This window comes from Arachis hypogaea, chromosome 17, assembly GCF_003086295.3.
Source record: "Arachis hypogaea cultivar Tifrunner chromosome 17, arahy.Tifrunner.gnm2.J5K5, whole genome shotgun sequence".
Classification (NCBI taxonomy): Eukaryota; Viridiplantae; Streptophyta; class Magnoliopsida; order Fabales; family Fabaceae; genus Arachis; species Arachis hypogaea.
This window is the reverse complement of record NC_092052.1, coordinates 119,506,988-119,579,076: the sequence shown is the minus strand read 5'-3', so window position 1 is coordinate 119,579,076 and position 72,089 is coordinate 119,506,988. Positions and strand designations below refer to the sequence as shown.

The 72,089-nt window shown below is 38.5% G+C and overlaps 2 protein-coding genes and 1 non-coding gene across 3 annotated transcripts; 2 read left to right on the top strand and 1 right to left on the bottom strand.

The window, feature by feature from the left end:
• Positions 1 to 27,227: 27,227 nt before the first annotated feature.
• On the top strand, positions 27,228 to 28,660 carry LOC112763748 (uncharacterized). The gene is made up of 2 exons (XM_025809340.1): positions 27,228 to 27,561; positions 27,693 to 28,660. Exons 1-2 carry the CDS (start codon positions 27,228 to 27,230, stop codon positions 28,658 to 28,660), a joined length of 1,302 nt encoding a protein of 433 aa, XP_025665125.1.
• Positions 28,661 to 45,316: 16,656 nt separating this feature from the next.
• On the top strand, positions 45,317 to 46,943 carry LOC140180709 (uncharacterized). Its single transcript, XM_072221991.1, has 4 exons — positions 45,317 to 45,765; positions 45,853 to 46,063; positions 46,119 to 46,380; positions 46,690 to 46,943. Exons 1-4 carry the CDS (start codon positions 45,317 to 45,319, stop codon positions 46,941 to 46,943), a joined length of 1,176 nt encoding a protein of 391 aa, XP_072078092.1.
• A 7,978-nt stretch (positions 46,944 to 54,921) lies between these two features.
• Positions 54,922 to 55,029, bottom strand: LOC112767978 (small nucleolar RNA R71). Its single transcript, XR_003185417.1, has one exon. It is a non-coding gene; the product is annotated as a small nucleolar RNA R71 (small nucleolar RNA).
• Positions 55,030 to 72,089: the final 17,060 nt, after the last annotated feature.

Below are 72,089 nucleotides of genomic sequence, written 5' to 3'. Positions count from 1 at the left end.
TGTATGAAATGCAACCTATCTATATGAATGCAACTACATGCAAAATGTTTCTACCTACTTAGTTAAAAGTAAACAAATCCTTCAAGAAGAAATATGAACTGGATTTCACTAATTCAAATCATGAAAATGAAGTACAAATAGACTTGCAAGAAGAAAATAGCTCATGAAAGCAGGGAACAAGGAATTGAGCATCGAACCCTCATTGGAAGTGTATGCACTCTAATCACTCAAGTGTTTTAGGTTCGATTCTCTCAATTCTCTACTAACCTTGCTTTCTAAGGCTTGCTCTTCATCTAACAATCAACATAAATTTAATGCACAGATACACATATCAAGAGGTCTTTTAAGGGTTGTAATGGGGTTAGGGTCAAGGTAGGATTGTATTTGGCCAAGTGGACTAGAATCTGAATCCTCAATTAACTTAAACTTTTCACCTAACTTTAGACTATCCATGTAATCATAATACCATATCTAACTGTCCATTAACCATGTTTTCCACATATTCATGCATTCTAATTTCAAGTACAGTACATATGCATTGCTTTCACCATTTACTTTGGGGCATTTTGTCCCCTTTTTATTATTTGCTCTTTTTTTTTCTTTTCTTTTTCTCACTTTTTTTTCTTTTATATATATATATTCTTTTATTTTTCTCAATGCATATGATTAAGATATTGAATGCATGAATCATGTTCTAAACATTTCTTTCACAGTTTCATAAGGATATATAATACCCAATTCTTAAACCAATTGTTTCCAAACCCACTTTTCCCCACACTTAATTCATGAGCACTTTCACTAGTCTAAGCTAACCAAGGATTCAAATTAAGGACATTATTGTTTTCCGCTTAGAGTTAATGATGTGCTAAAGTAAAGAACAAAGGGGTATAATAGGCTCAACATTGGTTTGCAAAGGATAATGAAAGGTTAGGCCATATAGGTATGTAAGCTCAGTGAAACAAAGGCCTCAATCATGTAAGTGTATGCATACATTAAATCATGGAAATATAGAATTAAGCAAGACAAAGATTACAATTTTAGAGAGAAAAACACACACCAAAATAAAATATTGGTTGATAAAATGCAACCAATCAATTAGGCTCAAAAAAATCTCACAGGTTTTGTGTGTTCGAGCTCTACACCATGTTCCAATATAATATTTCTTCAAACAAGTGTAACAAAAAAATTTTATTCAAATTAGTGAAATACTTTAAAAGGTTTCTTGAAAGAGAAAATATTACTTTAACCAAGTGGTAAAATATGCACAAAGTCAAATAATCATGCAATCAAAACATGCAAATGCAACAACTAAATACAAAGAAAATTTAAACATTGGTGTTGAAACAGAAAGGTACTAACCCATGGAGATCGGTATCGACCTCCCCACACTTAAAGATTGCACCGTCCTCGGTGCATGCTAAGATGTGCAAGTGGACGGGTGGCTACAACTGATGCTTTTCTCTATAGATTGTGCAGATTGACTTGCCTGTCTCCCCATGTAAACGTCTTCCGGTTCTCTTCTGGGTGGCCATCCTGAAAGAAAAAGGGAAGAAGAGTAACCCAGAAATAAAGATAGGAAAATAAATACAGTATGGGTGGGTTAATGCCAAATAATAAGGGTCTCAATTACATGGTAGCTACAACATGCAAGTGAGAAAACAATAGAAGCCATGGCATGCCAGTGGTACAAAATGTACAACAATGGGGAAGAGAGTGGGGAAGGAGAGATAATATAAATTCATATCAATGCAAAAGTAATGCAGATATAAAAGGTTGGCATTGATTTAAATAATATTACTCAATCAGAATTAAACAAGTCATTAAGCACCAAGAAAATACCAGAAAAGATGTAACAGTTGAATAAGAACATTTGAACACCAATGGTAAAATAGTAAATTTAGAAAAATAAAAATATGCAATGAATGAAAGTATGCAAATAAATTAAATAAAATAAAATAAAAGATAAGAAGAATGAGAAGGGAAAGAAGGGAAGAAGAAGTAAGTAAGAAAGGAGGGAGGAAAAATTAGGATTGGGGAAGAAAAGATAAGATATTTGGCAAATTAGGATAAGCTGTGCGGCGCAAGCGACGCGGACGCGTGAGGCACGCGGTCGCGCGGCTTGCGCTTAAACTGACTGACGCGATCGCGTCAGTCACGCGGTTGCGTGACCCATTTTATGCTACTGGCGCGAGGGCAGCCTCACTCTCGCACAACTCTCTGTTTAAAAATCATTAATTGCCAAATATTGGGTGACGCGATCGCGTGAGGCATGCGATCGCGTGAGTGACCTTATTTCCAATCTGACGCGGACGCGTGGGGCACGCGTTCGCGTGGGAGGGCTTGGGCTTCCAGCATGAGTCCCGCCCAATTCCAGCTCAACTTTCGGCCATACACCTTTTTACGTCGAAATCCTGGTCACGCGGCTGCGTGGGGCACGCGGTCGCGTGGGAGGCCATTATTCCTATATGACGCGGTTGCATCGGCGACGCGGTCGCGTGGGGTGATTTGTGCCATTGGCACGCCTCCAGCCACGCTCCAGCGTGACTCTCTGTTCGTTTTTATTTTCTCCCCTCTCCTTGCGACGCGGACGCGTCGTTGATGTGGTCGCGTCGCGTGGCGTTTTTTTTTTTGAATGCAGGATGCAATGCTTAATGTGAATGCTATGCATGATTCCAGGTTTAATAAAATAAAAATAAAATTCAAAAACAAACAAAACAAAATAAAATTAAAATTGCAAAAGGAACAATCATACCATGGTGGGTTGTCTCCCACCTAGCACTTTTAGTTAAAGTCCTTAAGTTGGACATCGGAAGAGCCTCTTGCTATGGCGGCTTATGTTTAAATTCGTCCAAAAATCTCCACCAGTGCTTGGAATGCCAATAGCCTCCGGGGTCCCATACTAGGCATGTAAAGCTTCTGAGCAGCTTCAGACAAATTTTCAGGCTCCCGGGGTGACGAATGTCAGAATAGATTTCAGGATCCCAAGCTTTGCTATTAAATCCGCCTCCGTCTTGATCTACATGTTTCCATCTGGGCGGTTTAAAGAGTAGAATCTCACCATGGTGACCAAACGTTCTCCGTGATCCATGCAATTGAGCATGATACCAATCCATGTACTTCGAGGTGAAGCGTGGAACCTTATTAAACCTTGTGCACCAACTCTGAGTACGAGCCATTTCCCTCTTACTCTTAAAGCCGCAAAGAGCTCTAAGCTGGCCATCTGTTTCAAGCAATCCATATTCAAGTGAATAAGTAAAGTTATAGGTTAAGGATTGTACCCACTTGAAGCTTGTATTAGGTGGTAATGGCCTTGGGATAGGTGTTTCTGGTGGTTCTGTAAGTTCTACTCTCTTGGGTTCTTCTGTGAATTTCTCCACTTCCTTGTAAGAGCCTTCAAATGTAGTATCACCCTGGTCAAAGTCTTCTATGTCTTCCTCATCACTTGAGTCATAGATTGGAGGTTGAGAGAAATCTACCTCTGCATCATCTTCATATTCACTTGGGGAAGATTCTTCAATCTCAGAGAATTCACTTGCGGATGCAAGTTCATTACTAAGAGAATTTGACTTGTGACTATCATTATCAAGGGAATTTGTGTCCTGGGTTATTCCATCTGATTCTTCATAAACAACTTGCCTTGGAGATTGTACAATATCCTCTTTAGCATCAACTGTATCGTCCTTGACGGAGTTCTCCTCAGTTCTGGATTCCCATGGAGGTTCAGCATCTCCTAGATCTTCAACCAACTCTTCTTCTTGAACAATGACAGCTTTTTCTACTTGTTCTAGTACGAATTTATTCTTTGTCTTGTCCACTGGAGTTTCTGGTATCTCCTTTATGTTACGCTCTTTGTTAGACTGTTCACATGGGGCTGTGGTTGATCCTTGTGTATTTGAGCGCCTAGAAACCCATTGAATTACTACTTGCTCCAGTTGTCGAATGGTTGTTTGAAATTTATTTATTGTTTCCTTTAGGCGAACCTCTACTTCTCGGGTTACCAGACTTGGACATGATACATAGGAAAGTGGTGGTGATTGGGAGTAATTGGATTGGTACTGGGGTAAGGAAGGATCATATGGTGGCGAATGGTGAAGAGAAGTTTGTGAGTGTGGTGGTTCGAGGTTATGTTGAAAGGATAGTTTATATGCACGGGGTGGGGCTTGTTGGTAGTTACAAGGTTGTCCACCATATCTTTCAGCTGGGTATGCACGGTAGAATGGTCTTTGTCCAGGATATCTCGGAGGGTGTTGCTGCCTAAAGGGTTGATTAGATCCTCTTGGCTCCATCCATCCTTGATTGGTCTGACCTTGATGCATATTCCTGCTGTAACTTCTATTTCCTTCAACAAAGTTAGAACCAAACTCAAAGCGAGAGCGGTGAGAATTCATGGTAGCAAATAAAGATAAAAAGGAAAAACAAAAATAAATAAACAAGCAAAAGAAAAATATTTACAATAACCAATAATAAGGCACACGTTAGCAGTTCCCCGGCAACGGCGCCATTTTGAAGAGACGATGATTGATGATTTAGAGGTTATAATAAACTCTCGTTGTAAGTATAGTTACTAAACTAAGCAATCAACCTTTCTTACAAACGTTTTGGGTGTCACAAGTAACAAACCCCTTTAAAAATTGTTAACCGAGTATTCAGACCTCGGGTCGTCTTCTCAAGGAACTGCAAGGAAGTATGTTCTTATTATTGGTTATAAAGGTTGTAATTGGGGTTTAGAAGGTGAGAAGCAAGTGATTTGAATGACAAGTAAAGTAAATGACAATTAAAATAAATAAATGCTGTAAAGCAACTTTTGGCAAGGTAAGAGAAATTAGAAGTCCAACTTAGTTATCTCTCTCAACAATAATGAAAGTTGAATCTAAATTCCACTTAGTTAACCTTTACTAACGCAAAGGAAAGTCAAGGGACTAATTAGTTTGACCTTCGAATCCTAGTTAATTCCTAAGAAAAAGTTGGGATTATTGAAGTTCAGTTCAATTAGCAAGATAGCGATTATCAGTTATGTTGAGTTTGATAATGTTGAGTTACTGATTTCTTAACCAAGACCAAAAGGGAAAAAAGTAAAATTGCTGGAATAAAAATGTTCTTAGATGGAAAGCAATGGTAACACAAATTAAAGAGAAATCAATCAATAACTGAAATACCTCAAATAATCATTAATTCAAATCATAACATGGGAAGGATTCATAAGTCAAGTTGGCAACATTTATAGATACGAATAAAAGCATTAAAGTAGCATAGAAACATAAATTAAAGTAAATATTAAACCTGGATCGAGAGTCACTCTTAAAAACTAAGAGAAGTCCTAAATCCTAATCCTAATCCTAAGAGAGAGAGGAGAGAACCTCTCTCAAACTAAATCTAAATCATGGAAAGTAGTAAAAATGCGAGCTCCCTCTGAATGGATGCATTCCCCCACTTTATAGCCTCTAATCTGTGTTTTCTGGATCGAAAACTGGGTTAAAAACAGCCCAGAAATTGCCCCATGCGTATTCTGGTACGTTCAGGTCGCGGACAAGTGACGCAGAGGCGTCGCCCACGCGGCCACGCGGTTTGAAGTTCACAGATACGATGCGTCCGCGTGGATCACGCGTTCGTGTCGCCTAGCGTCAGGGAAACTATAACATATTATATATCAAATCGAAGCTCCGGACGTTAGCTTTCCAACGCAACTAGAACCGCGTCGTTTGGACCTCTGTAGCTAAAGTTATAGCCATTTGAGTGCGAGGAGGTCAGGCTGGACAGCTTAGCAATTTCTCCAACTTCTTGTAGTCCTTCCACTTTTGTATGCTTCCTTTCCATCCTCTGAGCCATTCCTGCCCTGTAATCTCTAAAATCACTTAACACACATATCAAGGCATCTAATGGTGATAAGAGAGGATTAATATTAGCAATATAAAGGCCAAAGAAGCATGTTTTCAATCAAAGCACATAATTAGGAAGGCAAATGTAAAACCATGCAAATAGTATGAATAAGTGGATAAAGAGTTGATAAAAACCACACAATTGAGCACAAGATAAACCATGAAATAGAGGTTTATCAGCCTCATTGTGTGGTTACATTATATAACCACTATCTTTATTCTTGTGTGTGCTATTCTCTTTTTATGATTACAATCTTTTATTTGTTTGATTCTTTATGTCCATTGTTTGATGTATATATGCATTTATGTGATTGAGGCCATCTTTTCATTAAGCTCACTTATCCCAAATAGCCTACCCTTTTATCTCCCTTTGTTAACCAACTTTGAGCCTATTTCAATCCCCTTTTGTTCTTAAAGTTATCACATTACTAGCCTTAAAGTGAAAAATAATAAATGTCCTTTATTTGGATCTTTGATTAGCTTAGGCTAGTGAGAGTGTGTATCATCTAAGTGTGGGGAAGTTTGGGAACTTTGGTTGATGTAAAAGTGGATTTTTGTACTTTTGGTTGAAAATCTTGGGAATTGGGTGCATACTCATGCATCAAATGTTTAAACCATATGCATTGTCACTTTTGCATATATATTTTAGTTAGAGAAATATATATATATATATATATATATATATATATATATATATATAAAGAGAGAAAATAATAGAAAGGGGATAAAGTGCCCCAAAGTAAAGTAACAATAACAATGCATATGAGTTGTGATTAAAAAGAAAATGCATGAGTATGTAAGAAAAGTGAGAAATGGGTAGTTAGGTTTGTTTTGAGTTGTATAGGTTGTTAAGTAGGTTTGGTGAGAGCTCAGGCTAATCAAAGATGCAAATATCGAGCTCACTTAACCATATATAACCTTACCTTTACCCTAGCTCCATTACAACCAAGAAAAGTCCTCATGATACTTGTATGCATGCATTGAATGATTGTTGATTGTTAGATGAAAACAAATCTTAGAAAGCTTGATTAAAGGAGAAATGAGTGAATTGACCCTAAACACTTGAGTGATTAGAGCGGATACACATCCGGTGAGGGTTCAATTGCTCAATTACATGTTTTCACCTATGCTAAATTGCTTATCTTGCAATTTGTTAATGCTTTTCAATAACTCTAATCAATTATGGATTTGGCTTGGTTTAAATTGCTTTAGCCCTTATGTTCATATATGTATTCTTGGAAATTGATTTATTTTGACTAAGTAGTTGCATTCACGTAGATAGATTGCATGTAGGTAGTTTACTTGCTTTGAATAAATGTAATACCCCTTGTTTCTTTCTTGAGTATAGCATGAGGACATGCTATTGTTTAAGTGTGGGCATGTGATGAATCCACATTTTATGGTATCTCTATGAGTTATCACCCTCTTGGTTTGGAGTATGGTTGTGATCGTTTTGTAGGGCTTGATAACTTCAATTTTGGATTGCATCATGGTATTGGAACATCAATTTTGGAAGGAGCAACCTCCTCCCAGTCACAATGAGCCATACCCTCCCCAATGCATATACCCAACCCAAGAATATGGTGGATTTCATCTTGATTATGCACCTCCACCACCATATACCTATGACCCATACCCCCAACATAATCCTCAATCACCACATTTTCAAACACCACACCGCTACTACCATTCACCTTCTTACATACCACCTCAAAACACTTACCAACATGAGTCACCTCGCACATACACAACCTTTCTCCCAAATTATGAACCTTATTTTTCACCCCAATGTGAAGTTTTCCCACCCTTGGCCCAAGACTTTCAAGACCTTCAAGTTTTTCTTCAAGAGCAAGAAGGATTCCGAAGAACACAAGGACAATTCATGGCTACCATACCCGAAGCGGTGAACCACTTGGTCCTAGTACGCTCATCCGATCAAGGCATTCCTCTTGAGGAATGTGGAGGGTCAACTAAAGTTTGTAGTGAAGAGGAGAACGTGGAGCCTCAAGGGAGAGAATAAGGGTTAGAGCATGAATTGAAACAAGAGGAAGAAAGTGAAGTATTTAAATCGGAGGAGAGAAAGGGAGAATTGAGGGAGATTGACAAGATGTGGATTCCATCATTGATGATTTTTTGTCCACATTGGTCAATTCCCTCAATGATCTTGATGAACCTTCTCCTCTTGGATTTGAAGAAGAGGTTGATGTGGACTTCACACAACCTCCAAAGTATGACTTAAGTGATGCAGAAGAGGAGGAAAAGGTTGGTGAGGAAGGAGTTGACAACAAAGAAGTAGAGGTCCTCTTGCAAGAATCTAGAGAAGTAATTCCGTTCCAAGAGCACATTGAGTGGGTGGCAATTTCATCTATGAACTTCATTGGCCCCCATCAATATGCTATCTTGGATACGGATTACTAACTCAAAATCTTTCTTGGGTTGTTACATGGTGGAGAAAGGAGTGTTGGTTGCCAAAGGAGACCAAAGCCCTTCAAGAGAGCCAATTCAAGTTTTGGGATTCAAGCATGGTGTGAAGCACAATTGAGTGATTTTAGGAGAGTGTTGGGATGCTTTAAGGGTAACTTGAGAGTTTGTCCATCTGGCTTGAAGCATAGAAATCAGCAAGAAGGGAAACAGGAAACTAGAATATGGGATCCCGGAGGAGCTTTGAAGTGCAAGCTTGGATGGAAATTTAAGGAGGAATGGAAACACAAGCCACCCTAACAAGAGTCTCCTCAACAAGTCCAACTTAAGGACTATAAACCAAAGTGCTATGTGGGAGACACCGCACCATGGTAACATCTTTCTTACCCTCTCCTTGATTATAATTTTGGTTTATTGCATGTTTGATTGTCTTAGTTAGCCTAGGATTAGTTTAATTTTAAGCTTAGTTAGGCTAATTTTTGCATGGATCATGAATTCATGAATTTTTGAATGTTTTGGGGATGAAACTTTTGTTGAGCTAAGGCTTGGTGCCTTAGAATTTAAAGAAATATTTTTGGAAAAATAGGGCATTGTGCATGCGCACACCCTTGTGCATACGCACACAATCACTAAATTTCGCGCCCTGTGCGTGCGCATCCATCTGTGTGCATGCACACTAGTCTGTGCACCCTCTATTGAGAGCGCTCGCACGCCTTGTGCGTGGGCACCCCATTATGTTTTGCACTCTGTGCGTGCGCACGCACAACAACCCCAAATTCTCATTTTGTGTGTACGCACCCATCTGTGCGCATGCACACTCATTTTCATCCCTTTTGTTGGTAGTGCTCACACCCCTCTATGCGTGCACACCTCTACCTTTTTTGCTCACTGTGTGTACGCACAGATGCGTGCGCACACACACATGATCCGTTTTGCAAAAAAAAAAAAAAAGAGAGTCTGTTGTGCGTACGCACACTTCTTAATCCCCCTTCTGCTGAAAGCGCTCGCACACCCTTGTGCGTCCGCATATCCCATTTTCCACCTTGTGCACGTACGCACACATGTCGGTGTGTACGCACAAGTGCTGTTTTGGGGAAAATTCATTGCACATTGAATTAAGCCCTAACACAATTCTGCCCCGCTCCATCCCACTCTTCTCTTGTTTTTCCCCTGTTTTTCTACTTGTTTTACTTAGTTTTAATTGCATTTCATTTTCACTTTCGTAATTATATTAGTTTTGGTTTAGTTGTTTGTTAATTAAATAAATTGCAATGTTTGATTGATGTTGATTGGGTTGCGTCATGCTTGAAATTTACATCAATGTACTTATACTTTACTTCAAATACTAGTACCTAGTGGGTTTGATAATTCATGTTTTGATTGCATCCTAGGACAAATTATTTATGAGTGCATATTGAATTAAGTGAATTGAGTTAAAATTACTTGTTCATCATGACTTTCATATCAAATTGATCACATTATAAGATACTTGTTTGTTTTTAATGCTTTGCATTTGTTTGAGTGAATTGACTTGATTCTTATCAAGCTTATCACTTTTTGCAACAAGTACCTTTACCATGTGACTATTTCATTATGTTTCATGATGAATAAGGAGTTTTCTTTTCATCATTGAATTGGTTATTATTTGTTGTGCTATTCTATATCAATTTTGCTCTTTCACCTGCACAATTTCAATATCCAATATCTCATATATTCAATTCACTTTAGTTATGCTTACCTAGGTTTGGTTGTGCTTTAACTCTTGCTTATTCTTTACTTGCAACCTAAGCTACTTACTTGAGGAACACATGCTATCACTTTTGATTATGTGGTTACCGTTTTTACCCGACCAATGTGTGTTTTCTAAACTGTGCACACTTAGAATACACACATTGTCTTTCATTATACCACACTCATATGAACTCTTCCTCAATTCTTGTTAATTTGTTTTATCTAGTAACTCGAGCCCCAGTGCCCACCAGCTAAAGATGGAACCTCATAGCTCTTCACCCCCAGATTATGTGCATGCACGGAGGACCGTACAACGTTTAAGTGTGGGGGAAGATCCGCAACTTTGGGGAGTAAAGTTCTCTTTCTAAACACTTTGCACTACTTTCTAGTTTTTTTTAGTAGCTATGTTTTTGTGAATACTTGTGAATATTTCATTGCGTTGCACTTTGCTTAGTTTGCTTTTATATACATATATATATATATATCTTAGCTTGCTATAGTTATATGGTAGTAAATATTTGCATTTGCATGTACTTAGTATAAGAAATAAGTTTGGTAAAAACAACAAGGTATTTTCAAGAAATCTCTTTTAGGGCGTTCCATTGACTAGATTTGAAACTTATTTTTCAACTTGCTTGAAATATTCATCTTATGGAACATAGAAAAGAGCTAGAATAAATCACCTAGTGAGATTTGAGCTTTAACGGATGATTGCATATTATCAATCACAAATTTTGTTCTTGTGTGCTATACTCTTTTATGATTGTGATATTAGATTTGTTTGAGTCTTTATGTCCTATATTTGATGTTTTGAATGCATCTAGTATGATTGAGGCTATTGTTGAAATTAAACTCACTAACCCATATGGCTAACCCTTATATCTACCATTGTAACCCACTTTTGAGCCTTTTAATTCCCCTTTTGTTCTAATTTTAAGCACATTATTTTTTCTAAGCGAAAAACCATTAATGTCCATAAATCGTATCTTTGATTAGCTTGGGTTTGAAGAGTGTGTGTCAATTAAGTGTGGAGGGAATTTATGGAAAATATTGGTAGAAGGCTACTTTGGGTGTTCATTGAAAAATTTGGAAAATGGGTGCACATTCATGTGTCAATTTACTTTAACCATATGTATTTGTCAAAGAAGAAAAAGAAAAAAATGAAATAGAAAAAAAATGAAATGAAAAAAAAAATATTGTAATAAGATGGGAATAAAAGTTATCCCAAAGAAATATATATATAATAAGAAATGCATATGTGGATTTGGATGAAAAAGATGTATGAATGTGTATAAAAAGAGAAGAATGGGAAGTTAGGTTGCATTTGAGTGATTAGGTTGATATAGGTTGGGTGGGATACTTGAACTAATCAAAGATTTAATCTATTAGCCCACTTAACCATATTAGTCCTACCTTCACCCTAACCCCATTACAACCCTAAGAAGTCCTCGTGACACTTGCATTCATGCATCATATGTTTGTTGATTGTTAGATGAAAAGAAAATCTTTGAAAGCACGATTAGAGGAGACTTGAGTGATTAAACCCTAAACACCGAGCGTTGAGAATGTATACACACCTAGTAAGGGTTCGATCACTCAATTCTATGTCTCCACCTCTCTTATCATGTATTCTTGCAAGTTGCTTCATTTTGATGAGTTGAATCAATTCTTTAGATTGTGATTGCATTGAATTATTTCCTTGCTTTGCCCTATATGTTCATATACTTGCTTGGAAATTTGTTGGTTTGTTTTCACCAAATCAATAGTAAATTATAGTATAGATAGATATAGATAGGATATAGTATACTTGCATGCATATAGATAGTTGCATTCAATAAGTTGTTACCCTTTTGATAATTCTCCTTGTTTGTGTTTAGCATGAGGACATCCTATTGTTTAAGTGTGGGAAAATTGATGAGTCCATATTTGACGATAAATTTTGGATTAAATTGGATGGATTTCATCACATAAACTCACACTTAATCACCAAAATACCATACTTTTGTGATTTCTTCCTAATTTGGACCTAAATGTGAAAACATGCATTTTTGTGCCTAAATTGATAATTTTAATCCCACTTTTGTTCCATTCGATGCCCTGATATGTTTTGTGAGTGATTTCAAGTCCAATAGGCAAGAATGGTTAGGCGAAAGTGGAAGGAAGCATGCAAAAAGCGAGAACAGATGAAGAAAACAAAGGAGAAGCACATAGCCAAGCTGTGCGTACGCACAAACCCCTCTATGTATGCACAAATCAATGTGCGTACGCACAAGTAGAAGATTCAGCAAGTGTGCATACGCACACATATGCGCGTACACACAGGTACCAGCGCGTGACTTCATTAATGAGGCACGTGGCTCGTGATTTTGGAGTTTTGAATGTGCTGAAGCTGAAATTGAGTGCTATATGAATGGGACTTCATTCCTTATCAAGGACAAGTTTTCATGAGGTTAGACTAGTTTAGGAGGCCTCATTACATACATAATTAGGAGTAGGAGTAGAAGTAGTGTAGATTAGATAATTCTCTCTTAGGGTTTACTTTAATTTCCATTGTAGCATTTTATAGTTCAATCTTGGTCTTGGATTTTGCTATCTCATTATAGGTACTCTTTAATTTCCTTTTTAATTTCACTACTCTTGCTACATTTTCTTCTATTTTAAGTCACTTTGTTAATATATGCAATTTTGATTTCTTGAAGTTTTGGTTGATGAATTTAATGTTTTATGATTTCTCTTTGCTTGTTTGAATATTTATTGTTGATATTGTGAATAGTTTGGTTATAGTTTTTGTTTTCTTTTACAATTTACCATGTATTGTTTTTATGCCTACAAGGTGTTTGTGAAAATGTCAACTATAGATTTTGAGTAGATTTTCACACCTTGGCTTGGGAAATGAGTTCCTAGGATACTAGAGTCATAATGTCCAATATTTAGTGGTAATTCTTGGGTAGTTAGTTGGCTCTTGTTTCTATTGATGCTAGCTTTTTACCAAGTTAATTGGTAAGTTAGCTAGGACTTATGGATTAAGGTCAATTATGCTTGCTTGACTTACTCCTCGATGTTAGGGATTGACGAAGCGAGATTGACTCATCATAGTTGCCATAGTTGTGGTTATGACGATGATAGGATTCCTTAATTCTCATTCCCAAGTCAAGGCTCTTTTATGCATTTATAGTATTTTCACTAGTTTTGACCTTACTTCCTTTTTAGTTGCATTAATTTCAATTTTGATCTCTTCTTAGTTCTTTTATTTCTTAGTTCTTTTAATCTTTCCGTTTCTTACTTGAAACCCCCCCCCCCTTTTCTCACAACGAAGAGTGTGACACCTTAATTGCATTCCTAGGAAAGACGACCCGAGGTTTAATTACTTTCGGTTATTTTTATTTGGAAATTTAAACTTTGATGGTGGGAGTTAGTTGTTGATTTGGGCTATACTTGCAACGAACCTATATTTTGTGAAATTCTATACTAACAATAATTCTCGCGTCACTAGTTATCTTGGTATTGGTGCTCGGGTTGGCTATGCCTGTGTTAGCAGAGATTGGAAAGAAAGCTGGCATCGAGACTGTTTGTGAACAATTGAAAGTCAAAATATTCTGCATGGAGAGTTGTTTGCTATTTGGAGAGGAATTCTTCTAGCTTAGGACTTGGAGCAACGAGATGTTATTTGTAAGATAGATTGTATGGAGGCCTTTACTCTGGTCAATAATTATCAGGATTGTTCTGGTTTTGTGGATCCTCTAGTGTTAAAAATCCCAAAATATTATGTTTTTGGAAATGGCGTGTTGATCTCCAGTTGATCATGAGAGATGCAAATACAGTGGCAGATATCATGGCGAAAATGACAATGAGAACCCATTCTCACCAAGTGGAGCTTCTGTTGCCTTGGAAGGAGTTTGAGAATAGCATCTAGCAGGACTATTCTTCTTCTTGAGTAGTTCCTTATTTTTGTTTTTTGTTTGTTTGTTCGTTTTTTATATTTTTCAGTCACAAAAAAAAGCACCGCTATTTCTAACAAAAATAAAAATGACCAACATGATGAAACAACGCAAGGTCATTTTTATTTAAATATTTTAAAATTTCCAGCCATGAAAATCAAACAAGAGGTAATTAAGTCACGTTCTTGGCTTGTCCCATTAATTAGCCATTAGTAACATATGCACGATTCTATATACTGGAATCGCCCTTTAGCCTTCTTATGACACCAACTTGGAGGACACTCTTTTGGTGCTTTCGGTGCTTGTTGCTTTGGTATTTTGTTTAGTGCTTTGTGATTGCGATCGTGCCGATTTATTGCATAACCGTTATCATTGCTTGAAGCCTTTGAATGTGAGATCATGGTCAAGGTTGGAATGATAAGACGACCAGCTACAATAGCAATATGATTATTGGCACAAAATTCCATTAGGAAAACCAACAAGATTGCTACCTTCACCAACATAAACTTCAACTCCATTGTCTCTTTAATATGTTTTGTGAAGACGGAACAAATTGCATAATAGTGTATAAGAACTCTATTATATTTATAGAAAGAGATATTAGCTAGCTGGAGTGATGTTATTGTTTATTGTTCTTTTTTCCTTCTTTTTGAATAAAAAAATGTTTATGTAGAAAAAAAATTAGTGGATCATTTTTTATTTTTCAAAGAGGCCAAAAGACCATTTGGTTTGGCTTATGAAAATTTGAATAGTTACTTTATTGTTATGTTTTTATTTAATATGGAGCATGGTTGTATACAACAAGCGATAGAGTTAAATCCATTATTTTATTTAAAACCAGACCTAATATTTAATAATTTTACTTTTGCATAAAAATATGTTTTGTTACTAATGTTTTTAAAATATTTTAATATTTTATTTATATTATTTTTATCAGTAACATTTAAAATATATTTTAACTCTATTTATATAAATTAGTTTTAGAGTAAATAATATTTTTCGCCATAGAATACTTGGATGCCGACAAAATTAGCCATAAAAAATCTAAATAAAATTGATAACCATCAAACTTTATTTTTATTTGGCAAAACTACCAAAATATTAATTCCATTAAAAAATTCGTAAATATTTCTCTCATTTTTTTCTTTCTTCTTCATCTTCATTTTATAACATTTTTTTATTTTGATCACCATTATTATTTCCAGTATTGTTATTCAAAAAATCTTAAAATTAAATTAAAACAAAAAATAAAAAAGTAAACAAGTAAGCTTCAACTTGATCATCTTAATGTAAGCTTATGGAAGAATGAGAAAAACCTTACCATTCTTGATGCTACCAGCATCAGTCTTATTTTTAGTGGTCCACTTCACCGTCTTGCAACTTAATTTCCCAATTAACGGTGCACACTACAAGAAAAAAGGTTTGTCGGTATATTTTTTCTTGCCACGCTTTTAAAGCGTGGCCAAAAGTGGTTAATGGTCATGCCTTTTAAAAGGTGGCCACTGATTTGTGATTTGGGCACACTTCTTTTTGTCACGCTTGAAAAGCGTGGTTATAGAAAGAAATAGGCACGCTTTTACGAAGGTGGCCATTTATTTGAGATTTGGCCACACTTTTTTTGCCACGCTTGAAAAACGTGGCCATAGAGGAAAACCGACACGCTTGAAAATTGTGGCTAGTTTGCCTTCTAATAGTCACCTTTTTAAAGCGTGTCCATATCCTGTATTTATTTAGACCTCCTACAAAAGAGTGCCGATAGAGGTCAATTGGCACGCTTTTAAAGCGTGACTTTTTTTTCTTTTTCGTCACTTTTTAAAAGCGTACCCATTTCCTACCTTATTATATACATATGACCAGAAACCCTAATTCCCTAACCTTTGCTGTCACTCCCTCTGAATCAAATTCTGAAACCCAAATTTCAGATTCTCTGCCACCTCTTCTATCACCGCCGTCTGCCATGCTCCGCCCCTCTCACCGCCGCGCTCCTCCCCTCTCCCACTCTCAGTCACCAATTCATAGTTCAAATGCTATTATGTTTCAATTTTCTCCATTCATAATCTAATTCCTTTCTTTTTTGTTCATATAGTTGTGTAGGATGCATGATTTTGATAGGAATGGTACTATCAGCTATGAAGGTATATGCCAATGCCATTGCACTCTATGCTTAACTCACTATGTTGTAAAAAGAAGCTGAAATTTACATCAATGATCAAATACTATCTTGAAAGTTGGAAATTAGTGTTCTTTCATATATGGGGCTTCACTTGTTGGAGTTTATTTATAGTAGAATTGAAACATGTTCTAGCTCATTCTAACTTACTCATAAATGGTTTGCTCTAGAATTTGTTGCACTCAACAAGTTCCTTATTAAGGTTAGTGTTTCTCTATTATGCATTTGATATGTGAGGTTATTGTCATTAACCTATATTTGATATTAAGTACTTTGATTCTAGTAACCACTATAAATGGCTCTTTAGGTTCAACATGCATTTTCTGATCTTGAGAGGTGATTGGTTTATTTATATACTTTTGTTGCATTCTGTTTATTTGTTTTCAGAACTTCACCTTGCATGTAGTTTCGAGTGATATTATTGTAGCCAATTACATTGTGAATGATCTTATAGGAAAGAAACTAATAACATGAAGGGTTTATAATCAATCAATTCATGCTTATCTTGGATTGATATTACTGTGGTTTATAGCTTGTTATGTCTAAACTCTAGCTTGTCAATATGATTCTGTGGTCATATCGAAACAAGTTTAGTTTTAAAGATCCACTGCTTGGCTGATCACTTGGTTTGGTAGTATAACACTTCTTGTTCGGTTCATTGATGCAGGGGTTGTGGCTTTCTTGTCCTTGATGATGTTTTCGAGGTATATTTTAAAAATGATTTCAAAGATGTTCTGTTTATCGTGTCACTAGTGTTGCTTAGCCAGACGAGCTTATGGTTCTTATTAGTACTTCCCAAACTGTATTAACAAAATGTTCAGTTCCTTAGTTTATGTGTAATGTTGGATGCAACTCTAAATAACTTTGCCTAATCTGTTTCCAGGCATTGCTAAAGATTGGCTTCACACTGGATTCTCCTGCATTTTACTCTGCCTGCACGGTAAGACATCAGCATAGTTTAATTGTGTAGTAAATCATCCCGGAGAAGTTGCACATCACATTAACGACTAGTGGTTAAGCGAAAACTATCTCAATTCTCAATGTTTGTTTACACTACTATTTATCATAATTTTTTGTTATGTTCTTTTTAATTTTGTTTACTCATTTATTAATCTTGAGCACTTGGGGCTGATTTAATCTTTCTAACAAGTCACAATAGGTAAAATAAAGTTAGAATGCAAGGTTAGAGTGAGTGAAAAGTTAGAAATCAATTTTTGACCTCTCAAAACCCAAGGTTATATATTGCAGAATTATGCAGTTTCGAGCAGCACATTGTGAACAAAACTGGGAGCAATCTAGCCACTTAAAATGAGTAACATTATTTTTATATGAAATCTTGAGATGTCTAGATTGTTTCCCTAAAATTTCAGAATTTTCCGATGTGTGGTTTGAGAGATATGAGTTTTAGAAAATGGTCATTTTCTGCAGAAAGAATGCTGTCTGAATTCTGGAACAGCAACTTCAAAACCACATATCTCAATATTCTGAAACTCTTTGGAGGTGAAACTAAATAAAGGTGAAATATTAGGATGTCTAGTATTTTATGTTCAAATTTTAGGACAATTCGAGTTTTGTAGAGAAAGTTGTGCCTTCTGGAAGCAAAGCTGTTCACTGTTGTGACAACACCCTTTTCTTAAAACCAAACCATATTTCGAGAGGTATAACTTTTTCTCAAGAAGTGAAAATGCTCTGGGACTTGAACTGGGTGAAATATCGGTAACTCTAGTTCAACCACACCAAAATTTAGGAGAATCCAACCAAAGATGGATTTTATATGATTTTTTAAATTGGTTGCAGCTTGCTGTTTTTCTGAAATGCACTAAATCAATAGCCGATTTTTAGAAATTCATATAAAATTAAATTCTTAGAACGCAGTTGCAAAACCAAAACCAAAGTACACTTTAGAGTTCTAAACTAATTGTATTATGAAATTCAAGTTTCAAGCAATTGAGGAGTGGTGCACAGAATTGTGATCACACTTTTCACTACTCCGGTACAACTAACCAGCAAGTGCACTGGGTCGTCCAAGTAATAAAACCTTACGCGAGTAAGGGTTGATCCCACGGAGATTGCCGGCTTGAAGCAAGCTATGGTCATCCTGTAAATCTTAGTTCGGTGGATTCAATTGGTTATGAGTTTTGATAATTGAAACATAAGTAAAACGTAAATTAAAATAAAGATACTTATGTAATTCATTGGTGGGAATTTCAGATAAGCGTTTGGAGATGCTTTGTTGCTTCTGAACCTCTGTTTTCCTATTGTCTTCATCCAATCATGCGTGCTCCCTTCCATGGCAAGTTTTATGTTGGTGGATCACCGTTGTCAATAGCTACCATCCATCCTCTCAGTGAAAATGGTCCAGGTACAGTTTCTGTATGGCTAATCAACTGTCAGATCTCTCGTCTCGGATGAAAAATACCAGGCACAGCTATCACACGGCTAATCATCTGTCGGTTCTCACTTGTGTCGGAATAGGATCTCTCTATCCTTTTGCACACTGTCACTGCGCCCAACATTCGTGAGTTTGAAGCTCGTCACAGTCATCCCGTCCCAGATCCTTCTCGAAATTCCATAGACAAGGTTTAGACTTTTCGGATCTCAGGAATGCTGCCAATTGGTTCTAACCTCTACCACAAAGGTTCTAATCTCACGGATTCGAATGCTCTGTTGTCAGGAGAGGCAAGTCAAATCCGTGGATCAAAGACCCAATAGACTATACTCCGGCTGTCGTCCAATGACTACGTTGAACATCTTGTTCACCGCTTGTGGTTGTCAGGCACGCGGATCTTGGCTAAGTGAGTAACGAAGATAGTGGGTGATTGTCACGGGTCACCCCTTCATTCTGACTTAACTAAATTAAGTACGAGAGTATATCTTAGAGAAGAAGTAAGCGTGAATTGAAAGAGAAACAATAGTACTTACATTAATTCATGAAGAACAGCAGAGCTCCGCACCTTAATCTTTGAAGTGTAGAAACTCCACCGTTGGAAAATACATAAGAGAAAAAGGTCTAGGCATGGCCGAATGTCCAGCCTCCCAAATGTGAAAAATGGCATAAGCTTATCCCCAATACAATAGGAAAGACTAGTATTTATATTAAACTTGTTACTAAGGATTACAGAAATTGAGTAACTAAGTGCAGAGAGTGCAGAAATCCACTTTCGGGCCCCACTTGGTGTGTGCTTGGGATGAGAATTGAGATTTACACGTGCATAGGCCTTTTCTGGAGTTAAACGCCAGCTTGGATGCCAGTTTGGGAGTTTAACTCCAGTTATGGTGCCAGTTCCGGCGTTTTACGCCAGAAAAAGGGTCTCTGGATGGCGTTGAACACCAGTTTGGGCCATCAAATCTCGGGCAAAGTATGAACTATTATACATTGCTGAAAAGCCCAAAATGTTATCTTTCCAGCCCAATTGAGAATGCACCAATTGGACTTCTGTAGCTCCAGAAAAACGCATTTGAGTGCAAGGAGGTCAGAATCCAACAGCATCTGCAGTCCTTTCTCAGCCTCTGAATCAGATTTTCGCTCAGGTCCCTCAATTTCATCCAGAAAATATCTGAAATTACAGAAAAACACACAAACTCATAGTAAGGTCTAGAAATGTGATTTTTGCATAAAAACTAATAAAAATATAATAAAAAGTAACTAAAACATACTAAAAACTATGTAAAAATAATGCCAAAAAGCGTATAAATTATCCGCTCATCACAACACTAAACTTAAAAATTGTTGCTTGTCCCCAAGCAACTAAAAACAAAATTGGATAAAAAGAAGATAAAATACAATAAATTTCAAAATATCAATGAAGCTTAGTTCCAATTAGATGAGCAGGACAAGTAGCTTTTTGTTTCTGAATAGTTTTGGCATCTCACTTTATCCTTTGAAGTTTAGAATGATTGGCATCCATAGGAACTCAGAATTCAGATAGTGTTATTGATTCTCCTAGTTTATTATGTTGATTCTTGAACACAGCTACTTTATGAGTCTTGGCCGTGACCCTTAGCATTTTGTTTTCCAGTATTACCACCGGATACATAAATGCCACGAACACATAACTGGGTGAACCTTTTCAGATTGTGACTCAGCTTTGCTAGAGTCCCCAGTTAGAGGTGCCCAGAGTTCTTAAGCACACTCTTTTTGCTTTGGATCACAACTTTTACCACTCAGTCTCAAACTTTTCACTTGGACCTTCATGACACAAGCACATGGTTAGAGACAACTTGACTTAGCCGCTTAGGCCAGGATTTTATTTCTTTGGGCCCTCCTATCCATTAATGCTCAAAGCCTTGGATCCTTTTTACCCTTGCCTTTTAGTTTAAAGGGTTATTGGCTTTTTTCTCTTGCCTTTTAGTTTAAGGAGCTTTTCGCTTTTTCTGCTTGCTTTTTCTTTTTCTTTCTTTTTCTTTATTTTTTGCCATTTTTTTTCGCAAGCTTTATGTTTTTCACTACTTTTTCTTGCTTCAAGAATCAATTTTATGATTTTTCAGATTATCAATAACATTTTTCTTTTTTCATTATTCTTTCAAGAGCTAACAATTTTAACATTCATAAACTTCACTATAAAAAATATGCACTGTTCAAGCATTCATTCAGAAAACAAAAAGTATTGCCACCACATCAAAATAATTAAACTATTTTCAAGATAGAATTTGAAATTCATGTACTTCTTTTTATTTTTCAGAAAACATTTTTCATTTAAGAAAGGTGAAAGATTCATGGAACATTCATAGCTTTAAGACATGGACACTAAACACTAATGATCATGTAATGAAGACACAAACATAGTCAAAACATAAAGCATAAAATCCCAAAACAGAAAAGAAACTAAACAAGGAGATTAAAGAACGGATTCACCTTAGTGATGGTAGCTTCTTCATCCTCTTGAAGAACCAATGGAGTTCTTGAGCTCCTCTATGTCTCTTCCTTGCCTTTGTTGCTCGTCTCTCATGGCCTTTTGGTCTTCTCTGATTTCATGGAGGATGATGGAGTGATCTTGGTACTCCACTCTTAGTTGCTCCATGTTGGAACTTAATTCTCCTAAAGAGGTGTTGAGTTGCTCCCAATAGTTGTGTGGAGGGAAATGCATCCCTTGAGGCATCTCAGGGATTTCTTGATGAGGGACTTCCTTACGCTCTTGTTGAGGTCCATGAGTGGGCTCTCTTGTTTGCTCCATCCTCTTTCTAGTGATGGGCTTTTGAGATGAATCTCTCCATCTCCCATGACTCAGAGTTGGAAGCAATTGCCTTCCCTTTCCTCTTCCTAGAGGTTTCTCCGGCCTTAGGTGCCATTAATGGTTATGGAAAAACAAAAAGTAGAGTTTTTTTCCACACCAAACTTAAAAGGTTGGCTCGTCCTCGAGCAAAAGAAGAAAGAAAGGATTAGAATAAGAAGAGATGTAGGAGATAGAGGTGTGTGAATGGTTCGGCTAGGGGGGTTTTAGGTAGTTATGATGTGTGAAAATGAAGGAGTGATGAGGGGCTTGTATAGGAGTGGAGTGGAGAGGGAATTCTTGTAATAGGGGTTGGGTTTGGGAGGGAGATGGTTTGAATTTGAATGGGTGGGGGTAGGTAGATTGTATGATGGTTTTGGAGGAGAAATGGAGGTGATTGGTGGAGGTTATTTTGGGGAAGAGTGTTATGGAAAGGTATGAAAAGGAGAGAGAGTGAGTTGGGATAGGTGGGGATCCTGTGGGGTTCACAGATCCTGAGGTGTCAAGAAATTCTGGTCCCTGCACCTTTCTGACATTTAAATGCCCTCTGTGTGCCATTTCTGGCGTTTAACGCCAGCTCACCTGCCTTTCCTGGCGTTAAACGCCAGGCTGATGCCCCTTTCTAGCGTTTAACGCCAGCCAGACACCCTTTTCTGGCGTTAAACGCCAGACTAGGTGTTAAACGCCCATTCTGCTATCCTTACTGGCGTTTAAACGCCAGTAAGGCTGTTCTCCAGGGTGTGCTGTTTTTGATGCTGTTTTCGATTCCGCTTTAATTCTGCAGCTGTTTTTGTGACTCCACATGATCATCAACCTAAAGAAAATATAAAATAACAATGGAAAATGAAATAAAAAAGTAATTAACATAGATAAATAAGATTGGGTTGCCTCCCAATAAGCGCTTCTTTAATGTCAATAGCTTGACAGTAAGCTCTTGCAGAGCTTCACAGATACTCAGAGCATGATTGTGGCCTCCCAACACCAAACTTAGAGTTTGAATGTAGGGGCTCTGCTTGACTTTGTATGGAGAGAATTGGATGAAGCTTTTCATGCTTCTTCTCCATGTTTATAGAAGAAGATCCTTGAGCCTTAAACACAAGGTAGTCCTCATTCAATTGAAGGACTAACTCTCCTCTGTCCACATCAATCACAGCCCTTGCTGTGGCTAGGAAGGGTCTTCCAAGGATGATGGATTCATCCTCATCCTTCCCAATGTCTAGGATTATGAATTCAGCAGGGATGTAATGGCCTTCAACCTTTACTAAGACATCATATACAAGTCCATAAGCATGTTTCATTGATTTGTCTGCCATCTCTAATGAGATTCTTACAGCTTGTACCTCAAAGATCCCCAGTTTCTCCATTACAGAGAGTGGTATGAGGTTAATACTTGAACCAAGGTCACACAGAGCCTTCTCAAAGGTCATGGTGCCTATGGTGCAAGGAATTAAGAACCTTTCGGGATCCGATTTCTTTTGAGGTAATTTCTGCTGAACCAAGGTATTTATTCCTTAATGAGTAATGGAGGTCCATCCTCCCAAGTCTCATTACCAAATAGCTTGGCATTCAGCTTTACGATTGCTCCAAGATACCGAGCAACTTGCTCTTCAACAAGATCTTCATCCTCATCAGAGGAAGAATCTTCATCAGAGCTCATGAAGTGCAGCATTAAGTTCCATGGAATCTCTATGGTCTCTATATGAGCCTCAGATTCCTTTGGTTTCTCAATAGGGAACTCTTTTCTTCTGAGTCATCCCATTATTCACAGGATTTCTTTCAGAAGTATACATGAACTGGTTATTTGCAACCATTTCAATGAGTTCCTGGGCTTCTGCAGGTGTTTTCTTCAGATGAAGAGATCCACCAGCAGAGTGGTCCAATGACATCTTGGACAATTCAGATAGACCATTATAGAATATACCTAAGATGCTCCATTCTGAAAGCATGTCTGAAGGACACCTTCTGATCAATTGCTTGTATCTTTCCCAAGCTTTATAGAGGGATTCACCTTCCTTCTATCTGAAGGTTTGGACTTCCACTCTAAGCTTGCTCATCTTTTGAGGTGGAAAGAATTTGGCCAAGAAAGCATTGACCAACTTTTCCCAAGAGTTCAGGCTTTCTCTAGGTTGTGAGTCCAACCATATCCTAGCTCTGTCTCTTACAGCAAAGGGGAAAAGCATAAGTCTGTAGACCTCGGGATCAACCCCATTGGTCTTAACAGTGTCATAGATTTGCAAGAATTCAGCTAAGAACTGATGAGGATCTTCCAATAAAAGTCCATAAAACTTGTAATTCTACTGCATTAGAGAAACTAATTGAGGCTTAAGCTCAAAGTTGTTTGCTCCAATTGCAGGAATTGAGATGCTTCTTCCATAGAAGTTGGAAGTTAGTGTAGTAAAGTCACCAAGCATCTTCCTTGCATCTCCACCATTGTTCTCAGGTTCGGCTGCCATGTCTGCCTCTTTTTCAAAATTTGCTGTAAGGTCCTCTTCGGAGTGTTGTGCTTTAGCTTCTCTTAGCTTCCTCTTCAGAGTCCTTTCAGGTTCAGGATCAGCTTCAACAAGAATGTCTTTATCCCTGTTCCTGCTCATATGAAAAAGAAGAAAACAAAGAGAGAAGAGGAATCCTCTATGTCACAGTATAGAGATTCCTTTATGTGTCAGAGGAAAAGAAGATTAGAAGAATGAGGTAGAGAGAGAATAAGAAGAATTCGAACACAGAGAGAAGGAGAGGGTTCGAATTATTAGATGAGTAGAAGAGAAATGTTAGTAAATAAATAAAATAAATAGAAAGAGATGAGAGAGAGAGTATTCAAATTTTAAGAAGAGGGAAAAGAAAAATATTTTTATTTTTATTTAATTAATTAAGTTAGTTTCGAAAATTTGAAAAAGAAATACAAGAAAATTAAAAACTAAAACAATTAGTTAATTAAAAAGATTTTGAAAAAGTGGTTAGTGATTTTTGAAAATTAGAAGTGGAAAAGTAGTTAGGTGGTTTTGAAAAAGATAAGAAATAGTAAACTTTTTTAAAATTAAAACAAACAAGTCAAGTAGTTAGTTGAAAAAGATTTGAAAATAAATTTTGAAAAGATAAGAAGTTAGAAAAAGATTTTGAAATTAAAATTTTAAAAAGATATGATTGAAATTTATTTTGAAAAAGAATTGAAAAAGAAATTAAAAAGATTTGATTTTTAAAATTAAAGTTGATGACTTGACTAACAAGAAACTAAAAGATATGATTCTAGAATTTAAAGATTGAACCTTTCTTAACAAGAAAGTAACAAACTTGAAATTTTTGAATCAAAACATTAATTGTTAGCAAGGATTTTCGAAAATATGAAATAAAATTAAGAAAAAGATTTTGAAAATTTAGTTTTAAAATTTTTGAAAACATTAAAAGAAAAATGAAAAAGATTTTGAAAAATTTTAAGAATGAAATTCGAAAATCATAAAAAAATGAAAAAGAATTGATTTTGAAAAAGATTTGAAAAGATAAAGTTTTTAAATTGAAATTTTGACTTGACTAACAAGAAACAACTAAATTTTAAAAATTTTTGACCAAGTCAACTCAAAATTTCGAAAATTATGAGAAGAATAAGGAAAATATATTTTTTTTACTTTTGAATTTTTAACGAGGAGAGAGAAAAACAACAAAATGAAACAAAACATAAAAATTTAATATCAAAACAAATAATGCATGCAAGAACACTTTGAATGTCAAGATGAACACCAAGAACAATTTGAAGATCATGATGAACATCAAGAACATATTTTTGAAAATTTTAAGAAAATAAAAAAAATGCAATTGACACCAAACTTAAAATTTGACACAAGACGCAAACAAGAAACACAAAAATTTTTTGGTTTTTGTATGATTTTATTAATTTTTTTTTGTATTTTTTTCGAAATTATTTTTGGAAAAAGAAAATAAAGAAATTCAAAATTTTTAATAAGAATTCCAGGATTCATGCAATGTTAGTCTAAAGCTTCGGTCCAAAAGAATTAGACATGGCCAAATGGCCAGCCATGCTTTAGCACAGAATTATAAATGAGAATCCAAAGGCTCCTCCAATGGCTGCAATGATAAGTGGAAGTTTCAGTCCAAAAGATTAGACATGGCTTAATAGCCAGCCAAGCTTTAACATATCATGATGGAGCTCTAAGGTGGAATTCATTCTTAAAAATTCTTAAGAACATTTTTTTTCGAAAACTTTTTTTTATTTTATATAATTTTTTTTTCAAGAATAATTTTGGAAAAATGAAAAAGAAAAAACAATTTTGAAATATTTTTAAAAACTTTTTGAAAAGAAAATAAAGGTTGAAACAAGAAAGAAGGTTACCTAATCTAAGCAACAAGATGAACCGTCAGTTGTCCAAACTTGAATCCCCGGCAACGGCGCCAAAAACTTGGTGCACGGAATTGTGATCACACTTTTCAGAACTCCGGTACAACAAACCAGTAAGTGCACTAGGTCGTCCAAGTAATAAAACCTTACGCGAGTAAGGGTCGATCCCACGGAGATTGCCGGCTTGAAGCAAGCTGTGGTCATCCTGTAAATCTTAGTCAAGCGGATTCAATTGGTTATGAGTTTTGATAATTGAAAGATAAATAAAACGTGAATTAAAATAAAGATACTTATGTAATTCATTGGTGGGAACTTCAGATAAGTGTTTGGAGATGCTTTGTTTCTTCTGAATCTCTGCTTTCCTATTGTCTTCATCCAATCATGCGTGCTCTCTCAGTGAAAATGGTCCAGGTAGGGTTTTTGTACGGCTAATCAACTGTCGGATCTCTCGTCTCGGATGAAAAATACCAGGCACAGCTACTGCACGGCTAATCATCTGTCGGTTCTCACTTGTGTCGGAATAGGATCTCTCTATCCTTTTGCACACTGTCACTGCGCCCAACATTCGTGAGTTTGAAGCTCGTCACAGTCATCCCGTCCCAGATCCTACTCGGAATACCACAGATAAGGTTTAGACTTTCCGGATCTCAGGAATGCTGCCAAGTGGTTCTAGCATCTACCACGAAGATTCTAATCTCATGGATTCGAATGCTATTTTCTCAGGAGAGGCAAGTCAAATCCGTGGATCAGAGACCCAAGAGACTATACTCCGACTGTCGTCCAATGACTACGTTTAACATCATGTAGACCGCTTGTGGTTGTCAGGCACGCGGATCTTGGCTAAGCGAGTAACGAAGATAGTGGGTGATTGTCATGGGTCACCCCTTTATTCTGACTTAACTGAATTAAGTACGATAGTATATCTTGGAGAAGAAGTAAGCGTGAATTGAAAGAGAAACAATAGTACTTGCATTAATTCATGAAGAACAACAGAGCTCCGCACCTTAATCTATGAGATGTAGAAACTCCACCGTTGGAAAATACATAAGAGAAAAAGGTCTAGGCATGGCCGAATGGCCAGCCTCCCAAATGTGAAAAATGGCATAAGCTTATCCCCAATACAATAGGAAAGACAAGTATTTATACTAAACTAGTTACTAAGGATTACAGAAATTGAGTAACTAAGTGCAGAGAGTGCAGAAATCCACTTCCGGGCCCCACTTGGTGTGTGCTTGGACTGAGCATTGAGCTTTACACGTGCATAGGCCTTTTCTGGAGTTAAACGCCAGCTTGGATGCAAGTTTGGGCCTTTAACTCCAGTTCTGGTGCCAGTTCTGGCGTTTTACGCCATAAAAGGGTCTCTGGCTGGCGTTGAACGCTAGTTTGGGCCATCAAATCTCGGGCAAAGTATAAACTATTATACATTTCTGGAAAGCCCAAGATTTTAGCTTTCCAGCCCAATTGAGAATGCGCCAATTGGACTTCTGTAGCTCCAGAAAAATGCATTTGTGTGCAGGCAGGTCAGAATCCAACAGCATGTGTAGTCGTTTCGCAGCGGCACGGATATACGTACATGGATCAGATTACCTCGGCACCATCTGCCAAGGTCCTCAAGAAAGTTTGGAAGACTACATGACCCGGTTTGCAGAAGCAACCATAGAGATACCAGACCTCGACCCTGCTGTCCACCTACATGCCCTGAAGGCCGGTCTCCCACCCAGCAAGTTCAGAGAGACAATCGCGGTTACTAAGCGGAAGACGTTAGAAGAATTCGAGAAAGGGCGGCAGGACAGATGGAAATTGAGGAGCTCCGTGAAGCCGAAAGAACAGAAAGAAAACAACCTAGAAGGGAGGAAGACAGAACGACAAGGTCGGTGAATAACAAATACTCTAGAAAACCTTTCAAGCTCACCCCGAAATTTGACAACTACACCAGATTCAACACAAAGAGGGAGAAGATAATTAAAGAAATACTCAACGCTAAAATTATAAAACCTCCAGCAAGGGCAGGAAGCTATCAAGACCAGCGATTTGTTGACAAAAGCAAACACTGTGCATTCCATCAGAAGTACGGACATACGACTGACGAATGTGTGATAGCCAAGGACCTGTTAGAGAGATTGACTCGGCAAGGCCTCCTAGACAAATACATCAAAGGAAGAAAACACAAAGAAAGCAGCAGAGACCGAGAAAAATGCCACCAAACCCTGGGAAATAAAGAAGACAATAAATGGTCAAACAACACTCCACCAAAAGGCATTATAAACTACATATCCGGAGGATTCACCGGGGGAGGTGAAACAACCTCGGTGCGAAAACGAAGCTACCGCGCAATGCTGGCAATCGAAGGAGCAGCACCTCAAAGCAACAAAGATGCGCTCGACCTCAAAATCACTTTCAGTCAGACAGACATATGCTCGGCAGCACCAAACTTAGATGATCCAGTGGTAATCTCTATCCAGACAGGCGAATTATTGGTAAGAAAAGTCCTTTTGGACCTAGGTAGTAGTGCAGATGTCCTTTTCTACTCTACTTTTCTAAAAATGAAATTATCTAAAAAACTCATACAACCTTCATCCGGAGAATTAGTAGGATTCTCTGGAGAAAGGGTCCCGATCAAGGGTTACATATGGCTCAAGACGACGATGGGAGAGGACTCATTATCACGAACCATCGATAGACAATATCTAATAGTTGATTGCCCAAGTCCTTACAATATTATTCTTGGAAGACCTGCTCTGAACATGTTCAGGGCAGTAGTATCCACTTTTCATCTATGTGTTAAATTTCAGGCACGGGACGGTAGGATAGCTACACTCCATTCAGACCGCCAACACGCTCGGCAATGCTACAATGCAAGTCTAAAGAGGTCGGATGTAAGACGAGAATCTCAACAAGAAGTCAAGGCAATTCACAGCACAAACGAGGTATTGTCACTAGCAGAGCTTGACCCCAGAGGGGACACTTAGGAAAGACCCCAACCTACAGATGAGCTTCAGGAAGTTCCACTGACGTCAAACCAGAACAAGTCACATACATCGGCCAAGCACTCCACGGACAAGAAAGATCGGAACTCATAAAGGTGTTACAAGCCAACGCCGATCTGTTCGCTTGGACTCCTGCGGACATGCCAAGTATAGACCCGAACATCATTTGCCACAAGCTCGCCACTGATAGAACAATCCGACCTATAGCTCAGAAGAAGAGGAACCTCGGGGCAGAAAAATCAAAGGCGGCCTTAGAAGAAACCAGAAAGCTTCTCAGTGCCAACTTCATCAAAGAGATCCACTTCACCACATGGCTATCAAACGTGGTAATGGTAAGGAAAAAATTAGGTAAATGGCGCAAGTGCGTCGACTTTACAGATCTGAACAAGGCATGCCCTAAAGATGCCTACCCTTTGCCAAGCATTGACAAGCTTGTAGACAATGCATCAAGTTTTAAAAGCTTAAGCTTCATGGATGCATTGATAAACCCATATTTTATGATGTATTTTGTGCCAAATTTAAGTGATTTATTCAATCCTTCACCCACTTATTCATGTAAATTGCATGGTTTTACTTTTCCTTCCTTATTGTGTGATATATGTGAAAAACATGTTTCCTATGCTTTAAAAAATATTAATTTTAATTACCCTTCATTTCCATTCGATGCCGTGATTTGTGTGTTAAGTATTTTCAGGTCTCATATGGCAGGAATGGTTTAGCGGACAGAAAGGAAACATACAAAAATGGAAGGAAAGCAAAAAAATGGAGTTTCGAAGAAAAAGGTAGTGACGCAAACGCATGGACGACGCAAACGCGTGCCTAGCGCGAAAAGGCATCGACGCGCATGTGTGACTGACGCGGACGCGTGCCTTGAGCAGAACACAAACGACGCGTATGCGTGACAAGGAAAACTCTCAGATGACGCGAACACGTGACCCACGCGAACGCGTGACAGACGCCACGTACAAGAATCTGCAGAAAATACCCACAGCGATTTCTGGACCCTTTTTCGGCCCAATTCTGAATCCAGAAACACAGAATATAAGCCAGAGAATGGAGGAATCAAACAACAACTCATCATACATTCATAATACATAATTTTTAGGTTTAGATGTAGTTTTTAGAGAGAGAGGTTCTCTCTTCTCTCTTAGGATTAGGATTTAGGATTTCTATTATGTTTAGGCTACTTCTTTTCAATCACAGGTTCAATGTTCTTTTAATTTATTTTTCACTTTTATTTATTCTATTACTTTAATTGTTATTTATCTTTTCAATTTGACTTATGAACCATTCATGTTATGATTTTCTTTATAATTTGAGGTAATTCAGATTTAAGTTTTCTTCTTTTATGTTACTGTTGCTTCCCATCTGAAGGCATTTTTATTTAAGTAGATTTTCTCCCTTTTGGCTTTGGTCAAGTGATTGGTAACACTTGAGTTATCAAACTCAGCTGTTGATTGAAATTAGAGTTGCTGATTGATTTGAATCGCTTTAAAACTGGTCTTCCCACAGGAGTTGACTAGGACTTGGGGATTAAATTAATTAGTCCACTTGACTTAATTAAAGTGGAAGCAAAATCCAATTCTCATCACACCTGATAAGGATAACTAGGATAGGACTTCAAATTCTTATACCTTGCCAAGAGATTTTATAATTATTAATTTAATTTTCTTGTTATTTAAATTACTTGTTCCCTATTTCAAAAACCCAAAAATATATCTTTTTACATAACCAATAATAAATCATACCTCCCTGCAATTCCTTGAGAAGACGACCCGAGGTTTAAATACTTCGGTTTATAAATTTTATTGAGTTTGCTTAAGTGACAACCAAAACTTTTGTACGAAAGGATTCTCTGTTGGTTTAGAAACTATACTTACAACGCGATTATATTTGTGAATTTCTTTACCGATAGGAAACCCGATCGTCAAAATGGCGCCGTTGCCGGGGAATTGCAAACGTGTGCCTTATTATTGGTTATTGTTAATATTTGCTTTTTGTTTGTTTCTTTGTTTTTTTTTTCGAAAAAAAAATTAGATTTTTATTTTAAAATTTTTATTTTATCTTATCTTAATTTTAAATTTCGAAATTCAAATCTTTTTTCAAAAATCATATCTTTTTCATAATCTTATCTTATCTTATTTCAAAATCAAATTTCAAATTTCAAATTAAATTCCAAAATTCAAATTTCAAAATTTAAATTTAAAATTTTAAAAATCAAATCTTTTCAAAATTTAAATCTTTTTCAAATCCTTATCTTATATTGTTGACTTTTTCAAAATTCAAAATTCAAAATTTAAAATTCAAAATTCAAAATCTAAATTTCAAATACAAAATTTAAATTTCAAAACCTTTTAATTTAAAAACTTATCTTCTCTTACCTAACTTATCTTATCTTTTCTAATCTTAAAATCAAATCTTTTTCAAACCTTTTCTCTTATTTCTTTTATTTTATTTTCTTTTACTTGTTTATTTATTTTTGTTTTTGTTTTTAATTTATATTTTTATTAGCTACTATGAGTTCTCACCCCCATCGCTTTGAGTTTGGTTCCAATATTGTTGAAAGGAATGAAAGCTATAACAGGAACACGCACCAAGGTCAGAACAATCAGAGATGAAAGGAACCACGAGGATCTGATCAACCCTTTCGGTAACAACACCTTCCAAGATACCATGGACAACGACCACCCTACAATGCACGCCAAGACAATAGTTATGGTGGATCTCTTCGTGACAACCAACCTCCACCAAATTACTATGGTCAAGAGCCATTCCAGGGAGCGTACCAAGATGATGAATATGGTGGACCCCCTTACCAACAAGTCCCACCATATGCTTATGAACCACCTCCTCAACACAACTCTGGACCACCATACTCACAAGCCCCCTATTACCAAACACAATCACATGATTCCAACCCTTATCCACCATATCAACCACCCTATGAGCCATATGAGCCATACATAGATCCACCCTAATTCCAACCCAGTTACTCCCAAGGACCACCACCTCCATATACACCACATCCATATCCATCATTCCAAGAGCCTTATGATCCCACTTATGATATCCGAGCAGAACAAGAGTCAAGGGATCGTCTCAAGGAAACAATGGATCAATTTCAAGCAACCCTGCGTCAATTGGACTGAGTGGTAAACCGAATTGCACCCAGAGCTTTAATGGCTAAAGAATCTCAACTTGAGAACAAGGAATTGAAGTGTGCTGTGTAACAAGTGGAAAAGATGGAGAGTGATGAACCACCCTCTTATCATGAACCTTTCCTCCCAAATAATGAGCCCTCACATCCACCTCAACCTTCAATGCATGATACTATTGGTGTTCTTCTTCAAGGGCAAAGAGAGATGAAACGGGGAGTACTAAAATTCGCGACTACCTTTACCAAGGTAATAAATTGATTAGCTTCCCAACATCTGAGCACTCAAAGTATTCCCATGGCTACATGTGGAGAATCAAAAGAAGAGCGTAGCATGAAAGAGACACTAGAAACTCCGGTGGACAACGAGGAACATGGCTTTGTATTGGAACAAGTGGAGGAAGCCATAATAGTTACAGAGGAAGAAGTGGTTGAAGATTTAGGAGATGCTGAACCTCCATGGGAATCTAGGATTGTAGAGTACTCCTCCAATAAGATTGAAATTGATGGCAAGAAGGCCAGTGCACAACCTCCATGGCATATTCCTTATGAAGACTTGGATGGGATAGGTCAAGAAGTAAGTTCCCTTGGTGATAAGAATCATTAATCAAGTCCTCCTAGTGATAAATCTACATCCGCAAATGAACTCCTTGAATATGAAGACTCTTTTCTGATTGAATATGAGAATAATGTGGAAGCGGAAATCCTTAGAAAAGGGCGGACGGGAGTTGAGTACGCTTTGTCAAGAACGTTGGAGACTTCTCCACCTAGGTTGTTGTCTACTCCTTCACTTGAGTGGGTAAAACTTATCTCTGTTCGTCTTTCTATCCCACTTGAGTACGGTATTCTTGAAACGGACGGCCAACTCAGGAAGCTTTGTGGCATAAAGCGTAAGAGGAGATTGTTTAGTGGTTGGAGTTGCAAATCAAGGCTCATCAAAGTTGATATTTCTAGGGCTAGATATAAGGGCTCAACTGGTGATAATTTGGTTAGATCTAAAAGAAGAGTTTGGTACTCCGTAGAGAATTCAGATTGCTTACCACCCAGATAGAATCATCATGTTCCACTTGAAGACAGGTGCAGAAACAGGATTTGGGATCCAGGCATACGTGAGGATCCACTTTGGGAGCTCAAGGCTTGTGAAGAACTCCCTCAAGGCTTGGCAAATTCACTTGAGAATAATGAAGATTATTGGAAGTCCAAGCATTGGTGGCAGTTTCAGGATGAGTTCAAGCACAAGCCTCCTTGACAAGGAGCTCACCAAATGTCCAACTTAAGGACTATAACTAAAAGTGCTAGGTGGGAGACAACCCACCATGGTATAATCCTTCCTTTTATTCCTAGTTTATTTTATTTTAATTTTATTAGTGTTATTCATAATATTTGCATTAGCATCTGCATACTGCATCCTACATTTTGCATAATAAAAAAAAATCACCCCACGCGAGCACACAGGCCACGCGTGGGCGTCGAATGGAAATCGGCGTAAAGATCCAACGCCCAGAAAGTTGGGCTGGAATCGTGCGGTTGGTGTGCGTTTAGCACAAATTGGCCCACGCGTCTGCGTCTCTGACGCGAATGCGTCACTTGCACTACGCACATCCCACGCGAAAGCGTGAGCGACGCGTACGCGTCGCATGGATTTTATGGACCCTATTGGAAACAGAGAGTTGTACCAAAACGACGCTGGAACTGTGCGTTTAGCACAATTTTCAGCGACGCGTTCGCGTGCTTCACGCGTACGCGTCACTTACCTTTTACCAAATTCATGCGATCGCATCAAACAACGCGGCCGCGTCAAACAACGCGGCCGCGTCACACCCCTTTCGCCCAATTCACGCAATCGTGTGCTCCACGCGTTCGCATGGATTCAAAAATATTAACCCCATTCATGCGAAACCCTACCCCTCGTGTCACCCATTCACCCCCAACCCCCCTTTCACCTTCCTCCTTCCCCCCTCTGCAACAACCACCGCCCTAGCCGTCCAGCTCCAACAACTGCCGCACCACACCGCCGACGCCCCCCTTCCTTCTTCTTTCCTCTCCTCTTTCCCCCGACTTCTTTCCCCCTTCTACCTCCACGACCCCGACCCTACTGCCGCCACCCCACCACCGCGCCAACCCCTCTGCCCTTCAGCCAACCACCACAACCCCCAAACCCCCCTCACCTCTTCAACTCAACCTTCATCCACCCAAAAACTGAACTGCCACCCGTGCCCCACCACGGACCACCGCCACGCCGCCACCCATCACCGCCGCGTCACCAACATCACCACCACACCGCCACCATATCTCTGAGCCCAATTTCTGTTTCTACAACCCAAGTTCCGTCGAACACCAATTTCATTTTCCAATTAGTCAGTTAGTTGCATATTTTACAGTTTTTGTTCGAATTAGGATAGTTAGAGATGCATGTTGTAGTGAATTTTAGGTGGTTAGGTAGCTAGGATGTGGTTAGTGGATTTAGGCCTGATAATTGCACCGTTCTTGCTACATGTTTTTATCTGATTGGAAATTCTGAATTGGCTGTGATGATGTCTTGTTCATATGCTGTTCTTTCATGTTTGATGCTGCTACTATACCATGTTAATCTTTTCAGCACTATTTACTGTCATATGAACTGCTTTTCTTGTTGTTTATTACCCGAGAACATCCAATTTTAGGTGGAATGCTGCCCAATTTTCTGCAAATTTATGGTTTAATCTACCCCCATTCATGTATTGGTTTGGAAATTCAATATTTTGCATTACTTGCCTACAACCAAACCAATTCATGAATGCACGGGCTAGCATTCTTATTCCTTTTGGTTCCCTGCGTAATAAATTACTTATTGATGATTTCATTCTCCTTCTACACTTACTTTATCAATAAACTGCAATCCTTGTTTAAATATGAGTTGATTGTTCTTCAAGTTTGTGAATTTCTTGGTAACTAGGAAAACCATTCTCATGCCACTCACTTTAACTTCCTTTTTAACTCCTAACCAGTTTAACTTTCTAAATTTTCTTTTTGGTTTTTACCTAACTACTTTAACTTTCTAACTCAAGGCATAATTACTGTTTTTCCTAATTAACTTGAATTTCACTTCTATTCTATTTTGGATTGTGATTATCACTCTCAGACTTTTAACTCGAATTCAATCCAGAATGTACATATCTTTAACTCATTTCATGCTTCTATTACTCTTTTGCCTTTATGCTTACATTGACAAAACCCTACTTGCCTACTTATTTTCCTGTTTTAGTTCTTCAATTATATCCTGCTATTTCTGCTTTTCAGGATGTCTGATCCCAAAAGCAAGGGAAAAGGCAAGGCAACTACTGGTTAAAGGAAGAGAGGAGAATCTTCCAGCACTATTTTGGATATCCTCCACGATGATTCCTGGCGGAAAAAGCACTTTACCCCGCAGGAAAAGGCCGACCAGCTCCTCACAGCCACAGATCAAGTCAAATTTGCAAACAAATACTGTGAGCTAAAGTATCCAGTGTTTGCCACTTCCAGGAACCTCTACCTGGAAATAACTCTTAAAATTCCAGAAGAACTCACCCAGTACACTTCCAAACAGATAAAACAAAGAGGCTGGTTCTTCTTGGAAAGGAACTTGACAGAGGTCAATGCTTCCTGGGTCAGAGAATTTTACTGTAACTATTTCAAGACTTCCCTAGATGCAGTGCACCTCAGAGGGAAACAGATTTTAGTCATTGAGGAAGCTATTGGGGATATCCTCCAGCTTCAGCCTAAGTCAGATCAGCCTGACGGTTACCAAAAGGCTGAAGAAGATATGCGATATATGAGATTTGACTGGGATGCAGTCAAGCGGAGAATCACCCTTGATCCTACTGTCCCATGGGTCATGGGAAAGACTACAGTGGTGCCTAAGGGAATCAAGCTGATGTATTTGAATGATGAGGCTCGGTTTTGGCACCAGATTCTGAGTAACTACGTGATGCCGAGCACTCATAAGACAGAGCTGCCCGCTGCTATGATCACCCTCATCTGGTGTGTGATGGAGGGTAAGGACCTATATCTTCCACGTTTTATCAGGTATTATATGACCAGAGTCCACAACAGAGGCACCCTTCCTTTTCCTTACTTGATCACTCAGCTAGGCCGTCGAGCTGACGTGCCTTGGGAGCTTACTGATGAGAAGCCAACTACTGCAGACTGCAAGAAGATTATCCCTCACAGTAGGAAGTTTCAGGCTTTAGGCTACAGACCCCCATTCCTCACCGCCTCTGCTGAGGCAGTCACATCTTCAGCTGCCCCTTTAGCATCTACTGCCTCAGCTATCACTACTGCACCTCCCCCTACTTCTGAGCTCATTTACCATCTGGTGCACCGACTCTTCGCACGCTTGGATAGCATGGAGCGTCGCAATAAGCGACGCTATGAGCACCTCGAGTTGATGATCCGATCCGGCGGCGACATCCCCTCCGAGCCCGATACACCTTCAGAGACATCTGATGCGGAGGCGGATGAGCATGAGGAGGAGACACATGCACAGAGAGAGGCTGAGCAGGCAGGACCAGAACCGGCTGTGCCACAGCATGAGGAGCCACAGCAGATATAGCTCGCAGACTCAGAGATCCCTCTACAGTCAGAGCCTCCACTGCAGCAGACAGATCCTCCGACACTCACCCAGACTGCAGAGCCTCAGACCACCATAGAGACACCCACTGCTCATCCTTCCGGAGATGACACTTCTCACACCCAGCTTGAGTGAGCATCGAGGACGATGCTATTATTTAAGTGTAGGGAGGTCTCCATCTCTGGCGTACTTTATTTTGGTGAAGCACTTTTCAGACTCTTTTTATCCTATTTTGCTTTTTTTCTGTATTTTTATTTTTATTTTTATCTTTCAGTACTTGCACACTTTTCTTTTGCTGTATTTTTACTGTATTTCCGCATTTTGCACTTTAATCTATATATTAGATATTTAGTTTAGTCTAGTTGCAATTTTAGTTATTAAGTTGTGATATAGAACGTATAGATTAATTAGTTTAGTTTACCCTTTTAACATATGATAATTTGGATTAATCGAAAATAAAAAGAGTAAACCAGAAACTTTAGTATAACAGAATCACAACAATCCACACACTGTATCTATATAGCAATAAATTTTGGTTAATTTACACAACATTTTTTAAGGAAGAACACTAAGATTTTAAGAGCCACCCTAAGATTCACATTGAGAATGATGGAAACTCTTGATTTCTACTTGCATGACATACATAACTGATATATGATTTTTAAGCCAAAGAACACACAACCTGTGAGTTTTTGAGCTTAATTGTATGATTACATTATTTAACCATAATTATTTCATTCTTGTGTGTTCACCCTTCTTTTTTATTCTGGTGATCTTTACTTTGTTTCAATCTATATGTCCAATATAGAATATAGATACATACCAAGAGATGATTGAGGCCATTGTTTAAATTGCTCACTTAACCCAAATTAGCCTACATTTTACATCACCTTTGTTAGCCCCTTGAGCTTTTAATCCCCTCTTATTCTATGACCACATTACTAGCCTTAAGCAGAAAAATAAATTAAAAATCTCAAGTTGAATCCTTGGTTAGCTTAAGATAGAAATTGTGATACACACTAAGGGTGTGTGTGATTCAAGGATTAATTTTTATGCCTAGGAATATCATTACTAGGAATATGATTCCTTGGAATAATATTACCAAGTATACAGTATTCCTATGTTTGGTTTGTAAAAATAAAATCTATGGAATATTAATCATATGCCTAGGAATGTTTTAGTTTTTGTTTGGTTCATATTTAATATATTTGGGAATTATAAATACTTTGTCCAAAATACCCTTATAATTTTTAATTAGAATATTAATGATTAAATTTAGTAAATATATATAATAAAATATAAATATAATAAAATATAAATATAATAAAATAAAATATTTTTAATTAAATTTTTTAGACTGTAATTTTTTAAATAAATATAAATAAAATAAAATATTATTCTTAATTTATTTTTAAATTTAGTAAAATAATCCTAATATCAAATATTTTTAATTAAAATTATTATTGATTCTAAATTTTTTTAAATTTACTAAAATACCCCTAATATCAAATATCTTTAATTAAAATTATTATTGATTCTAATTTTTTTTAAAATTTATTAAAATATCCCTAATAACAAATATCTTTAGTTAAATTATTATTGACTCTAAATTTTTTTAAATTTACTAAAATACTCCTAATATCAAATATCTTTAATTAAAATTATTATTGATTCTAATTTTTTTTTAAATTTACTAAAATATCCCTAATAACAAATATCTTTAGTTAAATTATTATTGACTCTAAATTTTTTAAATTTACTTAAATACCCCTAATATTAAATATGTTTAATTAAAATTAACATAAAATACGTATCTAAATTTTCAAAAATTCCATAATTCATAATTCGTCTCATAATCCATAAATGAACTTATATAAAACAAAGCTCAACGATTCTAACCACATATGTATTAAAAAGCTTTACTATTATCCAAATTAAAGTTACAAAGAAGTCTCAAAAGTTAAAATTTACTAGCAGACGCACAACTCTTGTACAAGAACGCAACCACATCAATAAAATGAAATCAATGTTACAATAGACAACCTTATACATAGAAAAATGAACATAATTATCGTGTATGATGTCTTCTCCTCCATTGGTTCCACATTTCTTGTGCAAGTTGATCCCTCCATCTACCCCAAGCATCGCTCGTCTCAATATGGTGGATCGTCCCCCCATCTACTCCAAGCATATTTTGATCTACTATCTCATCAATAGGATCCACAACCATCACCTTCTAATGTGATTATGCAAAAGGCAACATGCAGTTATAATTCTTCCTTGAGTTTTAATAGGATAAAATGACCTTCCTCTTAAAATTCCCCATCTTACTTTCAATACTCCAAATGCCCTTTCAATGACATTTCTAGCTTGTGAGTGTTTCATATTAAAAAGTTCTTGGGCCGTACTAGATTGATTATGTGGATTAAACTCACTCAAATGATATTTTTGTCCTCTATAAGGTGCCAAAAATCCTTCACAATTCATGTATCCAGCATCACATAAGTAATAATGACCTAGTGTGACATACACAATTGAACAAAATTAATGAAAGATCAAATGGTTACTTTGATAACATATTAAAGTCTCGATAAAATACCTTAGGGAACACTAAACCCATTGCGAAATAGTGCATCTCGCAATACCCTAGAATCCGCAGCTGAACCCTCCCAACCCACCAGTACGTAGATAAATTGCATATCGGGAGTAACCACTCCAAGCACATTGGTTGTTATGTCACCTTTTCTATTTCGATATCTAGGCTTATCAGCCTCAAGAACATTGACTTTGATATGAGTACCATCTAAGGCTCCTAGGCAATCCTAAAATCCAAAACAAAGATCAATTAACTCAATCCTAAAGAACACCAACCATATGAGATTTAATAACATTAGCAAAATAAATTACCTTAAACCATTTCCATCGTTCATCCATTTTATCCTGGCTAAATGGTTGAGGTTTCTTCAGTAAGAGATTATGACATCTCAAAATAGCAAGCAATACATCATTAAACCGCCTACTAATTGTTTCTTCAGATCTCACAAATTGTCTCTTTATTACTCTAATTTTGACGTCATGTGCTATAATATGTAAAAACATGGCAACCATTTCTTCAACACCCATATTCCTACTTGGTTCTAACCTTCCAACCCTTTTAAGCATGTTACACAATGCATGAAAGGCACATCTATCCATTCTTGTGTTTTCTATACATGCTAGATCACTAAAATAAATAATCCTATCAACACTAACATCTCTTATTACTTGCCTACTATAACTATCATTCTATTTTCTTTTCTTTTTTTTCAATTGCAATATAATCAAAACATAGCAAATTATCAACAACTTGACCATAAAGTCATTCATTAATTCGAAATGTAAAATCAAGCAGGCAATAACTTTCATCTTCTGTTTAGGATCCATTCTGCAAAAAAAATCAAGCAGGGCCAGTTTAGGAATATAAATAACTTTTCTTTTCTTTTCTTTCTGGTAGCAATGTCAATGCAGTGGGAAACAACCAGAAAAGACAAGTTTAGGAATATATATATATATATATAATATAAGAATATGATATATATAAATATTTTTTATTTCAAAGTTTAATTTTGTCCAAATGGATGGTGCACACAAGCTACATAAGAAAACCATGCTCAATTTATGTGAGTAATGAAGAAGTACCAGCAACTCTTGTAGTAAAACACAAAAAGATAAATATCTTACTTATTACATTGATACAAAAAAGAGAACCCGGTCTTAACTTTCTCTGGCCTTAAAAAAAAATTTGCCATCTAATGAGAGCAGAGAGATTATAACTGCATTCATTACAGATAACTGGGTTCACAATATGTTCTTCAAGCTTCTTGTATTGTTCGTTGTATTATTCTTAGCTAACTTTTGGCACAATGATATGGATAAATGCATTCAAACCATATCATAGGATATAATGGTCCAGATTTACATCCTTTTTTATTTTATTTTTCAGTAGAGCATGACAACAAAATGCTGCCGACTAAGTATATAGATACAAGATTTGCTGATAATTCAGATAAAGGCTATATGATTCTACTTTGATTAGGTAGGATCATTGTATTTTTATAGTAGTGAAATAGATGTTAACATAACTCTATCTTATATATATAAAGGAAAAAAAGGTATATTAATTATTAAAAAAGATTGTATGCTGACTGCTCTAGTGAATCAAAATTAAGGTCTTAATCTGTTTTCAGACAGAGACAAGATCAATATGATACTGAGTAGTATTGTTATGAAGGGATGGGCAATAAGGACATTATACAAATATAAAGAGGGAAATGTAATGGCAACACTCATGTTGGAATATGTCACACCCCACAGGAAACATATGATTAGTAAAATCAGGTTAGAGTTTTCTTAGTAAAAAGAAGAGAGGCACTGGGTACATGGGAATAGGTCTAAAACAGTATCTGCAACCCTCTTTCTCACCAAAAGTTACTACTTACTAAAATAAAGAACACAGGATACATGAGACAAAGCACTAACTTAATAAGTGCAAACTCTCTATTCACCAAAAGTTACTACTTACTACTACCTGATAATTATATTTCTTCTTTTAGCTATGCTGTAACTTGGACAAATAACAAATATTATGTAAGATTCAAAGAAAGAAACATTAACAAATTCAAATCCACTAGTTTTCTCACTTGTATATCTTTAGCTTCCTTGGCTTTCTCACTGGTGTGCTCAATGAGGTTTGGATGTCTAGGAGTAGACGATAGTATATGTAGTAGATCTGTTCAGCAAAAGAGAGGAAATAAATTGAACCTATCAATGAACTAGTAGCAAATTCAAACAGCAAGGGTAGATTTTGATTTTCAACTTTTCACCAGTTAATACATAGTTTAAAAGATGAAAAGTAACAGTTAAGAAGTCAAGCAAGTAAACATACGCTTGCCTAAGCTCTGGATTTTTCCGCAGCATACTCTTGATAAGCCCTCAACTTGAAGAAGAAATATACATTGTCATTGTAAGTGAAATTCTATATCATCATTTAATTTTAATGAAAGGTAATATCTAATAAATTGAATGCTGCAGACATGCTTTATACAAATTAGAGAACTTCAATTCTAATCCAAAATAGCTTGAAGTTTGATTGTAGGATATCAGCAAAAGAGAATCAAAAGCATCATAGTTAAATAGAACACAAGTAAAAGAATGCAAAAGCATAATAGTTAAATTGAGTTGATTAAATTCAAGTTCAGCTAACAAAATTATAATGAAACAAAATTATCTTTTTTTAGGTCTCAGTGATATAATTGCAAATATCTGGCAGAGTAAAAGAATTGCAAGCAATTTTGGTTCTTGAAAAACAATGAAAAACAGCAAACACATGACTAGGTTATGTGCTCCAAAACTTAATCACCAATTCACCATCTAACCTTCATTTTCTCCCCTTAAATTTCAAACACCACAAACTCAAAAGCACTCACTGTGGAAAACAACTTTTCAACTTGTGACCTTATGCAAACTTAACAATGATGTTAACTACCTCAGATCAGTGTCATCATCAAATCATCATAAATTTGGTGTCAAAAACATCGTAATCATCAACTTACATACCTTATTCGGAGGGTAGCCCCTGTTTCCAGCATCAATAGCAACCAATTTGCTCTTATTTAGTATCTCCTGCAACCAACAGAAGAAAGTGAGAGAGGGCAAGGGAGAGAGATCGAAAGAGAGAGAGAGAGAGAGAGAGAGATCGAAAGTGAAAGAGAGACAGAGGGAGAGAGAGAACCGTATGTGAAGCACTGGAGAAACGGTGGCAAAGCTTCCTCGTCGACGGCGAACTCGACACCAAGCAAGAGAGTGACGGAGGAGAGAGACCAAACACAAGCACGCGACGCGGAGGATCCGACTAGAGGCGCGGCAGCGACGACGGCAAGCATACAGTGGCGGTGAACCGACGTGAGCTGCGATGATGGAACACGAATGCAAACGAAGGATTGAAGTGAATTTCCTTCTAGAATAAGGTGAGGGGTGGTCGTGCAAACTCAAATCGGCGGCGAGACGGTGCTAACGCCTGTGGAGTCTCCATGAATTTGGGGAAGAAGCTCGGCTAGGTTTTAGTTTTGATGGGATTAGAGCTCTGCTAGGGTTTGGGTTTCTGATGAAATGAGGAGTAAAAATCTGAGAAGAAGGGTCGGAGTGAAATTAATAAGGGCATTTTAATCTTTTCACTTTATTATACACATTCCATTCCCATTGGAATGAAAGATAACCAGGGGAGAGATGGGAATGAAATGGATTGGATTTTAATTCTAGGGAATAAAACATACCCAGGAATAATTTTTTATATCTTGAACCAAACATGAGAATAAAATATTCCCATCTCAAAATTCCTGGGAATATATTTGTATTCCCTCCAACCACACACACCCTAAGTGTGGGGAAACATGGGAACATGGGTTGATAGGAAATGATTAAATCAATGAAATAATAAGGATTTTTGGGAGCATGCTCATGTGAAACAAATTTAAATTAAAAACACTATGTGCATTGATATATGTTCTGTTTATGTCTCCAAAAAAATCCTTTCAGTTAAATAAGAAAATAAGGGGACAAAATTACCCCAATAATAAGCTTAGTGAAGAAATCAATGCACATAAGGTGGAAATCAAAGTAAATTTAGTACATGAGTATGTAATAAAGTGGAAAAATTTGGGTAGTTAGGTAAAGCATTTTAAATTATAGAAAATATGTATATGTTAGGTGAGATCTTAGACTAATCAAGGATTCACTTTGTTAGCTCACTTAGCCTTATATATACCCTTACCCTTACCTTAGCCCCATTACAACCTTGAGAAAGACCTCATGATCTTTGTATGTCTATATTCAATATTTGTTGATTGGTTAGATGAAGAACAAAGTTTTAGAAAGCATGAATAGAAAAGAATAGAGTGATTAACCCAATAAACACTGCGTGACTAGAGAGTAAACACAAAATCCAGTGAGGGTTCAATGGCTCATCACCATATATCTCTGCTTAATTGTTAATTGTCTTGCAAGTTTGTGAAATATTTTTACCCATCTCAATTGTGAAAGTGCTTTAACATTATCTAGGTTTGGCTATGTATATATGATTCCTTGAAAATATGAAACAAATTAACCACATGTAAGCTTTATATATATAGGTGGATAATAACTAAAGTTGCATGATTCATGTAGGTAACTTGCATTTAGAATAGATTGCATTGCATAAGATTCCACCATTCTAACTTTATCCTTTCTCTTGGATTTATCATGAGGACATGCTATTGTTTAAGTGTGGGGAGGTTGATAAACCCATATTTTATGATGTATTTTGTGCCAAATTTAAGTGATTTATTCAATCATTCACCCACTTATTCATGTAAATTGCATGGTTTTACTTTTTCTTCCTTATTGTGTGATATATGTGAAAAACATGTTTCCTATGCTTTAAAAAATATTAATTTTAATTACACTTTATTACCATTCGATGCCGTGATTTGTGTGTTAAGTATTTTCAGGTCTCATAAGGCAGGAACGGCTTAGAGGACAGAAAAAAACATACAAAAATGGAAGGAAAGCACAAAAATGGAGTTTCGAAGAAAAAGGCAGTGATGCGAACGCATGGACGACGCGAACGCGTGGCTAGCGCGAAAAGGCATCGACGCGCACGCGTGACTGACGCGGACGCGCACTTTGAGCAGAACGCAAATGACGCGTACGCATGACCGACGCGTACACGTGACAAGGAAAACTCCGAGATGACGGGAACGCGTGACAGACGCCACGTACAGGAATCTGCAGAAAACTCCCCCAGCGATTTCTGGACCCTTTTTCGGCCCAATTCTGAATCCAGAAACACAGAATATAAGCCAGAGAATGGAGGAATGAAACAACAACTCATCATACATTCATAATACATAATTTATAGGTTTAGATGTAGCTTTTAGAGAGAGAGGTTCTCTCCTCTCTCTTAGGATTAGGATTTAGGATTTCTATTATGTTTAGGCTACTTCTTTTCAATCACAGGTTCAATGTTCTTTTAATTTATTTTCCACTTTTATTTATTCTATTACTTTAATTGTTATTTTTTTTCAATTTGACTTATGAACCATTCATGTTATGATTTTCTTTATAATTTGAGGTAATTCAGATTTAAGATTTCTTTCTTTTATGTTACTGTTGCTTCCCATCTGAAGGCATTTTTATTTAAGTAGATTTTCTCCCTTTTGGCTTTGGTCAAGTGATTGGTAACACTTGAGTTATCAAACTCAGCTGTTGATTGAAATTGGAGTTGCTGATTGATTTGAATCGCTCTAAAACTGGTCTTTCCACAGGAGTTGACTAGGACTTGAGGATTAAATTAATTAGTCCATTTGACTTAATTAAAGTGGAAGTAAAATCCAATTCTCATCACACTTGATAAGGATAACTAGGATAGGACTTCAAATTCTTATACCTTGCCAAGAGATTTTATAATTATTAATTTAATTTTCTTGTTATTTAAATTACTTGTTCCGTATTTCAAAAACCCAAAAATATATCTTTTTACATAACTAATAATAAATTATACCTCCCTGCAATTATTTGAGAAGACGATCCGAGGTTTAAATACTTCGGTTTATAAATTTTATTAGGTTTGCTTAAGTGACAACCAAAACTTTTATACGAAAGGATTCTCTGTTGGTTTAGAAACTATACTTACAACGCGATTATATTTGTGAATTTCTTTACCGATAGGAAACCCGATCTTTATGCATACTCTGGTTACAACCAGATCCTCATGCACCCAGAAGACCAGAGCAAAACAGCCTTTATAACTGAACATAGAAATTTTTGTTACAAAGTAATGCCATTTGGTCTAAAGAATGCAGGTGCAACATACCAGCGACTAATGGACAAGGTCTTCCGCAATCAAATAGGTCGAAATATGGAAATCTACATCGACGATATGGTCACCAAGACCACCCCAGGAAGATCCCACTGTGACGACCTCAGAGAAATATTCGAGCAGATCCGAGCATACAACATGAGACTAAACCCGGAGAAATGCGCCTTTGGGGTACAAGGAGGCAAGTTCCTCGGATTTATGTTGACCTCACGAGGAATTGAAGCAAACCCTGAAAAATGTGACGCAATACTCAACATGGCGAGCCCTAGAACAATGAAAGAGGTACAACAATTAGCAGGACGAGTAGCTGCCCTGTCACGGTTCTTACCAGCGGTATCAAGCCGATCATACTGCTTCTTTCAGACAATATCAAAGAATAAAAAATTCGAGTGGACAGATGAATGCGAGACAGCATTTACCGAGCTCAAAGCCATCTTATCATCACCACCAGTGTTACAAAGACCAACAATCAGTAAACCTGTATACTTATATTTATCCGCTTCTAATTACTCTTTAAGCTCGGCTCGTCATTGAGACAGGAAAAATACAACAGCCAGTATACTTCGTCAGCAGAGTCATGCAACTAACAGAACAAAGATATCCGAAAATAGAACAGATGGCCTTGGCACTAATGATAACAGCAAGAAGACTCAGGCACTATTTCCAAAGCCACACAATAATTGTAAGAACAAACCAACCATTAAGGCAGATACTGACAAAGCTAGAACTAGCCAGATGACTGACCAAATGGTCTGTCGAGCTCTCCGAGTTCAATATCCAATTCCAATCAAGGCTGGCCCTGAAGGCACAAATGCTCGCAGACTTCGTCTTTGAGTTCACACCAGACGAGCACCATTGTAACAAGGCCTGGGAATTACACGTCGACGGGGCATCAAGCCGAGAAGGAAGCGGGGCCGGGGTAGTCCTGAAAGAGGGAGACACGGTGATAGCCGAGCAATCCCTTAACTTTCACTTCTTGGCAAGCAACAACCAGGCCGAATACGAGGCGCTCATAGCAGGACTCAAGCTCGCCCTCAACCTCCAAGTGCATAGCCTAACAGTACACTGTGATTCCCTCCTGGTGGTCCAACAAATCCGAGGAGAATTTCAGGTAAAAGATCCCTTGCTAGAGCGGTACTGGCTCATAGCAAATGATCTGATTTCAAAATTCAGTTCATTCGTCATATTACATATACACAGAGAAAAGAACATTAGAGAAGACATATTATCTAAACTTGTCGCCACTAGGGCGGATACACAAACATCAACATTATCACAACTTACACTTAATAAACCTAGCATTGAACTATTATCTATAACAAACATTAACCACCTCCATAACTGGAGAATACCTTTCCTATAGTACATTAATGCAGGTATCATACCCAAAGACGAACTTAACCCACAACAATTCCAACGAAGAGCAAGCCTCTACACAAATATAGCAGGGGAATTATACAAACACGGTCTCTCACAGCCACTGCTAAAATGCCTAAATAACGATGAAGCAAAAGAAGTAATGGACGAAATCCATGAGGGCGTATGTGGAAACCACATCGGAGGACGAGCTCTAGCCGCCAAGATTACCCGAACAGGATACTATTGGCCAACCATGAAGAGGATTGCATAACAAAAGTCAGGACATGTGACAATTGTCAGAAGCACGCCCCCGTTGCTATGAAGCCAGCCAAAGTATTGCACAATATGGAGGTAAGCTGGCCTTTTCACAGATGGGGACTCGATATCCTTGGCTTGTTCCCAGTAGCGCCAGGCCAGGTAAAATTTCTTTTAGTGTCAATAGACTAGTTCTCACAGTGGATAGAAGCACAACCACTAGCAAGAATAACCGCTGAAAAGGTACGATCTTTCATATGGAAAAACATCATATGCCGGTTTGGAATACCAAAAGAAATAATATCAGACAATGGTACACAGTTTACAGATAACAATCTCGCATCATTTTTAAATAACTTTAACATACAGCACCATTTTAGCTCGGTCGAACACCCACAGACCAATGGGCAGGCCGAAGCTGCTAACCAAATTATATTGAGCTTGGCGGAGTTCAGAGACGAGAAGAACTCCGTCCACAGCCAGAAGGAGAAGTGGAAAAAGTTCAGATCGGAGACACCTCAGACAAAACGACTAATAGTGGCACGATCCTGAGAGGAGACACAAAAGAGCTACTGGTACAATTCTTATGAGATAATGTCGAACTCTTCGCTTGGAAAGCCGCAGACATGCCGGGCATAGACCCCAAGCTAATGTGTCACAAATTGGCGGTCTATCCAGGATCTCGGCTGGTACAGCAGAGACGAAGAAAACTCGGGCCAGAACGATCCCAAGCTGTGGAAGAACAGGTACAGGCACTACTGGAGGCAGGGTTCATACGAGAAGTCAAGTACCCACTATGGCTGGCTAACGTCGTCTTGGTGAAAAAATCAAACGGGAAGTGGCGAATGTGCACTGATTACACAAATCTCAACAAAGCCTGCCCAAAAGATCTTTATCCACTCCCAAGTATCGACGCCCTAGTGGATGCCTCATCCGGATATAAATACCTCTTGTTTATGGACGCATATTCCGAATATAATCAAATTCCCATGTATCTGCCAGATCAAGAAAAGACCTCGTTCTTAACACCAAAAGCAAACTACTATTACATAGTGATGCCTTTCGGTCTCAAGAATGCGGGAGCTACTTATCAAAAGCTGATGAACAAAGTCTTTGCAGATCATATTGGAAAAGTTATGGAAGTGTACGTAGATGACATGTTGATAAAGACACAAAGGGAAAAAACATTGTTGTCTAACCTGGCCCAAGTGTTCGATACTATAAGGAAACATGACATGCGACTCAACCCTGCAAAATGCACCTTCGCAGTAGAAGCAGGCAAATTGTTGGGCTTTATGCTCACACAAAGAGGAATTGAAGCAAATCCGGATAAATGTCAAGCCATACTCAACATGAAGTGCCCAACCTGTGTCAAGGAAGTATAGCAACTCAACGGGAGATTGGCCGCCTTATCCAGATTCTTAGCAGGATCAGCGATAAGATCTCTCCCCTTCTATGCTACTTTAAGGAAGGGAAAGCAATTTGAATGGACGATAGAATATGAACAAGCCTTCCAAGATTTCAAAGAATTCTTAGGACGGCCACCTATCCTATCTCGGCCATGAAAGGGAGAGCCGCTCATATTATATCTCGCGGTAGGAAGTCGGGCAATCGCCTCAGCATTAGTCAGAGAAGACGAAAGTGCGCAACAACCCGTCTACTTCATTAGTAAAGCTTTACAGGGGTCCGAGTTGAACTACCAGAAAATAGAAAAGTTTGCTTATACTCTCATTCTAACATCTCGACGACTTCGCCCGTACTTCTAGGCTCACACTATTAAGGTTCAAACCAACCAGCCCATAAAAGGGATATTGCAGAAAACTGATCTAGTAGGCAGAATTTTACAGTGGGCAGTCGAGCTATCCGAATTCGACCTCCAATATGAAGCTCGGACGGCCATCAAGTCACAGTACTTGGCCGACTTCCTTGCGAAATTTACAGATACCTTGGAAATTCCCACAGAATGGAATCTCTACGTGGACAGTTCTTCAAATAAAACTGGGAGCGGCGCAGGTGTGATAATAGAAAGCAACCAAGGAACCCAGGTTAAACTCTCCCTCAAGTTTGGGTTCCCGGCCTCAAACAACCAGGCGGAATATAAAGCGTTACTAGCTAGTTTGAAGCTGGCTAAAGAGGTTGGGGCTCAAAAACTCAACATCTTTAGCGATTCACAAGTAGTCACCTCACAAATAACAGGGAGCTACCAAGCCAAAGATCCCACCATGAACAGCTCGGACAACTAGGGGAATATAAGATCTGCCACATACCCCGCGAGTAAAATGCCCGAGCTGACGCACTCTCAAAACTAGCCAGCACCAAACCAGGGGGCAACAACAGAAGCCTAATCCAGGAAATGCTACAGAACCCATCGATCACGGAAGAAGAAACCACCCTAGCCATAACAGGTCGGGATCAAGGATGGATGACGCCCATAATTAACTACCTCAAAACAGAAGCACTCCCCACAGAAGAAAGAGAGGCAAAGAGGTTAAAAAGAGAGGCACAGTACTACACTATCATAAACAACATCCTATACAAAAGAGGGATCTCAATACCACTACTAAAATGTGTGCCGACCTCCAACACAAGGGAAGTGCTAGAAGAAGTACATGCCGGCATCTGCGGCAATCATCTCGGAGCACGAGCTCTCGTCAAAAAAGTACTCCGGGCGGGATTTAATTGGCCAACTCTACAGAAAGAAGCCACAGAATTTGTAAAGACATGTCCACCATGTCAAAAGCATGCCAATTTTCACATCGCCCCGCCAGAAGAGCTCATCAGCGTAACTTCACATTGGCCGTTTGCAAAATGGGGACTTGATCTTCTCAGACCCTTCCCCCAGGGATCAAGACAAGTTAAATTCCTCATAGTAGGGGTAGACTATTTCACAAAGTGGATCGAGGCAGAGCCCCTAGCCAACGCCACTGCTCAAAGAAGCTGGAAATTCCTGTATAGGAACATTGTCACAAGGTTCGGGGTCCCACACTCCATCACCACAGACAATGGCACTCAATTCACAGACGCAGGCTTCAGAAAATTAGTAGCCGACTTGAACATAAAGCACCAGTTCACCTCCGTTGAACATCCGCAAGCCAATGGACAGGCTGAGACAGCTAACAAAGTCATATTGGCAGGGCTAAAACGGAGATTACAGGATGCAAAGGGAGCTTGGGCGGAAAAACTTCCACAAGTCCTATGGGCGTATCGAACGATGCCACATTCAACTACAAAGGAATCCCCCTTTCGGTTGGCATACGGAATGGAAGCAATGATCCCAGTAGAGATTGAGGAAGGATCGCCCAGAGTGGTTCATTACAATGAGGAAGCCAACTCCCAACTTCAAAAGGAAGATCTCGATCTACTCCCTGAAATATAGGAAAGAGCTCGGATCAGGAAAGAAGCACTCAAATGTCGAATGGCTTCCAGATATAATCAAAGGGTAGTGCCGAGAGGCTTCACTGAGAACGACCTCATCCTAATCCGAAATGATATTGAAACAACTCGACCAGGAGAAGGAAAGCTGGCAGCAAACTGGAAAGGACCCTACCGAGTCATAGAGGTACTTGGGAAAGGTTCCTACAGACTGTCCGAACTCGATGGACGAGAGCTCCCCAGATCATGGCACGCCTGCAACCTAAGAAGGTACTATAGCTAGAAAGAATCTCATCATAGGATGCACTCTTTTTCCTGAAAAGGTTTTTTAATGAGGCACCTAGTTGAGATTCAAAAGGATAAAAAATTCCCACATGTATATATTCGCACTTTTCTTCGAATAAAATATATGCTAGATATTCTACAAGCTTTCAAGACACATTAATCTGAAGTATTCATCGTCCGATTATAAAGCAACAGATCGGCAGAAAGTGAAAAATAATTTCACTGCACGATCACGATAAAGATAATCGTCCGATAAAGGTGAAAAATTGATTCACCTAAAAGATGATCTAAAGATAGCAACCACCTTCTACAAATCGGCAAAGATGAACACAGAATAATGTAAGAAGTTATCGAAAGTGATCCGAAAAAGAACCTGACGAGGTCTTATGGACTGCTAAATAATAACTTAAAGACTGGCCGACGTAAAGAAGTCGGACCAAGTCAACCCAAGTTACAAGTAAATCCTGGAAAGAGGTCTGGCCAACCCTATTAAAGAGGATTACTTTAACTTAGAAGGGCCCGACATAACAAAGTCAGCCCAAAATGAAAAAGTTATAAAAGTAATCCCTGAAAGAGACCTGACAAAGGTCCAAGAAAGAGGATTACAAAAATAACTGGGAAGAGGACGGCGTAAAGAAGTTGGCCTCCTACGAAACCAATTTATAAAAGTAATCCCTGAAAGAGACCTAACAAAGGTCCAAGAAAGAGGATTACAAAAATAACTGGAAAGAGGACGACGTAAAGAAATCGGCCTCCTACAAAACCAAGTTATAAAAGTAATCCCTGAAAGAGACCTGACAAAGGTCCAACAAAGAGGATTACAAAAATAACTTAGAAGAGGACGACGTAAAGAAGTCGGCCTCCTACAAAACCAAGTTATAAAAGTAATCCCTAAAAGAGACCTGATAAAGGTCCAAGAAAGAGGATTACAAAAATAACTTAGAAGGGAACGACGTAAAGAAGTCGGCCTCCTATAAAACCAAGTTATAAAAGTAATCCCTGAAAGAGACCTGATAAAGGTCCAAGAAAGAGGATTACAAAAATAACTAGAAAGAGGACCAACGTAAAGAAATCGGTTATGAAAATACAAGCAAGAGCGAGAAAACCGAAAAACAAGTTGGACCTACACAGCCAAAACCTCAAAGGATCCAAGCTACAAACAATAAAGTACAAAGCAATCCAAAGAGGACGAGTCGCAAGGTTCCAACACTTTCAGAAAATAGAAGAGATACCAAGTCAAGCGCAAAAAAGCATGATATAATCTACAGAGTTATAAAACTTCATAGGCCACCGAAAGTTACTTCAAAAAGCTAGAAGCTACTTTTGTTTTTCAAAGTAAAAGTTGCTAGGCAAGCAACTAGAAAGTGTCAGAAATTAACAAAACAATAAAAGTTTAAAAGCCCACAAGCCGGGCCAGCTACATAAATATCCAGAGAGAAATCAGCAAACATCAGGAGCCTTCATGGCAGCATCAGGGCAAGGAGAAGGAGGGCGAGTCTGAATAGGCACAGCATCCACAGTTCCCTCCTCCCGGTTCAGAATCTGGCAATCCGGATCAGACACAACCGGAGGAGCTAAAGAGTTCGACACTTTGGCAGAGGACACAGGGGGAGGTTCAACATCATCATCATCTTCGTCATCAGGGACAATCTTGCCATCCCTGACAACGTTATCCAGGCTGAAGAGGGTGAGGTCGGCCTCGGGAGCAATAACCCGAACTTGCTCCTTCAGGTTTTCGTAAGCAGCAGTCACGCTGCCAACAAGATGACCCTGAAGCTCAGAGTAATCTTCCCGGGCACTCTCCAGCTCCCCCCTCAGGCGCATCACCTCCCAATATGACGTAACGTAACTATCCTTATGCATCAATGCCGTGTCCTCGGCCAGCCGAACAGAAGTTGCCAAAGCAAGAGAACTCGCCTTCTTGTTCTCCAGATCCTTCTCCAACTTGGCAACCCTTACCTCAAGCTCCTCCTTAAGGCCCTTCATCCGGTCGAACTCCTGCTTTGCCTCCTCCATAAACTCTTTGGTGGCATGGAGAGGAATATTCTGAGCAGTCCAGTACAAAGCAGCCCCCATATAAGCCATTTTCACACTGTTCCGGGCCATAAATTCCAGATGGCGAAGGATAGACACATCGTCCATAGGAAGAACACCGTAGGGACCGATTTGCTGATCCACGAATTCGATCGCATTGAAGTCGGGAGCATCAAAATTAAAAGGCTCAGCTGTTTTTTGTTTCTTATTGGGAGGATGATAAACCACTATTTTATAGTTTATATTGTGTTTAATTGTGTGGTTTTGTCATGATCCTTACCCACTTATTCATCAATTTAGCATGCATTTAGATTTCCTTTCTAAATTCAGTACATGTTTGAAAATTGCTTCCTAGAGACTTTAATTATTTAATTTTAATTCTCCTTTATTCCATTCGATGCCGTGATCTGTGTGTCAAGTGTTTCAGGCTTTATAGGGCATGAATGAGATGGAGATTGGAGAGGAAGCTAGCAAAAATAGAAGGAACACAAGAATTTGAGGAGATAACCAGCGAAAAGTGACGCGGTCGCGTGGCTTGCGCAGCCGCGCGGATTGGAAAGCGCAAGCGACGCGGTAGCGTGGACGACGCGAACGCGTGAAGAGGAAAAAGCGCAAGCGACGCGTCCGCATGGATGACGCAATCGCGTGACATGCGCGATCTGCATAATCTGCAGAATTCGATGTGGGCAATTTTGGACCTTATTTCGGCCCAGTTTTGGCCCGGAACAGCAGACTAGAGTCAGAGAATATGCAGAAACAATACACACATTCATTCAGTAGTTTTAGATCTAGTTTTTCACTCTCTTAGGTTTTTCTCTCTAGTTTTTAGAATTTTGATTTTCAATTCGTCTTAGCATTGGAATATTGAGAAGAGTTATTTCCTCATCAAGACTTCATCATTCTAGTTTGTTCTCTTAACTTGGTTTTATTCTTCCATGTTCTTTGTTATGTTCAATTTTGTCATTCAGATACTTTTATGATTAATTGATGCAAGGATTATTTCTTTTTAATTCAATTTCAATTCCAATAATCATGTCTTCTTTTAATTCCCTTTCATGTGCTATGGATTCTTTATTTACAATGCGTGAGTAGTTTCATTACTTGATGGGGAGTTGATTAAAAGAAACTCTTGAGTTGGAAGGATTGAAGGAAAAATTTGTAGTTGGGTTAAATGTTGGATTGCTATCCTGTCACCAACGCCAATCCCTTTGAACTAAGTGGGTTGTAACTCGTGACCAGATCTGGCATTCCAACTTGTTTGACTTTCCCTTACCTAGTAAAGGATAACCAAACAGAGTAACCATTAATTATAAATCAATCTTAAAAGTCACTCCATCAATGATAGAGATTCTAACTAATCAATTCCCAGTCAAGGCTTTTATTTATATTATTTAAAATTCCTCAATTTAAATTCCAATTTACTTAGCTCAACTTCTTGGAACATCTGATTAATAAAATAGCATACTTTTCTGTAACTCGTTGGGAGACGACCTGGGACTTAAAACTCCCAGTAATTTTAATTTAAACTCTCTGTGACATATTTCTAAATTGATAGGCATATTTTTGGTGAGTTAAGAACTATACTTGCAACGTAACCATTTTAATAAATTTTTAATTCGCCAGCTTCTGCTTCCCATCAATTTTTGGCGCCGTTGCTGGGGAGTTGCAATAGAGTGCTAATTTTATTAATTAGAATTTATTTATTTGCATTTTATTTAATTTTGCTACTATGAGCTGCATGTTTCTTCCGTCAAATGACACGTTCACTTCCTGATCCGCGCTTGCTAATATTCGATCCTGAAATTGAAAGAACAATTTCACAAATAAGGCGAGAACAGCGTAGGTTAGCCCGCTCTGAGGGCGGATCTGAAAGTGAATTTGAGGAAGAAACCAGCCCCCGTCCTACTGATTCAGTTGTTTTACGTGCAGAAAATATGGCAGCTAGAAGAGTTACCATTCAGGAGGAAGGAGCTCTTGATTTTACAATGCAACCGTTTCAAGCGCATCATCCACCGGTAGCTACGGATTTTGAAATAAAGACCGCACTGCTAAATTTGATGCCCAAGTTTCATGGCCTACCTGCTCAAGAGCCTATCAAGCACTTGAGAGATTTCCAGGCAGCCTGTTCTACTGTCAGGCGTGATGGCACTGATGAAACTTCAATTCTGCTGAAAGCTTTTCCGTTCTCTCTTGAGGGAAAAACAAGAGAGTGGTACTACACTCAACCTATAGCAAATGTATCCAACTGGGATACACTCAGAAAGGAGTTTCTGGAGAAATTCTTCCCATCTGAAGTTACTGATAAACTGAGGAAGGATATCTCTACAATTGTTCAGGATGACAATGAGACTCTCTTTGAATACTGGGAGCGCTTCAATAATCTTCTGGAAGCATGCCCCCACCACATGATTGACAAGATCGTGCTACTCAGCTATATCACACAAGGTATGAGGCCCCAAGATAAGACCACATTGGAAAGTGCCAGCAATGGGTCTATGAAGAAGTACAAGACCACTGATGAAGCTTGGCAATTGATCAGTGATTTAGCTGAATCTACTCAGAACCACAGACAGAAGCAAGGCCGTTCAAAAGCCGTTATGGAAGTATCTTCTGGCATAGAGACTATTGCTCTAAATCAAAGCATCTGTGAGATGACCAACCTGCTGAAGCAAATGCAGTTGAATCAACAAGCTTAACAAACTCAACCGCAGCAAAACCAACAACTAGTTCCACAAAGAATTTGCGAAATTTGTGCTGATTACAGCCATTACATTGATGAATGCCCGCAGCTCCAACAAGAAGACAACATGGTGGCATCCACTCACAACTTCTATGACCGCCCCAACCAAGGGTACAATCAAAGTGGAAATAATAACCATGGATGGCAGGACAATTCAAACCAGAATTGGAGGGACAACAATAATAGGGGAGGCAGAGATAATCAGGGAAATCAGAGGTGGAATAATAACAACAACAGGCAGCAAAATCAACCTTACCGAGCACCTCACCTGAGGCAAAACCAAGGACCATCGAACAATCAGCAGCAAACCTCTCAATTTACTCATTCTTCTGTATCTTCTAATGAAGATTTATTACAAGCTTTTGAGAAAAGACAACTGGCCATGGAAAGTACCATCGTGAACACTATTAACGCCAGTCTGAATGGTCTCACCTCTACTCTACAAGCTTTTATGACATAGCTTGGTTCAGCACAAAATTCCAGTAACCAACCTTCAAGCACCACTGGAATCCCCTCTCAACCATTACCCAATCCAAAGGGAGGCATTAATGCCATCACCCTGAGGTCCGGAACCACACTGCAGGAGAGGAATCAGGAGGAACCAAGCTCACCAGAATACACCTCAGCTGAAGAGGTGGTAGAAATCGAAGATGTTGAAGAGGAAGAGGATATACAGGACATAGCTGAAGAAGAGATAGCTCAACCACAGGAAGAAGCACAAAAAGGCGCAGGCACCACAGAAAACACTACTCCCATTCCATTTCCATAACTTGCAAGGAAGCCCAGGAAGCAGCTGGAACCTAATCCTAAAATGGTAGAAATATTCAAAAAGGTTGAGGTAACTGTCCCCCTTTTTGATGTTATTCAGCAGGTACCTAAATATGCAAATTTTCTAAAAGACTTATGTATCCATAAAGACAAAATTAATGAATTAGAAACTATTCCTTTAGGTAGTTCTATATCTGCTTTAATGGGAGGATTACCTGAAAAATGTAGTGATCCAGGTCCTTGCATAGTTAGTTGTACTATTGGTGGTGTAGTAATTTATGATTGCATGTGTGATTTAGGAGCATGTGTCAGTATAATGTCTTTGTCTATATATGATGTTTTAAGGCTCCCTCCCTTAAAAAGGTCGGCAGCTCATTTTGTGTTAGCAGATAAAAGCATTATTACAGTGGCTGGAGTTGCTGAAGATGTTTTGGTGAACATTAAAGGGCTCGTATTTCCCACTGATTTTTATATCTTGGAGATGCCCCATAATGATTCAGATAAGCCATCATCAATCCTACTGATGACAAGTCATCTTAGCCTATGTTAGCTAGTCTTTTTCTTTTAGTTTTCATTAGAATTATGCACTTTCTTAAGCCACAAGCAAGCTAATTGAGTAGATTTTCATGTTTCCCTTGATTGAACCAACCATATAAGAATTCATGCCATTTCATGAGGTTTTAGGCTATATTTGTTGCATATTATGAAAGATTGAATATCTCATGATTTTGAGCATAGCTTTGATGAGTTTGGTTGATTCTTGATAGGTGAAGAAGGCTTGGAGAAAGGTTGAAGCAAAGAGGAATGGCTAGGAGTGAAGAGAGGACAAGGGAATAAGTGAAAATTGAACCGGGTTGCATGAAGTTAGCCCCAACGTTAGCCCCCTAACTTGGAGGCTAACGTTGGGCATGAAAATCACTCCCTGGGCTCCCACGTTTGAGCCAACGTTAGCCCCCTAACTTGGAGGCTAACGTTGGCACATGACATTGCAAAAAGGTGGCCAACGTTAGCTCCAACGTTAGCCCCCTAACTTGGAGGCTAACGTTGGAACTTGAGAGTTTCTCCCCTGGGCACCAACGTTTGCGCCAACGTTAGCCCCCTAACTTGGAGGCTAACGTTGGCACATGAACCACAAAGGGAGGGGCACCAACGTTTGCGCCAACGTTAGCCCCTTAACTTGGAGGCTAACGTTGGCACCACTAGCATATAAGGAAGGCCAACGTTAGGGTCAAAGTTAGACCCCTAACGTTGGCACCAACGTCCAAACCAGGGAATTTAGCTTGCTGATATGAAAAGTTAGGGGTCTAACTGAAAGTGCATAACTCAGCTATTAGACCCCTAACTTTGACCCTAACGTTGAGACCAACTTTGGCCAACTTCAAAAACCGGTTCAATTGGTTCACTTCGGTTCTTCTTCAATCTTCAAAGAGCAATCAACCAAGGCATCTTTCAACCCAATTCCACCAAGAACAAAGGCCCAACTCAAGGCTTGAAGATCATTTTGGAAAGTGTATAAATAGGATAGAATTCAAGTTATTAGGAGAGCTTTCCTTTTAGAATTTTCATAATAGTTTTCGGAGAGCTTTTGAACTTGAGTGAACTTTAATTTCTTGTTTTCATTGCTTTCAATTTCATTTTACATTTGTCTGGATCTTGAATTTGAGAATTGAAGAAATTCTGTTTCAATCTCAATCTTGGATCTCTCTGCTTTCTTTACTGTTAATTGCATTTCATTTCCGGTTCATTGTTCTTCATCTCTTTTCTTTGCAATTTACAATTCCCTTGCAATTGTCTTGTTGGATCTAGGAAGGCATTGAGATCTAGACTTGGTTTTCTAGTCTCTGGGTCCTGAGATCTAAATTTCCCATTTCAATTCTCTGTTTAATGCTTCTTATGTTCATTTACCTTTCTGCTTCATTTCCGGTTCAATCCCAATTCCCTTTTTCTCTTCTGTTTAATGCACTTTAACTTTTCCTTGATTAAATTCTGCAAATCCACATCCCAATCCCCTTTACATTTCAAGCAATTTACATTCCTTGCACTTTAAGATTCCGCAATTTACATTTCTTGCACTCTAAGTTTCTGCCATTTAATTTCTTGTTCTTTAAGATTCAGCAATTTAATTTCCTGCTTTCTTTAATTTCATGCAATTTACATTCTGCAAGTCACAAATCACTCAACCAACACTTGATTCGCTTGACTAAATCAACCACTAAACCAAAATTGCTCAATCCTTCAATCCCTGTGGGATCGACCTCACTCCCGTGAGTTTTTATTACTTGATACGACCCAGTACACTTGCCGGTTAGTTTTGTGATGTTTTGTGAGAGATTCGTTTCTCATCAAAATATCTCATCAAGTTTTTGGCGCCGTTGCCGGGGATTGATTAGATTGACAATGATTAAGTGAGGTGGTGATCTAGATCAAGCACTTTTTCTTTATTTTTTCTTTAATTTTTGACTAACCCACTAACTGTTTGAAGTTTTGCCTGAGCTAATAGAAACCTCATTCTAGCAATAGAGTGAAATTTCCTTGGCTCATCCTGCTAAATATGATTTTCATTGTTTGAAAAACAAACGAGAGGAGTGGTTTTCATTCATTTCTCTCTCAAGTTTGCCAACTGTTTGATACTTTGTGTCAACTGATCCTTCAATTATATCCTGGCCTGAATATGCTCTATCTCCACTTGAATTGGTTGTGACCGTGCAGATCATGGAAGGGAACTCAACAAATTCGAGCAATCATGAGAATAATACCCCCACCTTGGATGATAATGTAAACCATAGTTCGAAGCAACTATCCATAGCCATGAATGATGTTGCCCAATGGTTTGAAGCTTTTCCACAAGGAAGCATTATCGGATGGGAAGAACTGATGAATGGACTCCTAGTCAAATTTAACCCATCACAAGGAGCTGTTAAGCAAGAGGTAGAAGTGCATCCATTAGAGAAAGAAATTGAAGGTGCTCGTGCAGTAATAAGCCAAAACAAGCAGATGCATCAGCAGACTCTACAACAATTAGATATGATGGCCAAAAAAATCATTGAGTTGAGACATGCTGTAATACATACATACAACCTGACTCAAAGCTCATATGGGTGTAATCAAGCTGAACAAAGTTTTGGGGCCATTAATCGAGAGCAACAAAGCTATGAGCAACTACAAGCTCCAAGCAATCACTCTAGCATGCTCCAGAACAGGCCTCAGAATGATGTCTACAATCCACCCTGGAGAACTCATTCTAATGGGAGGGGGGTTGAGAACCAAAACCAAAGACCAAGGAACTTCAACTACAACAACCATTTCCCAAACTTGCAAAAACCATACAGCCCACCCTTCCAACCTCAGATACCTCTCAACCAACAACCTTCACAACACTATCATAGGACCACCAATTTGGGGGTCTTAATAGAGAAAATGATGGAACACCAAGAAATAACAAACAAAAACCAGGAAGCCTCATTGAAGATCCTGGAGAGTCAGATTGGGCAGCTCTCCAAGCAAATCTCTATTGAGAAATCTTTAAGCTCACTGCCCAGTGACACAATCTCAAATTTGCAACAACATCACCACACCATCTCACAGAATTCTCAAAGGATTTCCAATCTAGAAAGTGGAGTAGAGAGAATGATGACACATCTAAAAAGGATGAACAAACACTATGAGGACCTACTTGGGGGAATTGAGAAGCAAATAGAACAATTAGCCAAAAACATCACAGAAACAAGTAAGAAGGAAGCAAAGCCTCACTTAGTTGGACAATGGGACAAGGAGAAGAAGGCTCAGAATCTGAAATAAGCAAGCACAGAGGATGTCAAGCTAGTGACATTAAAAGAGCGCTTGTTGGGAGGCAACCCAACCTGAGGTAGTTTTCCTTTCATAACTATTTTAATAAAAGGATTAATTAGTTTATCTACATTGCAAAGAAGCTAAGTTTGGTGTTACACACCAAAACAATATAAGAGAGAATGAAAGATTCTAAGTTTAGTGTTTCACCAAAATCCCATCATAAAACACATTCTCGTTTTCTGCGTAATGCTAGCTTCAAGCATGATGAATGAACTAGTTAACTATTCTGCTGTTTCCTAGTTTTCAGTTTTATCATTTTTGAAAAAGAAAAAGAGTTTTACACATGGTTAATCCGATGCATTGGCAAGGTACTAAGTTTGGTGTCCCCACACCAAAGTAAGTTCAAAAAGCCCACAAATAAATCATGAAAATTAACCATTGTTTCTAAGTGCTTGGGGAACAAGCAACTTTCAATATCATTCCATACAAGCTGTTGGAAGGACTGAGCATCATCAACCAAAGAAACAAAAGATGAACCTAAAGGCCAGCAATGATGATGATGAGAAGAAGGAAAGCAAGTGAACTTCAACAGGTTGTATTGTTAAGTGATTGTTTACATCAAATATTGCTGTGATTGAAAGTTGGATTGTATCCTGATCTGCCCTGCCTATCTGCATAGCATAGTTTCTTTTTTTTTATATTACCCCTGCCTGCATAGCATAAGTCTTTCTTTATGATTCAATAAGCAAGATGCTTGATCATTCACAACATTCTTATCTTCAAAACTTGTTTGCACTCAATTTTCAAGAATGCATCACATGAAAGTTCTTTGAAAAGAAGGATTGAGGAATTAAACAATTTTGAGGCAAGCAAAAGATTAAGAGAAGTGGTGGTTCTGGTTGTGTGATAATGTATTGAGGTTGCATGCTTGTGAAAACTTGCATGGGAGCTCATAGGCGGGACATGAAGTTCAAAGAAGTATTGTGGAGATTCTCAAAAATCTATTGATCCAAGAAGCAGCAAACAAAACAAAAGAAAGAAAAGAAAATACAAAAACAAAAAGAACATGGTCCAAGGCTCTGAGCATCAATTACTAGGCAGAAAAGAAAGAAGAAACAATGACTCAAAGAGTTGTTAGCCTAGTAAAATGCTTGTGGTTGAAGTGTGTCAAGGAAAGAGGCTTGAGCAAGTAAATCCTTAGGGGTGCTTTAACACCTAATACCTTAAAACCAACTGGTTTAGGAGTATTGATTGAAAGCTTATCTAAAGAGCCGCTTTGAGACATGATACTTAGAGTCGAGGCCAAGGCACAGAAACTATAAGCTGCTTCAAGGTGATTACACATAAAGAGATCTCCATGGTACCATTTGGATGAAAATCCTAAGACCTACGACTCCCAATATGTAAGGACTAGTGAGCACTGAAGCCCTTGCATGAGCATATGATTTAGAGTTCAACCCACTGATACTTGATCACTTCACTCACTGCACTTTACAAGTGTTCCTCAATCCATCTTAATTGAAAGAACCTTGGAGCATAAATCTGTTTCTTGCTTGGGGACAAGCAAGCTTTAAGTTTGGTGTTGTGATGACAAGTCATCTTAGCCTATGTTAGCTAGTCTTTTTCTTTTAGTTTTCATTAGAATTATGCACTTTCTTAAGCCACAAGCAAGCTAATTGAGTAGATTTTCATGTTTCCCTTGATTGAACCAACCATATAAGAATTCATGCCATTTCATGAGGTTTTAGGCTATATTTGTTGCATATTATGAAAGATTGAATATCTCATGATTTTGAGCATAGCTTTGATGAGTTTGGTTGATTCTTGATAGGTGAAGAAGGCTTGGAGAAAGGTTGAAGCAAAGAGGAATGGCTAGGAGTGAAGAGAGGACAAGGGAATAAGTGAAAATTGAACCGGGTTGCATGAAGTTAGCCCCAACGTTAGCCCCCTAACTTGGAGGCTAACGTTGGGCATGAAAATCACTCCCTGGGCTCCCACGTTTGAGCCAACGTTAGCCCCCTAACTTGGAGGCTAACGTTGGCACATGACATTGCAAAAAGGTGGCCAACGTTAGCTCCAACGTTAGCCCCCTAACTTGGAGGCTAACGTTGGAACTTGAGAGTTTCTCCCCTGGGCACCAACGTTTGCGCCAACGTTAGCCCCTTAACTTGGAGGCTAACGTTGGCACCACTAGCATATAAGGAAGGCCAACGTTAGGGTCAAAGTTAGACCCCTAACGTTGGCACCAACGTCCAAACCAGGGAATTTAGCTTGCTGATATGAAAAGTTAGGGGTCTAACTGAAAGTGCATAACTCAGCTATTAGACCCCTAACTTTGACCCTAACGTTGAGACCAACTTTGGCCAACTTCAAAAACCGGTTCAATTGGTTCACTTCGGTTCTTCTTCAATCTTCAAAGAGCAATCAACCAAGGCATCTTTCAACCCAATTCCACCAAGAACAAAGGCCCAACTCAAGGCTTGAAGATCATTTTGGAAAGTGTATAAATAGGATAGAATTCAAGTTATTAGGAGAGCTTTCCTTTTAGAATTTTCATAATAGTTTTCGGAGAGCTTTTGAACTTGAGTGAACTTTAATTTCTTGTTTTCATTGCTTTCAATTTCATTTTACATTTGTCTTGGATCTTGAATTTGAGAATTGAAGAAATTCTGTTTCAATCTCAATCTTGGATCTCTCTGCTTTCTTTACTGTTAATTGCATTTCATTTCCGGTTCATTGTTCTTCATCTCTTTTCTTTGCAATTTACAATTCCCTTGCAATTGTCTTGTTGGATCTAGGAAGGCATTGAGATCTAGACTTGGTTTTCTAGTCTCTGGGTCCTGAGATCTAAATTTCCCATTTCAATTCTCTGTTTAATGCTTCTTATGTTCATTTACCTTTCTGCTTCATTTCCGGTTCAATCCCAATTCCCTTTTTCTCTTCTGTTTAATGCACTTTAACTTTTCCTTGATTAAATTCTGCAAATCCACATCCCAATCCCCTTTACATTTCAAGCAATTTACATTCCTTGCACTTTAAGATTCCGCAATTTACATTTCTTGCACTCTAAGTTTCTGCCATTTAATTTCTTGTTCTTTAAGATTCAGCAATTTAATTTCCTGCTTTCTTTAATTTCATGCAATTTACATTCTGCAAGTCACAAATCACTCAACCAACACTTGATTCGCTTGACTAAATCAACCACTAAACCAAAATTGCTCAATCCTTCAATCCCTGTGGGATCGACCTCACTCCCGTGAGTTTTTATTACTTGATACGACCCGGTACACTTGCCGGTTAGTTTTGTGATGTTTTGTGAGAGATTCGTTTCTCATCAAAATATCTCATCACCTACTTGGAAGACCATTCCTGAAGACATCAAAATTCAAATTGGATGCTTTTTCAGGAACATACTCCTTTGAAATAGATGGCCGCATAGTAATCTTCAATCTGAATGGAGTCATTGACAACCCCCCAGAAGATCGTTCTATCTTCCAGTGTGATGTCATAGACAAAAGTGTGGCTAAAGTTCAAAAAGAAGAGTTTGAAGAGAGGCACACTGGATAAGGTCCAAGTGTGGGGACCCTCTTAAATGACAATGAGGACACTTCGCCATTTTTACAAGCCCCAGATAATCCAGAGCCTGCCCATGATCAAAAGTTAGAATTGAAACCTCTCCCTCCACATCTCAAATATGCTTATCTCGAGGATGAGCAGAAGCTTCCGGTTATTATTGCAAGAGAACTGACTTCTCAACAAGAAGAGCAGTTACTTGATGTACTGAGGAAGCATAAGAAGGCAATTGGGTGGAGTTTGGCAGACATAGTGGGAATCAACCCTCAAGTATGCGAGCACAGAATATTTTTAGAAGAGGGAGTAAGACCTGTCCGTCAACCACAAAGAAGATTGAATCCCACCATCTTGGAAGTTGTCAAAAAGGAAGTGACCAGACTATTGGAAGCAGGTATCATATATCCCATTTCAGACAGTGAATGGGTAAGCCCAGTACAAGTGGTGCCCAAGAAGTCCGGAGTCACTACCGTGAAGAATGAGCATGGAGAGCTCATAGCAACTAGAGTTCAGAATTCTTGGAGAGTCTGCATTGATTACAGGCGTCTCAACCAAGCTACCCGTAAGGATCACTACCCACTTTCATTCATTGATCAAATGCTGGATCGCCTGTCAGGTAAATCACATTATTGCTTTCTAGATGGTTACACAGGTTATTTCCAGATTCATATAGCTCCTGAGGATCAGGAAAAGACTACTTTTACATGTCCTTTTGGGACTTATGCTTATAAGAGAATGCCCTTTGGCTTGTGCAATGCACCAGCCACCTTCCAAAGGTGCATGATGAGTCTTTTCTCTAATCTTATTGAGGACTGTATGGAAGTTTTTATGGATGATTTTAGCGTTTATAGTGATTCTTTTAACCTTTGCTTAGATGGATTATCTAGAGTATTAGATAGATGTGTTAATACGAACCTTGTATTGAATTTCGAAAAATGCCACTTTATGGTAAAGCAAGGGATTGTAGTAGGACATGTGGTATCTAATAATGGTATTTCTGTAGACCCAGCAAAGGTGAATGTTATTTCTAGTTTACCTTACCCCTCTTCTGTGAGGGAAGTCCGTTCGTTCCTTGGCCATGCAGGTTTCTACAGGAGATTTATTAAGGACTTTAGTAAGGTGGCACTTCCCTTATCCAGATTGCTGCAGAAGGACATTGAGTTCGAGTTCAGTGACGATTGCAAACAAGCATTTGATAAGTTGAAGACTGCTCTAACTCAAGCCCCAATTGTGAGAGGACCTGACTGGAGCCAGCCGTTTGAAATCATGTGCGATGCTTCCAACCATGCAGTAGGAGCAGCGCTGGCTCAGCGTGAAGGTAAGGATCCTTTTGTTATTGCCTATGCGTCTAAGACTTTAGACACTGCCGAGTCCAATTATACTACTACTGAGAAAGAGCTACTTGCTATTGTTTTCGCTCTGGATAAATTCCAGGCTTATTTACTTGGTACTAGAGTAGTAATGTATTCGGACCATGCAGCTCTAAAGTATCTATTAGCTAAAAAGGAATCCAAACCAAGACTTATACGTTGGATACTGCTGTTACAAGAATTTGATTTAGAAATAAAGGATAGGAGTGGTAATCAAAATTTAGTAGCAGACCACTGGAGTCGCCTTGAACATATTAAGGATGATTCTACTCCTATAGATGATAATTTTCCTTTTGACAACCTGCAAGCAGTATCTGAGGTAGTCCCTTGGTATGCACCTGTTGCTAATTATTTAGTTAGCCGCACATTTCCTTCACATTTTTCTAAACATCAAAGAGACAAGCTGAAAAACGAGTCTAAATATTATATATGGGATGACCCATATTTATGGAGATGTGGCGCTGACCAAATAATTAGATGTTGTGTGCCTCAATCAGAATTCCAGTCCATTTTAGAGGCATGTCACTCATCTGAGAGTGGAGGACATTTTGGCCCTCAACGAACAGCTAGAAAGATCTTAGACTGTGGATTCTGGTGGCCTACTCTTTTTAGAGATGCTGCTGAGTTTTGTAAATCTTGTCACCCATGCCAGAAATTTGGTAACATATCCAAGAGGGATGAGATGCCTCAACAATATATGCTTTTCTGTGAAATTTTTGATGTTTGGGGCATTGACTTCATGGGTCCATTTCCAAATTCTAGTGGATATTTTTATATATTGTTAGCTGTGGATTATGTTTCCAAATGGGTGGAAGCAATTCCTACCCGCACTGATCATGCTAACACTGTTGTTTCCTTTGTGAGAAACCATATTATATGCCGCTTTGGATCACCACGAGCGATCGTGAGCGATCAAGGCACCCATTTTTATAACAGGAGACTAACAGGATTGATGAAGAAGCATGGGATAATCCATAAAGTTGCAACAGCTTACCATCCCCAAACTAATGGGCAAGCCGAGGTGTCAAACAGAGAAATTAAGCATATCTTGCAGAAGATAGTAAAGCCTCATAGAAAAGACTGGAGCACCAGACTACAAGATGCACTGTGGGCATACAGAACAGCATACAAGACACCCATTGGGATGAGTCCCTTTCGCTTAGTTTATGGAAAAGCTTGCCATCTCCCAGTTGAAATCGAACACAGAGCCTTCTGGGCAGTTAAAGAGTGCAACATGGAAATTGAGAAGGCCGGAGCTGAAAGGAAGTTGCAACTGCAGGAACTGGAGAACCTTCGCCTAGAAGCTTATGAGAATTCCAGAATTTGCAAGGAAAGGATGAAAGCTATGCATGATCAAAACATCAGGAAGAAAGAATTTCAACCTGGAGATTTCATCCTCCTTTACAAATCTCGACTAAGGCTAATACCCGGTAAGTTAAGATCAAAATGGGAAGGTCCATACAGAGTAGAGAAGGCTGAACCGTACAGAGTTTACCACCTAAGCCATCCTTCAAGCTCTGAACTTATTAAGGTTAATGGACACCGCCTGAAACTATACCATAGTGAGAAGGTGCAGAAAAGCAAGGAGCTTGAGATCCTCCACTTGGAAGATCCCCACATAGCAGCAGATTGAGCTAGTGGAGCGTCCAACTTACGAACGTTAAAGTAAAGTGCTTGGTGGGAGACAACCCACCGCGGTATGATCGTTCTTTTCTTCAATAACTCTTCTCTTCATTAATACTTTCATGCTTTTGCAACTACATGTCCTTATATTTCTTTAAAAAAAAAAAAATTTCGGCGCGCGACGCGATCGCACCAGCGACGCGTCCGCGTGGTAGGGGGAGTAAAGAAAAATAAAAAAGAACAGAAAGTTACGCAGGAGGAGCGCTGGAGTCGTGCCAATGGCACAAATTACCCCACGCGACCACGTCGCTGACGCAACCGCGTCGCATGGAAATCATGGCCTCCCACGCGACCGCGTGCCCTGAGTTTTCGACGTAAAAGGGTGCACAGTCGCATTCTGTGCGAGAGTGATGCTAGATTGGTGCTGGAAGCACAATCCTTGTCACGCGACCGCGTCGCTGACGTGGCCGCGTCACCCATTTTATAACGCACACTCATGCGATCGCGTGACCCATGCGATCGCGTCACCCAATTTTGGCTATTAAAATAAATTGAACAGAGAGTTGTGCTGGAGCGAGGCTGCACTCGCGCCAGCAGCGCAACACGGGTCACGCGACCGCGTGACTGACGCGATCGGGTCTTCTTACCTGATGCGCACCCACGCAAACGCGTGTCCCACGCGGCCGCGTCGCATGCGCCGCACAGCTCAACCTAAATTGCCAAATTATCTTATCTTTCTTTCCTCCAAATCCTAATTTTTCTTTTCCCTCCTTCTTTCTTCCTTCTCCCTTCCCCTTTCTATCTCACACTCTCTCTCTCTCTCCTCCATTAACAAGGTTTTACCTTCTTCTTCCTTCTTTCTTTTTCTATCATTTTTTTATTATTCTACATGTATTTTCTTTTTCTTTTCTTCTTCTTTTAATTATTCCTATTTTCTTTATTCTTCTTTTCCCTTTTTACATGGTGTTAGAAATTTTTTGAGTCATTATCCCTCATTATATGCTTGTGACTTGTTACAATTTATTTGACAATTATTATTATTTTTTTAGGGATTGCTTGTATGTTCAATTTCATACTTTTTATATCTTGTTTAACATGCATGCCATGTGTTTGTGAAAAAGCCTATATAGCACTATGCACTTTTCTACATTACTTTACTCTACTATTCAATGCTTACTTTTCACAAATTCTCCTTCTTATTTTATTAATTGAATTTAATTGTCAATACAAACGTGATGGTTTGTTACAAAGTAATAGTCTATGCTACTCATGCCCTTTGCCAGCATGCCAATAAACACCTTGCATTCATTTGTCTTTTATGCACTAGCTATTTTCCATCGTTGGCTTTTCACACGTACTCGCGAACATGTGTTAATGTCATCATATCTTAATGTGCATCCATCACCCTCTTTTCCATTTCCTTCCTTGCTGTACATCTCTTTGAATTTAATTTACTTTCTCTTCCCTTCTTTCAGGATGGCCACCAAGAAAGGAAAAGAGAAAGCTACTTCCAAACCACCAGCAAGAAGAGGAATTAAACGAACATTAGTGGCAGAGCCTTCTTCCACCGCAGTCAAGCCCTCAACAAAAAGAGTTAAGAGGATAATAAAGGTTGATGAAAAGGAGAAAGCCTTTCCAGCAAAGGACGCCGCGCGATTTCCCAATCGCTACTGTGAGCAGATGTTCCCTATCCTAGCAGAAAGGAACTACAACAATGAATACCTTCTTATCCTGCCGTCTAATATTGCTACCTTTGTTGAGCCACAAATTGAACGAAGACAATGGGGTTTCCTACGGAGACAGCCAAGGCAGGTCAATCTCTCTTGGGTAGTTGAGTTCTACTCCAACTTCTACATATCGACCCTGCAGTCTGTTTATGTCCGGCAGAAGCAAGTGCCCATTACAGAAGAGGCCATCCAGCAAGCTCTGAGTCTTCCCCCTTTTCCAGCAGGAATGGACGCTTTTCAAGAAGCCACCCTTCAGCGCCAGAGATACCAATTTGACTGGGACTCCGTTCTCGGAGTCATTGCATTACCTGGCAGCCGTTGGATCTACGGATACCACCGTACCCGCCCTAAGGGAATCTTGGCTTCCGCACTTACCTCGGAGTCTCGCGTATGGGCACAGATCATGTCCCATTACGTCTTTCCGAGCACTCATGAGTCCTCCTTCACTGCAGACATGGCTGTTCTACTATGGTGCATCCTTACAGACCAACCTCTGAATCTCTCAAGACACATCCGGAATGCTATGGAGCATGTACAAATCGCAGGCAACCTACCTTTTCCCGCCCTGGTCTCAGATCTTGTCTCAGCAGCCGGAGTCTCCTACAGAGCTGGGGACACTAAAGCCATGCTTCCATGGGATGATCAATATGTCCCTAATGGGAAATACCTCAGACTTTCAGCAGCCACTACAAGCCAGCCTACTGAGCCAGTTGAAGATATTCCTTCTTCAACACCACAAGCATCTACCACTGAGAAATTGCTCCAGCAGATACTTGAAAAGTTGGATCGGCATGAACTGAAAGCTAAGATGAGAGAGCGCCGTAACAAGCGCCGATTCACATACCTCAAGAAGCTGATCATGGGCAAATTCAAGGACTCAGACACTCCGGACTCCACTTCTTTTACCAGCACCGGGAGCCATGATGGTCCCGACTGTGGAGATACTGCCACCAGCCCACCCCTGTTCCTGACAAATGGCACCGAGGACGGTGCAAAGCCTTAAGTGTGGGAAGGTCGGTCAGTACCTGACTTCCGGAGGTAATTTCTCTTCTCTGTACACCAATAATTAGAATATTTTAGTTAGATTTTCTTTCTTTTATAGAATAGAATAAATTGCATAGGTTAGAATAGTTGCATGCATGTTCTACTTGATTGAAAAGACAATAAGTTTCTTTTAAAAATCTATCTTTGGAATAAAATTTCACTAATTTTTCAAAATTTTTATGATAAATCTGCTTGAGTTGTATTTGGAACATGATGTTTGAGCTAAAGAACACACAACCTGTGAAAGATTTGAGCCTTTATGTATGGTTACATCATTTAACCATAATTATTTTATTCTTGTGTGTTTACTTCTCTATGATTGTAATCTATATTTTGTTTTATCTTATATGTCCAATAGTTATTATATTTGCATGCTTGCACATGATTGAGGCCATTATTTGTTTAAACTCACTCATCCAAATTAAGCCTACCCTTTTCAATTACCTTTGTTAACCACTTTGAGCCTTTAAAACCCCATTTGTTCTATATTTTACCACATTACTAACCTTAAGCTGAAAAACAATTGCATATCCTAAATTGAATCTTTGGTTAGCTTAAGATAGAATTGTGTGTGCTAGTTAAATATGGGAAATTATGGGAACAAAAGTTGTTAAGGGAATGTGTCATAAAAATTGAAGGGGAATTTGGATACCTACTCATGTGAAAATATAAGAATGAAAAATCTATGTGCATTGATAAGCTTTATTTATTCAAAAAAAAATATGAAAAATCAATAAATAAGGAGACAAAATTACCCCAATGTTAAATTCAGAATTCAAAGATCAATGCACATATGATAGAATTAAAATACAAAGTTGAAACATGAGTATGGGTTGAAAAAGGGAATTATGGGTAGCTAAGCATGAATTTAAAAGTATATAGAATATATGTATATTAGGTGAGAGCTTAGGTTAATTAAAGATTCAATTTATAAAGCTCACTTAGCCATATGTATACCCTTACCTGCACCTTGGCCCCATTACAACCCTGAAAAGACCTCATGATGTTTGCATTGGTATATTAACTGTTGTTGATTGGTTAAGAGAAAAATAAAAGTTAGAAAACATGACTAGAGAAGAATAGAGTGATTACCCTATACACTAGAGATTAGAGCGTACATACATTATCAGTGAGGGTTCAATGCTTGAATTTTCATATTTCCTGCTTTCATAAGCCATCTTCTTGCACTTTTATCGGTTTTATTGTATAATGATAGAATTAGTGGAATTTGATTTGTAACTGTTTTGAAGGGCTTATTTACTTTTGATCAAGTGGACAATAATCATATAGTTGCATTTATTTATATATGTAGGATTGCATTGCATTTCATGAGTTTCTACATGTTCATACTCATTTCCTTGTCTCCTTCAATTTAGCATGAGGACATGCTCATGTTTAAGTGTGGGGAGGTTGATAAACCACTATTTTATAGTTTATATTGTGTTTAATTGTGTGGTTTTGTCATGATCCTTACCCACTTATTCATCAATTTAGCATGCATTTAGATTTCCTTCCTAAATTCAGTACATGTTTGAAAATTGCTTCCTAGAGACTTTAATTATTTAATTTTAATTCTCCTTTATTCCATTCGATGCCGTGATCTGTGTGTCAAGTGTTTCAGGCTTTATAGGGCATGAATGAGATGGAGATTAGAGAGGAAGCTAGCAAAAATGGAAGGAACACAAGAATTTGAGGAGATAACCAGCGAGAAGTAACGCGGTCGCGTGGCTCACGCGACCGCGCGAAGGAGCGCAAATCGCAGTGACGCGGCCCCATGACTTGCGCGGCCGCGCGGATTGGAAAGCGCAAGCGACGCGGTAGCGTGGACGACACAAACGCGTGGAGAGGAAAAATCGCAAGCGACACGTCCGCATGGATGACGCGATCGCGTGACATGCGCGATCTGCATAATCTGCAGAATTCGATGGGGGTGATTTTGGACCATATTTCGGCCCAGTTTTCGGCCCGGAACAGCAGACTAAAGTCAGAGAATATGCAGAAACAATACACACATTCATTTAGTAGTTTTAGATCTAGTTTTTCACTCTCTTAGGTTTTTCTCTCTAGTTTTTAGAATTTTGATTTTCAATTGGTCTTAGCATTGGAATATTGAGAAGAGTTATTTCTTCATCAAGACTTCATCATTCTAGTTTGTTCTCTTAACTTGGTTTTATTCTTCCATGTTCTTTGTTATGTTCAATTTTGTCATTCAGATACTTTTATGATTAATTGATGCAAGGATTATTTCTTTTTAATTCAATTTCAATTCCAATAATCATGTCTTCTTTTAATTCCCTTTCATGTGCTATGGATTCTTTATTTACAATGCGTGAGTAGTTTCATTACTTGATGGGGAGTTGATTAAAATGAACTCTTGAGTTGGAAGGATTGAAGGAAAAATTTGTAGTTGGGTTAAATGTTGGATTGCTATCCTGTCACCAACTCCAATCCCTTTGAACTAAGTGGGTTGTAACCCGTGACCAGATCTGGCATTCCAACTTGTTTGACTTTCCCTTACCTAGTAAAGGATAACCAAACAGAGTAACCATTAATTATAAATCAATCTTAAAAATTACTCCATCAATGATAGAGATTCTAACTAATCAATTCCCAGTCAAGGCTTTTATTTATATTATTTAAAATTCCTCAATTTAAATTCCAATTTACTTAGCTCAACTTCTTGGAACATCTGATTAATAAAATAGCACACTTTTCTGCAACTCGTTGGGAGACGACCTGGGACTTAAAACTCCCAGTAATTTTAATTTAAACTCTCTGTGACATATTTCTAAATTGATAGGCAGATTTTCGGTGAGTTAAGAACTATACTTGCAACGTAA

Coding starts and splice junctions, on each gene's coding strand:
- LOC140180709 (XM_072221991.1), top strand. CDS start 45,317: ATGGACAAGGTCTTCCGCAATCAAATAGGTCGAAATATGGAAATCTAC. Junction 45,766..45,852: donor ATCTTATCATCACCACCAGT/GTTACAAAGACC, acceptor TCATTGAGACAG/GAAAAATACAACAGCCAGTA. Junction 46,064..46,118: donor GCCAGATGACTGACCAAATG/GTCTGTCGAGCT, acceptor CTGGCCCTGAAG/GCACAAATGCTCGCAGACTT.
- LOC112763748 (XM_025809340.1), top strand. CDS start 27,228: ATGTGTAGTCGTTTCGCAGCGGCACGGATATACGTACATGGATCAGAT. Junction 27,562..27,692: donor GAGGAAGACAGAACGACAAG/GTCGGTGAATAA, acceptor TAAAACCTCCAG/CAAGGGCAGGAAGCTATCAA.